A 72,089-nucleotide genomic window follows, 5' to 3' on the forward strand; every position below is an offset into this window, starting at 1 on the left:
CTGAGAGAGTATTATTTCGGCGAGCCTCTCCAGGCTCAATTATTCTAAGAGGGAGTATTGTTTCGGCAAGCCTCTCCAGGCTCAATTATTCTGAGAGAGTATTATTTCAGCAAGCCTCTCCAGGCTCAATTATTCTGAGAGAGTATTATTTCGGCAAGCCTCTCCAGGCTCAGTTATTCTGAGAGAGTATTATTTCGGCAAGCCTCTCCAGGCTCAATTATTCTGTGGGAGTATTATTTCGGCAAGCCTCTCCAGGCTCGGTTATTCTTGTACGTTTTATTGATTTTTTGTTCAGCCCAAGAGTGCAAGCGGAGATGTCTCTTGGGGAGTATTATTTCGACAAGCCTCTCCAGGCTCAATTATTCTGTGTGATGAGGGAGTATTATTTCCGCAAGCCTCTCCAGGCTCAATTATTTTGTATGAGTATTATTTCGGCAAGCCTCTCCAGGCTCAGTTATTCTGTATGATGAGGGAGTATTATTTCGGCAAGCCTCTCCAGGCTCAGTTATTCTGTACAATTTGTTGGGTTTTCTGTATTTTGCCTTTTTTTGTTGATTTTTGGCTTTTTCTGTATTTTTGCCTTTTTTCGTTGATTTCGGCTTTTTCTGTTGGAGGGATCTCAAACACACTCACAGATGAAGTATGCAGAGGAATGAAGATGTTGTGATGAATGAGAATGGGCCAATACGGGCCGTATTGAATTCAATACGCCCGTATTGGTGTGGACGTTATGGCCAATGCTGCCGTATTCATTTCGGTACGCCCGTATTGAGTTGAAAATTTGTTCATAACCCTGATTTTAGTACGGGTGTACTGAACATGGTACGGGCGCATTGTTTTTTCTGAAGTTTATATTTTTTTGTTTTTTTGTTTTTTTGGTTTTTTTGTTTTTTTGTTTTTTTTGTTTTTTCAATAAACAGAGAATAAGTGATCTTCCAGTACACCTATCATCTGTATGCATGTATGCAGTATGATGCACCTAATTCTATTTGATTTATTTTTTCAAAAGAATTAACCGATGCATTTCTTTGTTTGGATCTTGCCATTCCTCTAGACGGGCTGTGCGTTGCCGATTTCTGTAACCGAGGAATGATGCGTGTTATATTGAGATGGGCGTCATCAACCCAGTGATCCTTCCCTTCCTTTAGAAGACATGTCAACCCTCCTATTGACCACTATATCTCCATGTTTCCACTAGATTATCCTAAAATCGTTTGGGACAAGAGAGAAAAGAAAGGAAAGATATTTTTATTCTGAAGTTTGTGTTTTAGAGGGGATTTATTTTTCAAAAATGGTTTTTGTAAGAATGGTTGGCCAAGGTAGGCTTATGTGTTTAGGCTTGTTTGATTAAACACTTATGAAGTTAAGAAAGTCTTGTTATTTGACGTTGTGATTTTGACAACTTAGATAGCTTTCCTTGAACCTTTCTTTTTGAATTTGGTTCATGGTACCATCATGGATTTCTTTTGCTTTTTCGATTGTCCTTATTTTTGCCTAAAACACCCTTTTGTGGTGTCTTAGCGGACCTTTATTTTTGTTTATTTTTTGCAACCCTAATTTTTGCCTAGGTCACCCTTTTGTGGGATTCCTAGCGGGTTCTTTGCTCTTATTTTTGCGCAGCCCCCTTTTTGGGTTTCCTGCCGAGCTTTTTGTTTTTAGGATTTCTTTTTATCCATGATGGCACTTGTCGAGGCCAAGGGAAGGTGCTCCAAGTTGTCACACACACTTCCACATAAAAATGATGCGGGTTTATTATTATTAAGACAATTTAAACCTCATTCATGCTTATTCAAACAGGGTTAAAATAATGTGGTTTAGAATTTTATTATAAGCAAGAAGAGAAGCAATGAGAAATAATAAAGAATGATTTTATTATAATCATAGTGGAAACATGTGCCCTATCGAGGCTCGGGGGTCGGGCTGTCCCCGAGGAGTAATCTCTAATAGTCATCAGGTCTATACATCCCTATCGGAAGGAGAAGAGCACTTGATGACGACGACCGGCCTTGACGCTTGTGAACCGGCCTTCCTAAAGATCTGGCTTAAAGAACGTCGAGAAGGATCTTGATTCCTCTTCGTCCTTTGATCTTTATTAGGGTTGTATCCTAACCCTTGTTTCCCCGGATTATCCTTGATAATGGGTAGCTCGGGAATTCCTTGGGAATCCTTGCCAAGTCCTTGTCCAGGCAAGTATCCGTTCTTGGTGAGCATGTAGGCTACCTTCTTCATTTCTCGGGGAAACGTTTCGACATTGGCAATCTCCAATGCTTGGAAGGCGGTCTCTAGAGCTTCCTCTGCTGCATCCACGTAAGGTATGGCAGATGGCTTGCTGATGAGTATGTCATCTTCAGCTTGTACGGTCACCAGCTTGTCACCCACTATGAACTTGACTTTCTGGTGGAGCGTAGAAGGAACAGCTCTTGCATCATGAATCCAAGGTCGGCCGAGGAGACAGCTGTATGCGGGAGTAATGTCCATCACTTGAAATTCGACGTTGAAGATGGTGGGCCCAATTTGGATTGGGAGATTGACTTCTCCCACCACTTCTCTTTTAGAACCGTCGAAAGCTCGAACGATCATGTTGCTCGGGCGCATTTGGACTCCCTTGATTGCCACTTGATCAAGAGTTCTTTTAGGCATCACATTCAAGGAAGACCCGTTGTCTACCAAGACTTTTGCGATGTGATACTCCTTGCACTTTACAGAGATGTGCAAGGGCTTGTTGTGATTCGGTCCCTCAGCGGGGATCTCTTCATCGGTGAAAGAGAGGTGATCACTAGCCGTGATGTGACTAACAATCCCCTCAAACTTGTCTTGGGAGATAGTGTGCGACACATATGCCTCGTTCAAGACTTTCAACAGAGCTTGCCGATGCGGTTCGGAGCTTAGGATCAAAGACAACAGCGTAATCTTTGCTGGCGTCTTATGAAGTTGATCCACGATGGAGTACTCGCTCTGTCGGATAAACTTTAACAGCTCGTCTGTCTCCTCCTCGGATTCTTTTTCCTCGGTTTTTTCTTCTTTTTCTTTCCTTTTATTCTTGGGAGCTTTGTCATGAAGATCTTCGGGAGTGTAGATCCTGCCACTCCTAGTCATGCCCCCAAGTCCAGCGATGTTAGAGATATCACTGTCGGCAGAAGAATGGATGTCGTATATCCATGGCACAGCTTTATTCGATTCGTAGGGAAAAGGTCTTGGAGCAGTGATCCTTAACGGTGTTGGACCTTCCCCTTTGTTCGTCTTGATTACCAACAACGGAGTTGACGTGTGTTCGCTTGGCGCGGTTGTTGGCTTACACTTGATAACGAACGGCGTGCGATCCATCTTGAACATACGCATCGATTTAATCCTTTCTTTTTATTAAGGTTTATTAATGAATTACTAGGAGGGATGTTTGAAATGCAAACCTAGATCCCTCCATGATCTTTGATAAGAATGCATGATATGAGATGATGACGTTGAATATGCATGCATTGTGTTTATTCAACTAAGCATTATCATGTTTTCAGGATGTCCCTAAGATGATGCATGATAATTGCTTAGTTTGGATAAATAACCCTTTTTCTTTTTTTTGGGTATTTTGTTTTGTATATATTTTTATTTTTTATTTTTTTTGGGTGAAAAGGGAAACTACCTACATGAATGTGATGATGGTAGATGTTAACACCATGTAATGGAAGATTCTTATTCCTATTTATTCTTATTTTAAAAAGGAATGTTGTATGTTTAAAGAAATGCAATGTATGCTCAAACAATGTCACATAAACAATGCACAAACAATTCACTCATCCACGAACAGTCACGAGCGAATCACGAGGTAGGGGTATCCTGCAGAAAAGTGCATATTCAAGGTGGTTCTAACTGTTCTCACCGGTCTGAGGCCCCCAAGGTGCCCCCATTATAGGGACCCAATTCCTCTCGTCGTAAGCCGATGGAAAGTTCCAACGCACTGTCGGACTTGAGTTCATGGTTATCACCTTGAGTGATGTTTTCCGACAACGGTCTGCGGGCACCTATAGACCCATTCGACAACCGGCCGTACTAACATCCACTCCCTATGGCTTTCCACTCATGCCCCCGGGTATAGAGGGAACTGTTGTGTGCAAAGGTTTGTGTACAGTTTGTATTTCAAACAATTGCGAGAATTTAAACATACAATAGTTATTAAAGCCAAATAGATAAAACGTGTTATCATATAAGTAAGGGGTAATGAAGTAATTTTAAACTATTATTTTAAAAAATAATCCATCACTAAATGGGACTGACTCTCGAAGCTTCCCCAGCGGAGTCGCCATCTGTCGCCACCGGCCCGAAACGGGCTTTCGGCATTCGCGACGATGGTCGGACTCTTTTTAAGAGTTTGGAAAATGGTGGATTGTTAGAACGACTTATTCTCAAACTGAGACCTTATCGAACTAACAATTTTATTAAATGGCTCACCAATCCATGTTAATCCCAAGCGGGACCCTCCATGGATTAGCGATTTTCATAAAAAGGAAGGGTTCATGGAGTCGCCACCAATGTTTTACTCAAAACATTGGAAAAAGAAGTTTAAGGCAATCGATTCAAAAATCGACTTCGGCCATTACAACCAGAGTCGGGTAAGGGAGTCGGTTACGCGTGGGGAAGGTGTTAGCACCCCACAGCGCCCCTTACGGGTTCCCTATGACAGATTATTTCTAAAAATAATAGTGCGAAATTACTAAATTACCCCTTATTTATTTATTCTAAACAATTACAACTTAACTATCTACATGATGACAGTTAAATATACACACAGAAAGCAGTAAAAGGAAGGACTTAAGAAGAAACCTTTGAAGCGTGCTTTTATATTCAAGTAAAACTGGGAAGCTTTTTGGCGTTTCCTCGCTCTACAAGCCCGCTCGCTCCCTCCTAGAAAATTTTAACTATGGAAATCCGGAGGATTTCCCTTCGACTCAGTTCGAGACTCAAGCAAAAAGCTCAGAACTCGAGAACTTTGTCGGATCAACTCTCCGAGTGATTTCTAGGCAGAGCACTGCTCAAAAAAACCCAGAATACTCAAGAAGAGGGTTAAAACTCAGTGTAAAAGTGTATAATGACGTTGAAATGACGCCATATTTATAGGGATGAGGCGCAATACGGCCTCTGGGGGTCAATACGGCCCGTATTGAGTTTTTGAACTACAATACGGCCGTATTGAATTCAGTACGGCCGTATTGAAGTTCAAAAAACCTCAATACGGCCGTATTGAGTTCAGTGCGGCCGTAGTGAAGTTCAGAAACTTCAATACGGCCGTATTGAGTTCAGTGCGGCCGTATTGTAGTTCAGAATGTTCAATACGGCCGTACTGAACCTCTGGGAGACCGTATTGGGCTTCATTCCTCCCACTTTTCTTATTTTAGCTATCCTAAGACCTCTAGACCTATAGAGAACCCTCCTTGGGCCTTCTGGAAGTCCTTCTGGCTGATCTTCCTTCAGTCTTCGAGAGTCTTCAAGCTTTATTTCCGACCCGGACAATTTTAGGGGTCTACAGTAATAACTATTTTCCTATGTTTTATATACATGATGTTAGTATAGGTATCATATATTTTGGTCTTGTATTTTGGACCACATAGAGTAGCATTTTAGGTTTTAGGCTTGTTGGGCCTAGTTTTGGGCTTCATGGGCCTTTGGGCTTTTGGTACCCAATATTGGGCTCATTTTCATTCTTGTAATTTTTCCTATTGATTGTATTCATTAGACCATTGTATTTTGGTCATTAGTTTAGGGTTTAAGGAGGTTTAATAGTTCATTTGAATTAGGACAAATTAGGTCAAATTTAGGATGAATTTAAGTTGCATTTAGGTCACACTTTTGGCACCACCTTGGTTGCACAAGTGTGACACCGAAATGCAACCCTAAATTCACTCTAAATTCAACCTAATCTCTCATTTAGCTCTACATGACCGGTCATGAGCATGTGACACAAGGTTTGAATTCAAATTTGAATTTGAATTCAAATCTTGGCGCCAACATGTGACCAATCATGTGGCGCCAAGTGTTCTCTTCAAATTCGGATGCTATATGTTTCCCTCCTCTCACCATTTGTATTCACTTTGATGCTAATAGAAATTTGAGAGCCTTTGAGCCAAGTTTCTCCTTCAAAGTCACCGAAAATTCCAAGAGAGAAACCTTAGAGAGTGCCTTCAAAATTCTTTAGGAAAACCGATTTTCCTTCACTTTGAAGTGTGCAATCCCTTGAGGTTTGAGCTTGGATGCTTCCTTCTATGGATTAGGAACCCTAATCCACAGGTCCTACACCTTCTTGAGGTGTTCATCAATCGGTCATATCTCCTAGAAGTTGATCCGTGCATAAGGAGAGCTAAGGAGAAGCTACATCTTCCACTCCTCCTTACTATTTCCATCAGTGTTGGATTACGTACTTCGTTGGCTAACAAAGGTGGAAAACTGTACACCTGATCTTCTATCTTCAAGTAGATGCTCCATGCCATTTACTCTAGTTTCTTTTCTTGTGATGGTGAAGTGAAAATCTGGATCTTCTCTCTTGTTTTGATAGTAGATGCCTCCACATTGTTTCCTTCGAGTAGATGGTGTTCACGTGTATCCTTTCCCCTTAAAGCAACTGAGTGTTGAGTTGCGCACTCTATTGGGTGTCAAGGGTGGTAAACGATATCATCTAGGCTTCGGGCTCCGTGTGACTGCTCTATATCGCCTCTTTTGTTGCTTCATCTGAATCTTTTCTTTTGCTTCAACAATGTAGATATATTATGCTGCTTTTACTTATTTTGTGACTTTATTCATTGCTTGCTAAAAAGGAAGTATCTTCTGAGCTCAGCCTCTCCAAGTTGGACTGATATTTGAGGCTTCAACTAGCCCAATCTGAATCGAGTGCTAGTTTTAGAGGTCTAGCGACCCTTTCCGAACTTGTACTAATTTTGCGGGTCTAGTAACCTTTTCTACTCTTGTACTATTTTTGAGGGTCTAGCAACCTTTATTGCTCTTATTCTAGTTTTGAGGGACTAGCAACCTTTACTGCTCTTATACTAGTTTTGAGGGTCTAGCAACCTTTACTACTCTTGTACTAGCTTTGACCTCTTGTGCTAGTTTTGAGGGTCTAGCAACCTTTACTGCTCTTGTACTAGTTTTGAGGGTCTAGCAACCTTTATTTGGACCTTTGATATCCAATAGCCTAGACGGCTGTTTGTCTTTGGACAACTTGGTTGGGGTATTTTGGTTTTATTTTCTTAGCTCTAGCTTTTCAACATGTTTGAGGCTTGCCTTTTTCAATTTTTTTTGGCTGATGATGATGCTCATTTACTTGATGAGTATTATTTTGAAGCATCCTGGCTTTGGTCTTGTAATCCATTCATTAGGCCTGCTTATTCCTCCTTGGTGAGTTTTTTTCTTGTCTTGCAATTAATGTGTCCTTCCTTTCTAGGTGGCTATATGAAACCACTTGCATGGGGTGCTCTTGTTGAGTTAGGCTTCTGACACCTTCTTGTTGACGTGTGGTCTTGCTTAATGGTCGAGCTTTTTGGTGCTTACAGGTGCTTTGGCTTAAGAGTTCCCCATGACAGCAACAAACAAAACAAGGATGCAAAATGCAAAGAGAGTGCAAAATAAGAATTGATTGGATGTTTTTTTTTTTGTTGGTGAATTTATACCTTTTTGTGCATTCTTGTGCCATATGCATGTTATGCAATTATGCTTCTATACTAATGCTTAAAATGAAAATTTATTTGTACTTTCAAGAAATTAGTCTATGCGTATTAATCAATGGTAGGAATTGTAAGCCTTTAGCCGTGTAGAATTCATCGCAGGTGTTGTTTCTTGAACCTAAGGCTTGTGTAGTTCGACCCTCCTATCTATACCGAATATGATTTGTTAACCCTCAGATCAAGTGTTCCTAGAACCTGTTCCAGGACACCTCCATTCTCTCTTTGTGAGTATTCACTGTGCATGTTCCGTGTATCTCTCAATAATATCTTAATGCCATGTCAGTCAAGAAAAGATAAAGAAAGGGATATTTTTTATTTTTCAGAAGATTTGTTTTAGAAGGATTTTTTTAAGGATGTTTTTAGAAGAATGGCTGGCCAAGGTTGACTGGTGTTTAGGCTAATGAACAAGCACATTCAAAATATGGAAACCATTTTCTATGTTAGCTTAGTATTCCCTTCAAAGTTAAATGATGACTTGGGATTATGTATTGATTAAATGATCTTCCCGAGCCGCCTCTCGATTTTCAGTTGGGGATGTTGCTTTGTCCTAACTTTTGCCTAAGTAACTTGAGATGTGTTTCCTAGAAGACATTTTCTTTTCGATCCTCACTTTTTCCTAGGTTACCCTTTTTATTTATGGGTCTCCTAGTGGACCTTGCCCTAATTTTTGCGCAACCCCCTTAGTGGGTTTGCTGCCGAGCTTTTGTCTTTGCAGCCTTTATGGTCACCTTTTGTTCCTTCATTGAAAGGGAGATGCCCCCTTACATTGATTTTTTTTTGGATTTTTATCCGAAAGCCATGCCGAATTTGTCTAATTGATTTTATATGTTCCTCGTTGCGTATTAAGCTATCATTTCTAATGAAGTCCCTATTTCAAATGTACTTGTTCATTTAAGGTTTGTTAACGAGACTTAGAGTAGATTAAAGGAAGAAGAGAAATGAAGTAAGAAAATGTATGGCATTAAAAAAGAATTTTCAATTTACACGTGCCCATTCGTGATTCGTACATAGAGAAAAAAGAAGGAGGGTGCCCCTTACAGAGAATCGATACACTTGAACTTTCTTATGATGGTTGTATGCCAGCGCTTCAAAACCTCTTCATACAAAGGCAAATATATCAGTACCTCTTCCCTTAAAATACGGTTAGCTCATATGAAGTTAGATGAAAAATACATAGAAGGGGGGTTGAATATGTGTGTGTGTGTGTGAACAAAGGAATTTTAAAAACGTTTTGGCACAAAGACTCTTTTTTGTCCAGTAAAAAGGTATTGGGGAATGCTGAACGAAAACTGCTCAGGATTGGTTTTACAAAAATATTTTCAGTATGAGAGTTTCATCGTCTGCTTAGAGAAAATGCTTCTTAAACAAAAATTGTTCTTTAGGATAACAAGTTGAACAAATATGGTTTTCGTCTAAAGATAGTTTTAATAGACGATAATCATTAGACGAAGTTTTCCATATATTAAATCAACCAAGTCAAGTCGTCTAAAACATTAAAGCGTAGAGCAAGTATTTTTATACTGGTTCACTCAAGTTGAGCTATTCTAGTCTCCTTCAAATGATGGGTTCCACTAGATAATCAATTAGGTGCAAGTATTATTTGTTCAGCCTCTTCAGGCTCGTAGTGAGTATTATAAACTACCCAGGTCACGACCACTCCTAGTCCAAGTATTATCAACCACTCCTAGCTCGTCAACTCCACTTGCTGATGCTAGTATTCTTTGATCAGCCACTTCTGGCTCCTAGTAAGTATTCTCGACCAACTTCTGGCCCGTCAACTTCACTCATCAACGCTAGTATTATTTACTCAGCCACTTCTGGCTCTCAGTGAGTATTCTCGACCAAATCTTGGCCCGTCGACTTCACTCATCGATGTTAGTATTCTTTAATTAGTCACTTCTAACTCGTAGTGAGTATTCTTTGACAAGCCTCTCCAGGCTTTACAAGTATTATTTCCCTAGCCTCTTCAGGCTTTACATATATTAACTAGACAGGTTTGGTTTGAGTGTTTTGGTTACTCTCACAGAGAGGATACATAGGTTTGTACACTCACTAAGGTATACAACCTTAGTTCTTACAACGATTGAGTGTTTGGATTACTCTCACTGAGAGGTTACATAAGTTGAATACACTCACTAAGGTTCATGTTCCTAATAGCACTACTAGAAAAATACTATTTAACATCGCTACATCTACATCGATTTTAACAGAACCGATGTAAATAAGAAATGCGGTGGTAGTCTTGTAAATAAATAAAAGATGTAAACATATTTACATTAATTTTGTAAAAAAACGATGTAGATATGAAAAATTCTACATCAATTTTGTCACTAAACGATGTAAAAATGAAATCACAAAATTATTCTACATGAGGATTAAATCTAATCGATGTAGAAGTGAAGACAAATTTATGCGGGCATCACACGCAACTGAACCCTCTCTCGACACAACACCCTCACGAGGTCTTTTGGTGCTGACCTTCGAACTCACGAAAACCCTAGTTGTTAGTGTTCCAAATCCACGAACGGCCGGAGCTCTCCCAAAATGTGGTGGTGCTCCAAATCCACAAATACTCTTGGAGGAGCTGTCCGAAAATGTGAGCTCAAAGTCGTAGGTTTTGCTATAGGAGAGAATGGTGGAGGCCCTATCTCTGCCATCGGTCTCCACCCTCATGGTGCGGACCTTTGTCTTTGGTTGGGAGGTTTTGCAAGCGTGCTTCATCTCTTCCAGAAAATCGACGCCATCCCCTTTGGCGGCAGGGGCCTCCAAGGTCGAAGGAGGCGGTGGCGGAGGTGCCCAAGGAAGGCGTCTTGAGGAAGGTGGAAATGGTGGTGTGCCAAGAGGTAGGGTTCTCAATGTGCAAGAGGATAAGCTCGTCCTGCTTGACCACTACATGGGAGAGGGCGTATTGCAGGCACCAGTAGACTCGCAGGTGGGAGGAAAAAGAAAAATGAAAACTTGCTTTTGTCTGTCTCAGAATCTGTGTTCTCTCAAATTCAGTATGTCTGAAGGTGAAAGTGAAGGTTTGTTGGAGTACGTGGATGTGGATAGAAAACTCGTTGACAGCATCGCTAACAACTCTCTCGTTTGGAGCTCTTTCCACGGCCTCATTGTTGCCGACGAAACCTATCAGGTCACTCTCACTCTTGTTCTTCTTTCTAAATTCAATTGGCCACTGTAATGTAATTTCGATTCATTGCAGGCTTCGGGATTCTATCCCTTTGAGAAATTCTTTGAGAAGATTGGTTTAACAATGCTCAACAGGTATGTGTTATATAAATCAATTTGTGAATGTACTTGGCTATTTTCAATTCTAAATTTATTTTTGATGTTGCAAGCTTCTTCGACTGGTTCTAGACCATAATATTGCTGATTATGTCACTGCAAAGAACAATGTTGTGTTGTCATACAAGGATATGAGCCACACCAATTCATATGGTCTTATACGTGGCCTACAATTTGCTTCCTTTGTTGTTCAGTATTATGGGCTGGTATTAGATCTTTTGCTTCTTGGACTGACTCGAGCCAATCACTTTTTTCACTTTGCATTGGAGTCTTTCAGAATTTTAAAACTGGCATTGGATGTGTAACCTAACATGTTGGAGATTGAAACTAGTGTTAAAAAGTCTGGCTGTCAGTTGATTTCAGAATATATCCACATCTTCCCCTGATAAAAAAACGTTGCATTTTCTAATTGTTAATTTCCTTTTTTTTTTTTTTATGTTTTTGCAGTTTTGAATTTTTCTTTTAAAACCTATGTATATGATGAATGAATCTATCTCTAACCATATATTTGTCAATGACCTTTAGGTGTGGATTTGAAGTAAGGATACTTCCTAAAATTAGAATGACTCAAGAAGCATTCAGTAACACCAGAGATGGTGTTTGGAATCTCCAGAATGAACAGAGTACAAACCAAAGAAAGGACAGTTGTTGCTTTCTTACGAGTTGATGATGAACACATGAAAGTGTTCGAGAATCGTGTGAGGCAGATTCTTATGTCTTCTGGCTCTACTACATTTACAAAAATTGTCAACAAGTGGAATACAGCTTTAATAGGTAAGTGAAGTTGAAATTATAGGAGGTCTTATAAGTGGCTATTGTTAGTTTACTCATTGTTGTTGGTTCTCATCAGGACTTATGACTTATTTCCGGGAGGCAAAGATGCCTAGCAGGTAACTAGTCAGTTTTTTTGGGAATATATTATAGCTGGTAAGTAGTTAGGTTTTTAATATTTTATTCAGAACTATTGGGTTTAAATGTTCAAATTTTTTGCTGTTTCTGTATCAAGTTTCCACCTGTCATTTTCTACACCCCTAAAGAAATTGGAGGCCTTGGAATGTTCATATGAATTGGTGTGGCTCATATCCTTGTATTGATAGTATGTTGTTACAAATTCACTAAACTAAATTGAGTACATATATAATAAATTTAGTTATTAGCTTTGTCAAGTTATCATATGCTACATTCTTCCAAACTGTCTTCCGAATTAGTGAGTTATAATGTATTATACCAGTACCAAGAATAAGTAAATAAGAAAAAATGAAACAGCTTTATGGAAGAATGTAGACCCTGTCTGTTGGACTCTATGAGAATAGGCTAGAGAGTACCCAGAGAAATTCAAGAGACTCTGGATCCTCCTAACAATTTCAGATTATGACCAAAAAGACCCATTTGGCCATAATCCTTGTTGTCCCTGTACAAATAATAACACACCCGAAACTAATTATTTATTCACCTTGGGTCCTGTCAACCATTTATAATGATTTTTTTTACACCTTTTCAGATCAAAATACCACTGCCTTTAAAGACGTAGCAATTATCCGTCACTCACGTGTTGGTGAATATGCCTTTGGCTTTATTACATCCACTGTTACTCTACAGGTAATCTGAATTGTCTCTATAAATTTTTTTACCAACCTCCTCTTATTTATATTGATTGAATATATTTGACGGTTTCCTTCTTTTATTTTGATAGAAAATAAACTTCCATCAGTTTCTATTATTTGTATTAATTTGACTGCCATGAAATGTAATATATCCATAGTTTTGGAAGCTGGAATGCACACATATTAGTATCACATATAATATGATGTGGCCCTTTTTAACATGATTCTCAGGAAGTCACCTTCATTAGATCACTGTCGGATAATCGTAACAATAACATTTGAACAAAAGGGCTTCTGTAAAATATGGTCTGTCACCAGCATTAATTTTTCTAGTACATCCCTGGTTTACAATGTTTTTACTTCACATATCTCAAAATAAATATGTTTTTACTTGCCATCTTTGGCTTTCTGGTGGAGGAATTTTCAGAGGAACTAGTATGTTAATTGGGGGTAATTAAATTTTGAAGCAGCCGAGGAACTTAGTATGAAATATTATCTTTATTCTTTTCCTAGAAGAATATAGTCTGACTTGCAACCTATGGGATAGGCTAGTAATTGAAAAAATAAATAGTAACCCATAAAGATAATCTGGGTATATATGTACATGACTCGTGTTTGTAGTAGGTTGGGGATGCTGTAAGTCACCTTTCTTAATTTAATAATATAATTTTTACACTTCTTGATTTCATTCTTATAATTATTTTGGTGTTTTAATTTATGAAAAAATTTTGAGGGATTGGAAGCTTTCGCGGGCAACACGAAGATCATATGCAAAACAAAACTTGTCATGGTGATAGCATTTGACGGAGTAAATTAGTTTGGAAAGTGATTTTTGTTGGTTGAAAATTTTATTTGTACACGCAAAGAATTTTTTGAAAGGTGAATTTTGATGTGCTACACTTACATGTGTGTTTGGTTTACTAGTTGCCAATATGTTATGCTTTGTTTCCAGCTATCAACTTTTTGTTTATTGCTTAATTATTGTTTGGTGATTGTCATAAGATAGAGGCATATCACCAATTTACCATGCTATGCACCCAAAAGATATTCTTTCCAACCCTATGCTGATGCTACAATCTTCTCAGGTCTTAGTTCTTCTTTTGTTAACATCTGGCCGAGATCCAGGCATAATTCCGCGCAATGCACATCCTCCGGAGCCAGAAGGTTTGGACAGTAATATGGATGTTGGTGCTGGTCAGACTCAATTGCGGTTGCCTTCCTTTAAGGAGGTTGAGGTCAATGGCATCCTTATTAAGGTCAAGTATTGTGATACTTGCATGCTCTACAGGCCTCCTTGTTTGAGCAATAGTTGTAATTGTATATTGCAGTTTTTTGAGCATGAACTTGCATCCCAAAGGAGAGAATTAGCCAACAAACTTCTTGGCCATGTTCTGACACTTAGCCTTCAAATGTATGGTTGCCGAGTCATCCAGAAGGTATTGACAATATAATATGGCAGTAGTTGATAATGATATGGATGTGTTCGGCTCTATCTGTAATTTTCTGGATATCTTATCATTTTTCTTTTGATCTTGCAATTATGTATCTCTCTCTAGGCCATAGAGATGGTTCAAGAGCTTGATGGTAATGTCATGCGCTGTGTATGTGATCAGAATGGTAATCATGTCATTCAAAAGTGGATTGAATGTGTCACTGAAGATGCAATACACTTTATTGTGTCAACATTTTTCGATCAAGTTGTGACACTCTCAACCCATCCATTGTCGGGTGATACAGGTAAGTTTCTTCTCTGCGTATGTTACTCTTATTATGTACTTAAGATCATTTGTCATATAATAATAACCTTCTATGTGACAGAGGGTATTGGAGCATCTTATGTACTGATTTTATTTTCTTCATTTTATTAGAAAATCCTCCAAATTAATGATGTCTTGTTTTGTCTTTTGTCACAGATGGAGTCCACAGTCAACTTGGGAAAAGAATCATATAAGTACCAATTTTTCTAGGAAAGAAATTGTTGAACCTGTGATGAGAATGTATACTGAGGCAACAGATGGCTCTTATATAGAGACCAAAGAGAGTGCCTTGGTATGGAACTACTATAATGCTGATCCTGATTTTGGATCTTGGCAAGCCAAGGAGCTATTGGATCATCTTGAAAATTTGTTTGCAAATGAACCCTTTGTTGTAAAGAAGGGAAAGCATATTATTGAAGTCAAGTCACAGGTACATATCTATCTCTTCATTTCTCAACATATGACTATTCTCATGTGTTTTAATATTGGTTAATCAACATTGCAGGGGATTACTAAAGGGCTAATTGTAGAGGACATCCTGTCCCAGATGACCAAGAAAGGGAAATCCCCAGATTTTGTATTGTGCATAGGGGATGATAGATCTGATGAGGATATGTTTGAGAGCTTACTAACCAAAGCTTACGGTGGAACCTCTTCTCCTGCACCAGAAATCTTTTCATGCACTGTTGGTCAGAAACCAAGTAAAGCTAAGTACTACTTAGATGATACTGAGGATGTGATGGGGCTGCTTCAAGCTCTTGGTACCATTTCAGGGCCCAAATCATCATTTCCTGAAGAATTACTTGTATACCTTACAGTTGTCCATTTTGTTTAGGAAGAATTATGAAAAACAGGACATAGCAGGGTGTTCAAAATATAGTTATTAATCTGTGTATCGTTATGGTTTGTTATATAATATCTTTAATAATTTGCTTGTCTGTTGTAGCTATATATTTTTTGTGGCTCTGTTTGTGCAAAAATAAGCATAATTTTTTTTTTTAAAAAAAATACAATCTACATCGGTTTTGAAGAAAACCGATGTAGATATAAGAATAAATCTACATCGGTTTTTTTCAGAACCGATGTAAATTTATGCTTAAATCTACATCGGTTTTTCAGAACCGATGTAAAAATGTATATATTTTTTACGTTGCTCTATTCTACATCGGTTTTAGAACCGATGTAGATGCCTTTAGAGAACCGATGTAAAATATGCATCTTGTAGTAGTGTAGGTGATGGAAGAGCATGGGCTAAAGGCCCAACCACTAGAGCTATGGCCAGGAGGTTACTTGAAGATTTGACTGCTTCAGAGCTTGGTGGGCCCGATGGGCTTGGTGGGCCTAGGGTGCTTCTTACTTGGGCTTAATTGATTATACACCATGTTTAATTGTACTTTTTTAGTTTAGGAATCTATTTTCATGTTGGTCTTGTATTTTGACCATAGATTAGGGTTTAGGCTAGTTGGGCCTAGTTTTGGGCTTCATGGGCTTTTGGGCTTTTGGTACCCAATATTGGGCTCATTATTTTCCTTGTAATATTTCCTATTGATTGTATTCATTAGACCATTGTATTTTGGTCATTAGAATAGGATTATATGAAGAAAACATTTATAGGAGAATTAGGTTTCATTTAGACATCATTTAGAAGTAATTTGAGTTGAATTTGAGTCACATGGTTTGCATGGGATGGATCCGGCCATGTGAGCTCCAAATTCACCTCAAATCACTTCTAAATGACTCCTAAATGAGGGTAGCATCTGAATTAGTCACGTTGGAAGCCAAAGTTTGAATTTCAAATTCAAACTTGAAATTCAAACTAGGCGCCAATTTGGTTGATTTAAAATTGCCGCCCAAAGTTAACCTAATTGCTTCCTATAAGTGTATCTTTTCCCACCTTTTGTAAACACTTTTGAATATATGAGATATCTGAATTGAATTCAGCCATTCAAGAGTCACCGAAATTCCAAGAGAGAGAGCTTTAGAGAGTGCCTTCAAATTCCTTAGGAAAACCTAGTTTCCTTCCCTTTGAAGTGTGCAATCCCTTGTAGCTTGAGCTTGGATACTTCCTTCTATGGATTAGGTCTTCTAATCCGCAATTCCTCATCCATTTTGAGCTTCCATTCATTCGGTCTACATCTCCTTTGAAGAAGATCCGTGCCTAGAAGAAGCTTGGAGGAGTTCACATCTTCATTTCTCCTACTACTTCTATCATTTTTGGTATCAAGAGCAAGGTCTTCAAGGAGATAAGTGTTCTTGAGTTTTGGTCCGTTTGTTTTTGTGTTCATTGTGTTCTCATTGTCTTCTTTGAGTTTCTATTCGGATCTATATGCTTTATATCATATTTTGTTCCATAGATCCATTGGTTGATTGATTTTTTGATTTTCTCCTTCAATCAACTTGTTAGGACCTATTAGCTTGTGCTTGTTTTTTGATTTTAATGTTGAGTCTCTCCATTCCTAATATGTGTCCGTGATTGGACTGTATACATTGCATTTAGATTTTGGTTTTTAATCCATGTTTTGTCTTAGTATGTTTGTGTAGTCTTTATATGTCTTAAAATTCCTTGAATAGCATGTTGAACTAATTTTCTTTTGTGTCTTGTTCATCAATTTGTGTTCTCGGTTTTGCTTCTCTTTTAGCTACCTATATGTGCTTTTTCTTTTGCCTTATTGTATTCATAACTTGCTATTAGTTCTAGTAAGTTTCTTTAGAGTTAGGTTTCTATTGTGTTCTTAAGTTTTCAAATCACTTTCTCTTGAAAATCTTCTAAACATTTTGTGACTCAAAATTTCAAGTGTAATCCTACTTCTAGTGCACTCTTCTTGTGGATTCAATTTAAAAAAAAATGATGATTAAGAGGCTGGAAAACAGAGTTTAAAACAGAGCCTAAAAGACCTAAAAGTTGAAAAGCAAAATAGTTCAAAAAGAATCCAAACCAAAACCTAAAACTAGTGCACTAGTTTATCATTCTCACTTGAAATTTGACCTAATTTTTGGCTGATTTGTAGTCTCGGTTTCTATAGCTTGGAATCATAGAAAAATTTGAAACAAAAGGCAAATATACTCTCTGGACTCTTAATTTGATACTGGAAAAAGAAAGAATTAAAAAAAAAATATAGAAAAAAAATTATAAAGAAAAAGCCGAGAGGTATACAAGTTGAAAAATTCATTTGGTTCCTTGTTATTGTTTTGGCTACTACTTTTGCTATACTTATCCAATTGCCTTCAAATTTTTTTTGTTTTGTTCATCTATTCTAGTACCTATCTAGGATCTATTCTCTCTGAGTGCTAGCCTTTATTTGGAGTCTTAATTTTCAGTTTTACTTTTTGAACCTCTTTGTGTCTTGTCATATACACATATTACTCTAAATTTTTGGTATAAGCTTTCCAAATTGTGCTTTGTTGCTTGTCTAGTTTTCTTTCTATAAATTCCTGTGCTGGAAGTGGCCTCAAATCCTTGCTCAAGGATCAAGCATTGCTCAACAAAGAGTAGGAAAAATTTTGGACACTATAATCACCAAATTTGACCTAATTTAGTGACCAAAACTTCTCCTAAACTTCCTTCACTTGAGTGATCCATCCTATCACCTTGTGAGGCAGCCACATTAACCTCTTTTGTTGTGTTTATTTTGCAGGTCCAGCAGCATCTTTTGAAGGATTAGTGGCGGATTAAACACTTGTTTAAGTGTTGGAAAAGTTTGGCACAAAATCCGTCACTAATTGGTCACCAAAGCCACCACTTTATTTGCTTTCTAGGCTAGTTTACATTTTTGTTAAATCACTTGTATTTTAAACCAATTTGTAAAGCTTGGAGGGAGTATTAAGAAGCTGGTCAGGTATATCTACATCCTTGATAGACTCTCACGTGTAGTACTAGTGGAAGTGGCTTGGAAATTTCATATGTTTCAAGCTTCCACTTAGGATATCCGACTAGTTGCTTAACTTGCTTCTTTTAAGTTTTCTTGTACTTAATTGCTTTACTTTGTTGCTTATAAACGTCTAGACTTGTGTAGTTTTATTTGCTCACGTTTAGTTAAGTGTCAAAAACAAACAAATTGTGAAAAAGCATACAAAAATTTTTGTGAAAAGTTTTGAGGAATTGGAAATACCACAAAGGAGTTTAGTGATTTCCACTTGAAAAGGCTTGGTTATTAAGTGGCTCTTTGTAGCTCACCTCCCTTGATAGTGCAACTTGTACACTTAGACTTCCAAGTGCTATTTTCATTCCTAGAAAAGACCAAAAACATTTTATAACTTTTTGCATAGCATACAAATTCTTTTGCTTAACCATGAGTCATCATTCTCAAGGTAGTAGTGATTTTGATACTCCTAAAAGTTTTGAAAGAATTGTCAAGGAGGTTGAAGCACTAAAACTTTGGAAAAATGATGAGATGCTTCAAAAACAAAAAGAGAAACTTGAAAAAGAAGTACAAATCATGGCTTTGGAACAAGAAATCCAAAAGATTAAGCAAAGGGAAGAAAAACTTTTAAAAAGATTAAATAAAAATAAAAGTTCAAAAGGTTCTTCTAGGAGCTCAACCAAGAGCTCCAATGATTCTCAAAGTCAAAATAATGATGGTAGTATCCAAATGGATGCTTACTATCAACCAACACCTAGGAGAGTCATTAAAGAACACAAAGTGAGGGAATCAAGGGTTGATCTCCCTTACTTTCATGGAAAAGATAATGTGGACACCTACTTAGATTGGGAGATGAAAGTGGAGCAAATCTTCACTTGTCATCAAGTAGGTGAGGAAAGAAAAGTTCCTTTGGCCACCCTAGCTTTTCAAGGACAAGCCATGTATTGGTGGACATCCTTGGAAAGAGAGAGAAGACTTCACAATGATCCTCCCATCACTTATTGGAATGAGTTGAGGAGTGCTATGAGAAGAAGGCACATACCTTCTTATTATAGTAGGGAGCTTATGGATAAGCTCCAAAGGCTCCAACAAAAGGGTATGAGTGTTGAGGAGTATAGGCAAAAGATGGAGTTATATCTCATGAGGGCTGGGATAAGGGAAGAAGAAAGATTGACCATTGCTAGATTTCTAAGTGGTCTTAATTTTGACATAAGAGATAGAGTTGAGTTACTCCCTTATAGGGACCTTGATGATTTGGTCCAACTTTGTATAAGGGTGGAACAACAAAATTTGAGAAAATCTTCTTTTAAAGGAAAAACTCAATCTAGTTCTTATGTTAAGAAAGACTACAAGAGGGAAGGTCAATTTGATTCCTCTAAGAAATTTGGTAAAGGTCTTGAAAAAGATAAAGAAAATGAAAAAGAGAAAAACAAAAATAGTGTCACTTCTAGTAGTAAGACTAGTGACATCAAATGCTTTAAATGTCTTGGGAGAGGCCATATAGCTTCTCAATGCCCCACTAAAAAGGTGATGATTTTGAAAGGGGAAGACGTTTATAGTAGTGTTGATGAAACTAGTACTACCACTTCAAGTGATAGTGAAACTAGTGAAGAAGATCATCACATTGAAAGTGCATATCCTTATGATGGTCAACTTCTCATGGTTAGAAGGCTTCTAGGAAGCCAACCTCATGAGTCTCATCTTTCACAAAGGGAGAACATATTTCACACAAGGTGTAAAGTTTTAGACAATGCTTGTTCTCTCATTGTGGATAGTGGGTCTTGTTGCAACTGTTGTAGCACACGGTTGGTAGAGAAGCTTGGTCTTACTATTATTCCTCATCCGAAACCATATCAACTTCATTGGATTAATGAAGATGGGGATATTAATGTTAATCAACAAGTGAAAGTCAAGTTCTCTATTGGAAACTATGAAGACCAAGTGGTTTGTGACATAGTTCCAATGGAAGCTTGTCATATTTTGTTGGGAAGGCCATGGCAATTTGACAAGAAAACCATGCACAATGGCCTTACCAATGAAATTACTTTCACTCATAAAGAAAAGAAGTTTGTACTTCATCCTTTATCTCCTTCACAAGTGATAGAGGATCAAGTACAAATGAAAAAGAAAAGAGAAGAAGAAAAAAAAAACTTGAATAAAAAAAAAGAAAAGAAGGAAAAGAAGCATAAGTTTTCAAAGAAGGATGAAGAGAAATCTTTTCCAAAAGAAGGAATTCAACAAGAACCTTTAAAAGAAACTTTGAATGTTAAAAAACCTTCTTACATTCTTCTTTGTAAAGGTATGCTTCAGTGTCATAATTTAAGTATTGAACTTAGTTCTTTATCTCCTCAAGTTTCTCATTTATTAAAAGAATTTGATGATATATTCCCTAGTGAAGGTCCACAAGGCCTTCCTCCTTTTAGGGGTATAGAACATCAAATTGATTTTGTGCCTGGGGTTAGTCTACCCAATAGACCAGCCTATAGGACAAATCCTCAAGAAACTAAGGAGATCGAGAATCAAGTACATGAATTATTGAATAAGGGTTGGGTACAAAAGAGTTTGAGTCCCTGTGCTGTGCCTGTATTGTTAGTGCCCAAAAAAGATGGAAAATGGACAATGTGTTGTGATTGTAGGGCTATTAACAATATCACAATCAAGTACAGGCACCCAATCCCTAGACTTGATGATATGCTTGATGAGTTACATGGTGCTTCCATATTTTCTAAAATTGATCTTAAAAGTGGTTATCACCAAATAAGAATTAAAAAGGGTGATGAGTGGAAAACTGCTTTTAAAACCAAATTTGGATTATATGAGTGGTTAGTTATGCCTTTTGGTTTAACTAATGCACCAAGTACATTCATGAGGCTTATGAATCATGTCTTGAGAGAATGTATAGAAAAATTTGTGGTTGTTTATTTTGATGATATATTAATCTATAGTAGGTCTCAAGATGATCATTTAGGACATCTTAGAGAAGTTATGATGATCCTTAGGGAAAACCAATTATTTGCAAATCTTGAAAAATGTACTTTTTGTGTGGATCATGTGGTTTTCCTAGGGTTCATTGTAAGCAAAAATGGGGTTCAAGTGGATCCCGAGAAAATTAAAGCCATTCAAGAGTGGCCAAAGCCTAAAAATGTTAGTGAAGTTAGGAGTTTTCATGGTTTAGCAAGTTTTTATAGAAGATTTGTACCTAACTTCTCTAGCATTGCTTCACCCTTGAATGAGCTTGTCAAAAAAGATATTTTATTTGAATGGACTTCCAAGCATGACCAAGCATTTCAATTACTTAAAGATTAACTTACTAATGCACCCATTTTAGCTCTACCTAATTTTGAAAAGACTTTTGAGCTAGAATGTGATGCATCAGGAGTTGGTATAGGAGCTGTGTTATTGCAAGGAGGACACCCTATTGCATATTTTAGTGAAAAACTAAAAGGTGCCTCCCTCAATTACCCTACCTATGATAAGGAGTTGTATGCCTTGGTTAGAGCTTTACAAACTTGGGAACACTATCTTGTGTCCAAAGAGTTTGTCATCCATAGTGACCATGAGTCACTTAAATATTTAAGAGGTCAAGGTAAATTAAATAAGAGACATGCCAAATGGTTAGAGTTTCTTGAACAATTTCCATATATTATTAAATTCAAGAAAGGAAAATCCAATGTTGTAGCTGATGCTTTATCTAGGAGACATACTTTGCTTGTGTCCCTAGGAACTCAAATTCTTGGATTTGATAATATTAGGGAATTGTATGAAGAAGATCTTGAATTTGGTGTTAATTATAAAAAATGTCAACAAAAAGCTTTTGATGGTTTCTATATGGCTGAGGGGTATTTATACAAAGAAGGAAGATTGTGTATACCCCAAGGATCTATTAGGAAACTATTAATTAAAGAGAGTCATGAAGGTGGGCTTATGGGGCACTTTGGTGTTGATAAAACCCTTAGTTTGCTAAAAGAAAAATTTTATTGGCCCCATATGCGAAAAGATGTCCAAAGGCATTGTTTTAGATGTTTAGGTTGTTTACAAGCTAAGTCTAAAGTAATGCCTCATGGAACATACACACCTTTGCCTGTTGCTTCTTCTCCTTGGGTGGATATTAGCATGGATTTTGTGCTAGGTTTACCTAGAACCCAAAGGGGAATGGATTCTATTTTTGTGGTAGTGGACCGTTTTAGTAAAATGGCTCATTTTATTCCATGCCACAAAGTAGATGATGCAAGCAACATTGCAAAACTCTTCTTTAGAGATGTGGTTAAACTTCATGGACTTCCTAAAACTATAGTTTCAGATAGAGATACAAAGTTTCTAAGCCATTTTTGGCGTGTCTTATGGTCAAGACTAGGAACTAAACTCCTCTTTTCAACTACTTGTCATCCTCAAACAGATGGCCAAACTGAGGTAGTGAATAGATCTCTGTCTACTATGCTTAGGGCAGTCCTAAAGGGTAATCACAAATCTTGGGATGAGTTTTTACCTCATATTGAATTTGCCTACAATAGGGTAGTTCATAAAACTACCAATATTTCTCCTTTTGAGGCTGTTTATGGGTTTAATCCTTTAACTCCTTTGGACTTGATACCTCTCCCTAATGTTGAACATTTCATTCATAAGGAAGGGGCTTCAAGGGCTGATTTTGTTAAGAAACTTCATGAAAGGATTAAAATTCATATTCAAAATCAAAATGAGAAATATGCAAAACAAGGAAGTAAAGGCAAGAAGTCTATGATCTTCGAGGAAGGTGATTGGGTTTGGCTTCATTTAAGAAAAGAACGTTTTCCAAATCAAAGGAAGTCTAAACTCAGTCCTAGAGGAGATGGTCCCTTTCAGGTCTTACAGCGTATCAATGATAACGCCTATAGACTTGATTTACCCTCTGACTATGGAGTCAGCACCACTTTTAATGTCAGTGATCTTAAACCTTTTGTAGGTGCTAGTGATGATGAGGAAGAGTCTTCAGATTCGAGGACGAATCCTTCTCAAGAGGGAGGGAATGATGGAAGAGCATGGGCTAAAGGCCCAACCACTAGAGCTATGGCCAAGAGGTTACTTGAAGATTTGACTGCTTCAGAGCTTGGTGGGCCCGATGGGCTTGGTGGGCCTAGGGTGCTTCTTACTTGGGCTTAATTGATTATACACCATGTTTAATTGTACTTTCTTAGTTTAGGAATCTATTTTCATGTTGGTCTTGTATTTTGACCATAGATTAGGGTTTAGGCTAGTTGGGCCTAGTTTTGGGCTTCATGGGCTTTTGGGCTTTTGGTACCCAATATTGGGCTCATTATTTTCCTTGTAATATTTCCTATTGATTGTATTCATTAGACCATTGTATTTTGGTCATTAGAATAGGATTATATGAAGAAAACATTTATAGGAGAATTAGGTTTCATTTAGACATCATTTAGAAGTAATTTGAGTTGAATTTGAGTCACATGGTTTGCATGGGATGGATCCGGCCATGTGAGCTCCAAATTCACCTCAAATCACTTCTAAATGACTCCTAAATGAGGGTAGCATCTGAATTAGTCACGTTGGAAGCCAAAGTTTGAATTTCAAATTCAAACTTGAAATTCAAACTAGGCGCCAATTTGGTTGATTTAAAATTGCCGCCCAAAGTTAACCTAATTGCTTCCTATAAGTGTATCTTTTCCCACCTTTTGTAAACACTTTTGAATATATGAGATATCTGAATTGAATTCAGCCATTCAAGAGTCACCGAAATTCCAAGAGAGAGAGCTTTAGAGAGTGCCTTCAAATTCCTTAGGAAAACCTAGTTTCCTTCCCTTTGAAGTGTGCAATCCCTTGTAGCTTGAGCTTGGATACTTCCTTCTATGGATTAGGTCTTCTAATCCGCAATTCCTCATCCATTTTGAGCTTCCATTCATTCGGTCTACATCTCCTTTGAAGAAGATCCGTGCCTAGAAGAAGCTTGGAGGAGTTCACATCTTCATTTCTCCTACTACTTCTATCAGTAGGCACATTTGAAACTCCGTAGTCTCTAGAGATAGTTATCCTATGGTACATTTGACTCTATACGCTCTATCTCTAGTTTTTTTGTTTCGTGGGCTTGATATCACTTTGTTAAGAATGCATAGCCAAAGGCCGAAAGCTAACCTTTCAAGGTTCGAGATAGTGATATTTATATATTGTCTTGTAGAATTTTCTCATTGCAAGTGTCCGTTGAATAAGATATAGTCGTTCATGACTAGTTTGATCTCTCATTTAATTCTCAAGATCTTTGCATTAAATGTTGCTTCTTGTTTATAGACCTTGCGTGAAGTCTTTTTTACCTTGTTAGCAGCCGTGTCTAAATTTAGCAGAGACCTAGGAACCTTTTTGTCCTTTTCCGGTCATGTAGCTATGGAGTGTTGTCCTTATCTGAAAAAATGATGTACTTTTTCTGACACATGCATGTTTTTGCTTTTGCGTGCTTTTCTTCTTCTTCTTTCATCACGCTATCATGTTGAGAGCATTTAAGTGATTGTAGACGATGCCTTGATTTTTCCTTTGAAACTTGATTCTTTAAGTGTTTTCGTGGCAATCTTCGTCTGCGTCTATTAGTCTTATGCATCTCAATCTGTGATATTCGTCTGAGCATTTGAGTTTAGTACTTTGACTTTCTTTTGATCTAGTCAACGTTACAGGTGGACAAACTTTGTTCTTTATCTGACGTGTCTTTCAGTTTGTGTTGTCCTTCGTCTTATATGTAGCTGACTTTCTTTTGATTTATGCTCCATCTTAAAATTATCCGTGGTTGATACTTGACTTTCTTGGGATCATTTTTCATTCTTGTGTTTGGTTTGGCTTCATAGTCTTGTTTTGGCCATCCAGTTTGATGCCTTCATTTTCAGTGCATGAAGTGGTTTGTGTTTCATTCTTCACAACTTGCCTATACTTATATTTTTCTGAAACACTAACACACTTGTTAAAAATAACAATATATATTATATTTGTCATATTCAAAACCTCACTTGAAATTGTTTCGTCTTCGTCTGACTTAACATTAGGGGTGTTCACAAAACTACTTTAAACTAAAAATTTTAAATAACTAAACTAAATTAAACTAAAATAAACTAAACTATTTTTAATAGCTTAAACCAAATTATTATTTTTAGTGCAGTTTATAAAACTAAACTATTAAAATTAATAGTTCAGTTCATAGAGCAAACTAAATACAAGCACAACGTATTGGACTCGCGGTGGCCTGGGGACTTGAGACACCAATATAAATAGCTGGAAGCTCCACATGGAGTACCAAATAGAAACCAACGTTGGCAGCAAAGGAAAATAAAATCTCACCCCCATGGTTCCTAAACACACCACCATCTAAGGAAGAACTTTTAACAAAATAATATATAGTAAAACAAATGATTGTCAAAAATCCTTTTCATTATTTAGTTGAGAGTAGAAAATCTGTTGAGAGAGAAAGTTTTATTTTTATTTAATTTATAAATTGTGTATTAAATACATGTAAATACTAGTATATATATATATATATATATATATATATATATATATATATATATATATATATTGAAGTTTTTATACATGTGCATATATGAAATAATTACAACAAGTTCCACACACGTAAAAAAAAATTATCCAGGTTTACTCAACCACGCAAAAATTACCATGATTTCATTAAATTTAAGTAATCAAGTTCTAAATTATCATTCCTAATGAAAGTTCTTTCTCGATAAATTAAGTGTTACAAAGAGTTAAAAAAAAACTAAATTTAAAAAATGAATTCATAAATTTTTTCATCAAAATGGCTTAGCTTATATTATGTTTATTAGTGAAAAATAAATTTTATGTTTATTTAAAAAAAATATACACACTTTAATATAAAATTATAGTTGACAATAATTTTAAAAATTAAATGTAATTATGTCTAGAATCGATAAAAAAAAAGTGACTTAAATATGTTTTAAGATTTTGCAAGTATGATTATTCTTCTTGTTTTAGTATATATATATATATATCACTATATATATATATATATCACTACTAGAAAAGTGTCATTTTTTTGTGAATTTTCCTACAAAAAAATATTCGCAGAATTTTTTTGCGAATTTTCTTGCAAAAAAATATTCACAGAAATTTTTTACGAATTTTCCTGCAAAAAAATATTCGCATAAATTTTTGCGAATTTATTTGCGAAAAATAATTTACAGATATTTCTTACAAATTTTGCTACAATTTTAATAATCATAGAAATTTTTTTCCATGATAAAACTTGCAGAAAATATTGTAAGAATTTTATTTTGTTTCTTGTAGATTTTCTTGCAAAACTAAATTCGCAAGTAATGTTTACTAAATTGGTAGAAAAATTTTGCAGGTAACTTTTCCTGCGGATTTTCCTACAAATTTTAATCTATAGGTAAAATAAAAAAAATATTTAAATTTATAAGTTTAATATTTAAAAAAAAAACTTCAAGTCCCACATCGATTGAAAATAAAACAATTAAAGAGTATATAAGTTGGGGCAACACTTACCTTACAAGTTGATTTGTATGGTTGAGTATTAAGCTTATAATCTACAATCTTAGAATTTAAAAGATTATGTATCACATGTTGGAGGCATGGAAACAAATGTTTCGGATGAATTCATTATGAGCATTTGAAAGTTAAAAAATTATTAATAGAATTTATATTAATTTCTTTAATTTTTTTCGTAAAAATATTCCTGCAAAATTTTTTGCGAAAAATTCACAGGAAAGTTTTTTTTGCAGGAAATTTTCCTGCGAAATTTTTTTTGCAGGAAACTTTCCTGCAAATTTTTTTCGCAAGAAATTTCGCAGGAAAATTTCCTGCCAATTTTAAAATTTGCAAAAATATATTATCTACGAAGGTATTACCTGCAGATAAAATTTCGTAGAAAAATTTGCAAGAAGTGCATATTAGATTCTAAGAAGGCTTGCTTTAATAGACATATCAAAGTAAGGGCCTAACCATAATATTTTCAAAATTGATTTGGGCCTTTCTTTAGAGAGCAGATACTGTCATATATTAGAGCATTCAATTTTCTTAACTTTCTCTACATGTTGCTACCTAATCCTTCCTTAACTAATAAAATAAAATGAATAGAAATTGATGAGCTAATCTAGAATGCATGTCATTTTTTTTGCCTAAACTTTTATCATGTTTCTATTATCTAAAAGGAGATGATGCATGGTAAAGATAGGGATTTATTTTTTATTTATTTCTTTTAAAATAGGAAACTACGTATATGATATTAATGGAATGATGACCTAAGAATGTACAAAGGGGTATAAAATTTTTTTATATTTCTTTCTTATCTGTTTGCTTATTTTAAAATTTCAATCCACTCTTATTAGAAAAAATAATACAAACAAATTCACACACATGCTCAATCAACGTACACCCACGAACGATCACGCTCAAATCCTTGGTCTGTGTTCCTTGTCAAGAAAAGTGTGTTGTATAGGACAATTCTAATCTCACTGGTCTTTAAGGCTCCCAAGGTGCCCCCATTATAGGGACCTAGAATCTCTGCCGCTGTCACCTGGTAAACTCTAAGGTCTATCATAGTATTTTAGGCTAGAGTAACCGGTTATCACTTTGAGTGTGATTTTTGACAAGGCTTGCAGGCTCTAAGATCGTTCATGGGCCGGTCGTACATTAATCACTCCCGATGTTTACGCTCTCATGCCCGGGGTATAGAGGGAACTATTGTGTGCAAAGGTTTGTGTACAATTATTATTCAAACAGGTGCGAAATTTAAACAGACAAATAGATATTAAAGCCAAATAAGTAAAACAAACAAGTAAAGGGAAAAGATATTTAAAATATTATTCTTATTATGCTAACTTCATCATTTATTTGGGTCTGACCCTCTTTAAATGTCCCTAGTGGAGTCGTTAACCCAAAAAATTTTGATCTTATGACCAATGGATTTGACTATCATTTTGACAAACTCATTAATCAAGGAATTCCTAGATGCCAAACTAATCCTCAACTAATGGTTTTGAAAAGTGAGTTCATGGAGTCGCCACCAATGTTTTACTCAAAACATTGGAAAAAGAAAAGATTCAACCGTTAGATTGAAAGTTCATATCAATTTATATGTGTATGTCAAATTTTATTAAAATTGAACAACAACTTGAGGGTAATCAAAGTATTCATATTTTAGTGTATTTTGAAATAAATATATTACGTCAATTTTTTTTATAAGAATGAAGTATCAAATCATCTTGGATTACTATAAAATTTTGTATATATGATCTAAGAGTAAAGAAATTTCAATCTAACAGTTGGATTTATAAAATTCACATTTAATATAAAGTTATTGAGCGGTGTAACACTTAGTAAAAGTTACACCGGTGTCGTTTGAACCCTCCTCATATATATATATATATATATATATATATATATATATATATATATATATATATATATATATATATATATATGAGGAAGGATCTATTTATTCTAAGAATAAGTCTACGTTCAATAACTTTGATTACCTTCAAGTTGTTGTTCAATTTTAACAAAATTTGATATACACGTATAAATTGATATGAACTTTCAATCTGACGGTTGAATTTACAAAATTCACAATTTATATAAAGTTATTGAGCAGTGTAATACTTAATAAAAGTTACACTAGTGTAATTATAACCCCCCTCTTATATATATATATATGTATATATATATATATACATATATATATATATATATATATATATGAGGAGGGATTCGTTTATTCCAAGAGTAACTATACGTTCAATAACTTATGTTCTACATCAAATTTCAACGATTCAATCATTGAATTTAAAGTTTGTAACGCATACATCAAATATACAAATTTTAAAAAATTTGAAAACCATTTAATACTTCGTTTCATTAATTCAAATCAATGTATAAAATAATTTTATGATTATACGTCAATTTGAATTAATGAAATGAAGTATCAAATAATTCAAATTTTTAAAAAATTTGAAGATTTGATCTATACATTAAAAACTTTAAATTCAACGGTTGGATCGTTGAAATTTGATGTACAACCTGAGTTATTGAACGAAATAAATTTAAATAGACTTATACTTAGAGTAAATAGACTATATATATATATATATATATATATATATATATTGATGGAGTCAAGTAGTGGAGGTGAAGCAATGAAGCTCTTTTGCTTGACTCCGCACTTGATCTTCTCCTTGAGACCTTGAAGGGGAACGGAAAAATGGAGGAAAGAGACTAGGTTTGAAGATCCAAACCTTAGATGGAAGTACTCTAGCAAAGAATGCCAAGGAAGGCTCACAACAAGCCTTTAGGAGAACTCGGATCCCTAAAAGCTAAGCTTAGGAATTGTGATGACTCTTCAAGAGAAATTGGCTGAAGATTTTATTCAGATTTCTCTAAGTTCAAGAGTGATTACACAAGGAGGAGAATTCACTTATATATGCCCTTCATCCTCACTCTTCCCTAATAAATCTTTTTCTTTTCTTTCTTTCTTTCTTTTTCTTTTCATTTATTTTGATCCTCAAACACTTGGGGTGGTGTTAAAGGGTGAAAAAAAATTTCTGTCTTTATGAGTGAAAGATATTTTGTTAGTAAGGCCATCATGTATAGTATGTTTTTCAAATTGCCATGGCCTACCTAGCAAAATATGACAAACCTCCATAGGAATTACATCACATAATACTTTATCTTTATAATTCCCTATAGAAAACTTGACCTTCACTTGTTTATTGACCTCCAACTCCTCATCTTCATTGAGCCAAAAAAGTTTATAAGGTTGAGGGTGAGGAATGGTAGTAAGAGCTAGCTTGTTAACCAACCTTGTACTACAACAATTAGAGCATGATCCACTATCAACAATGAGAGAACAAGATCTTTTGGAAACTAAACATCTTGTATGAAAGATGTTCTCTCTTTGTGATAGTGAAGTGGGACAAGGTTGACTTCTAAGAAGCCTTTTGACCATAAGAATATCACCATCAACAGGATAAAGTTTTTCTATTTCCTCTTCATTATCACTAGCTTCCTCTTCATTCTCATTAGAAGTGGTTGAAGAAGATGAAGACTCTTCACTATAAATGTCTTTTCCCCTAAGTATCATAGTCTTTTTAGTGGGGCATTGAGAGACAATATGGCCTCTACCAAGACATTTGAAACATTTGATCTCACTGGTCTTTGAGCTAGTGTGTGAGGTGATCTTTTTCTTTTGCACATCTTTTTCAATTTCTTGAGTTTTAGAGGGATTTTCTTTGGAGTAATTCTTGAACGAATTTCCCTCTCTCTTGAGATCTTCCTTGATATAAGATTTATAGTTGGTACTTTTAGAAGATTTTCTAAGTTGTTGTTGTTCTAACCTTATACAAAGTTGGACCAAATCATCAAGGTCCTTATAAGGAAGTAACTCAACTCTATCTCTTATATCAAAGTTGAGACCACTCAAGAATCGTGCAATGGTTAGTCTTTCCTTTCCCTTATTCCAACCCTCATTAAATACAACTTCATTTTTTGTCTATATTCTTCCACACTCATATTCTTTTGTTGGAGTCTTTGGAGCTTATCCATAAGCTCTCTACTATAATAAGAAGGTATGTGTGTCTTCTTCTCATAGAACTCCTTAAATCATTCCAATACTCAATGGGTGGATCATTATGGAGTCTTTTTTCCCTAACTAAGGTTGTCCACCAATACATAGCTTGTCCTTGGAAAGCTAAGGTGGCCAAGGGAACTTTCCTTTCTTCCCCTACTTGGTGACAATTGAATATTTGCTCCACTTTCATTTCCCAATCCAAATAGGAATCCACATCCTCTTTGCCATGAAAGGAAAGGAGATCAATTCTTGATTCCCTAACCATTGGCTCTGATACCAAAAATGATGGAGAAGATTGGAAGAAGTGAATGGACTTGCTTCTTGAATCTTCACCAAAGCCACGGATCTTCTTCTTGAGGAAAGCTTCGAATGGAAACCTTGAAGTGAGGAACAAAAGGAAGACTAATTCTCTAAGCTTAGATTGGAAGCATCCAAATTTAAACTTCCTACTTCCTCTTGGCTTGTGGAGCTATGGGAACTTTTATGACTCTTCTTTTTTTGTTTCAATTTTTCCAAAAGTTTTGCTTCTCGTTACTTAACCTTTTGTGTTTCTTCCTCAAGTAAAGCAAGTTGTAATTTTTTTTCAATTCTTTCTTTTACCTCTTGCTTCCTCCAAAGTTTTAGTGATTTCAACTCTTTGGAAAAATGAGAAAAACTTTTTGGAGAGTCCAAATCACTATTACTTTGAGAATGATTACTCATGGTTAAGTTTCAAGTAGATTTTAGTATGCAATGCAAAAAGAAAAATGTTTTTTTTATAGATTTTCTAGGAATGAAATTAGCACTTGGAGGTCTAAGTATACAAATTGCACTATCAAGGGAGGTGAGCTACTAAGAGCCACTTAATAACCAAGCCTTTTCAAGTGGAAATTACTAAATCCCCTTATGGTAATCTCAATTCCACAAAACTTTTTACAAAAATCTTTGATGCTTTATGATTTTCAAATATTTTTCTTAACTTCTATCTAAACGTGAGAAATTAAGAATTACACAAGCTAGTCGAATCAACTAAATACAGCAATTAAAGACAATTAAACAATAGCAAGGATCAAAGATTAACAAACTAGTCGGTTTCCTAAGTGGAAGCTTGAAATCATATGAAATTTTCAAGCCACTTCCACTAGATCTACACGTGAGTGATCTATAGGGATTTAGATATACCTGACCAGCTTCTTAATATTCCCTCCAAGCTATTACAATTGTTTAAAATCAAAGAAAATTGCAAGGAAATTAAGACTAGACTAAAACAGAATTTTAGTGACAAAAATTGCAACAAATTTAGTGAAGGATTTCAACAACAAATTTTTTTTTGATCTTCTAATCCGTCTCTAATTTGAATTTCTTCTTGAATTTTCTTGACCTGTACAATTGACAAACAAATTATAGAAAATTGGCTACTCACAATGATGGAAAGGTGTTATCACTCTTGTGAAGGAAAATTTGAGACAACTAGGACAAATTTTGGTCAAATTTCAAGTCCTTTGGCTTAGTATTAGCAATCCTCTTTCCTTCTAGCTTTTGTGAACAATGTTGGAACTCTTTGCAAGAGTTTAGCACCACTTCCAGCACTGGATATTTTGAAATGAAAACTTGACAAAAACAAAATAAAATTAGCAAGCTTATACCAAAAGGATTAGATAAAGTATGACAAAACTCAAAGATAACCAATAAATGTTAGAAAAGAATGGCAAATCTAAGAGGGGGGGTGAATTGGATTCTATGACCCTTTAAAAATTATCAGAGTATTTAAGATCTTTATTTCACTTTAAACTTTTCTAAGACTGAATTTTCAAATGAAGTTTTTCTAAAGACTTGTTATGAAAATATGAATGCAATATGCTCACTTGATTACAAAATTGTGGTTCAACAATAATGCTCTAATTCAGATTTAAACCAACAAAATTCACATACACTTGTTAATCAAGTTTTATCTTCTTTAAAGTTCAACCAAGAAATTACACAATGTAAAAGATAAGGTAGAAGAAGATTGCACAAGTCTTTTATACTGGTTCAGCCACTCCACATGTGACCTACATCCAGTCCTTAATCAACACCTGATTAAGATTTGTTCCACTATCTTTAAGCAAGAAAGTTTACAAGCACACACACATGCATATACTTCAACACTAAAAGATAACCACTTTCTTGACCCCAAGAAAGCACCTCTTGATAGGACGTCGGCTCTGGCATTTTGTTCTCGCGGTATATGCTGTATAGTGAACTCGTCAAAGGACGAGATCTGTTGTGATGCCACGTGCCGCTGTAGGAGAACGTCCTTGGCTTGGTACGTTCCGCTGAGCTGCTCTATCATGAGTTTCGAGTCGCTGTTGCAACTCACTCTCCGAGCCCCGAGGTCATGAGCCAACCTTAGCCTTGCGAGAAGCGCCTCATACTCTGCCTGGTTGTTGGTCACCTTGAAGCTAAACTTGAGGGATTGCTCCAACGTGACTTGGTTCGGTCATTCCAAGATAATGCCTGCACCACCACCCTTAGAGTTGGAGGACCCGTCAACGTGCAAAGTCCATACCTGTGGTTCTTCGATTGAGGTAGGCGTGAGTTCGGCTACAAAGTCGGCCAGGCATTGAGCTTTTAGGGCACCGCGACTTTCGTACTGGATGCCGAACTCGGACAATTCTACCAACCAGGCTATCATCCGCCCGGCGAGCTCCGACTTTCTCAGAATCTGCTTGATCGGGTAGTCGGTCTTGACGACCACTTGGTGACTTTGGAAGTAAGGTTGGAGATGCATGGCTGCCGTGACAAGTGCCAGTGCGAGCTTTTCGATGGTATGATATCTTTTCTCCATGTCTTAGTGGACTCGATTGATAAAATAGATCGGCGTCTGTGTTTTTGGGTGCTCTTGCACTATAACTGCGCTGATTGTGCCTTCTGCCACCGCCAGGTAGAAGAGGAGGTTGGCTTTGTGATCCAGCCTCTGAAGGATTGGCAGAATAGTGAGGAAGGTTTTGAAGCTTTTGAAAGCCTCCTCGCACTGGTCCGTCCATTCGAAGTTCTTTGGCTTGCGCAGCAGGGTGAAAATGGGCCCTGCCTTGTCTGCCAACCTGGGGATAAAACGGGAAAGGGAGTGATGTGCTTCCACTTGGATGCACATAGAATTTCTTCAAGTCTCCATGGTTCCTTAGACGGATGATCAAGGAAGGATGCTCCAAAGAGACTCAAGGTGGCCGAAGCTTGCTTCCTAGCTAAGGTCCAAAGAAGGAAGGCAACCTAACTCTACAAAGGGAAGCACTCAAGGAGGGTAGAGTAGGGTGCAAGGTGACTTTCGGAGGGAGAGAATTCAAATGAAGAATACTCATTCAATAATTCCAAAAGTAATCACAAGTCTCGGCCATATTGAATATATAGGGAAAATTAGGTTAAAGTGAGACCTTGGGTTAGCCTAAGGTTAAGTAAACCATGGTATGGTTACTTAACTTTAGGCGCCTAGAATTTGAATTCAAAATTCAAATTCTAGGAGCCAAACCCGGAACCTCCATGTGATTAGTTCATTTGGCATGTGATTAGAGAGGCATTTGAGTTGCATTTCGGATCACACCATGTGCATGTGTTGCACATGGCCGAAATGCACACCAAATGTGCTCCTAATTACATGCTAATGTAACTACACATGTAACCTTAATTCACCCCAAATTCACATGACCTCTAAATGTAAATCCTACACTACAAGGCCGGAAATACAAGGCCCAAAGAAAATACAAGGCACCAAGGCCTAATCCTATTCTAACCCTAATCTAATGGGCTTGATACAAAGCCCAACAAAATAAAGTGGTGGGCTTTCCTTGGGCTTGGGCCCAATCTTCATGCATCCTTCTTGCCATTGCTCTAGTAGTTGGGCCCTTAGCCCATGGGCCTCCTCCATCAGGGAGACCACCTTCCTTCCAGACGTTGGACATCTTTCACGGTCTGGGGACTCTGCATCTGAATGATGGCTTTGCACTTTTCTGGGTTGGCCTCGATCCCTCTACTAGTGATCATGAAACCCAGGAACTTACCTCCCTGGACACCGAAGATGCATTTCTCTGGGTTAAGACACATGTTGTGTCTCCGGATCTGGCCGAACACCTCGACGAGGTTGGCAGCATAAGCTTCGGCTGAGGTGGTCTTGACCACCATGTCTTCGACGTAGACCTCTATGTTTCGTTCGATCTGTTGGTGGAAAACCTTGTCCATCAGCCGCTGGTAGGTGGCTCCTTCATTTTTGAGGCCGAAAGGCATCACCTTGTAACAATAATTGGCGCGGTCGGTGATGAACGACGTATGCACCTCATCTGGTGGGTACATCATGATCTGGTTGTACCCGGAGTAAGCGTCAAGAAAACTGAGAAGGGCGTGCCTGGATGCTCTATCAACCAGTTTGTCGATGCTAGGCAAAGGGTACGAGTCCTTGGGACATGCTTTGTTTAGGTCGGTGTAGTCGACGCACATGCGCCACTTCCCCGAGCTCTTCTTTACCAGAACCACATTTGCCAGCCATGTGGTGTATCTGACCTCACGGATGAAGCCGGCGTTCAGTAACTTCTGCGTCTCGGTAATGATGGCATCCCGCCTCTCGCCACCGACTTTCCTCTTCCTCTGGGCCACTGGTTTCACCTCCTTGTGAATTGCCAACCTATGACAGATGAATTTAGTGTCTATACCTGGCATGTCGGCACTGGACCATGCAAAGAGGTCGGCGTTCTTGAGGATCTCAGCTTCGAGCTGTTGCTGCAATTCCGGGTTCAACTGTCTGCTGATTTTCGTGCACTGCCTAGGGAGACTCCCGATCTGGAGGTCATCGAGCTCGTCGATGGGACTTGGTCGTTCATCATGGGAGTCAGACCTCGGGTCGAGGTTAGTGATATCCACATGGGTGATGTGAGCCACTATGGGGGGATCACTCCGGCAACGCTCGTCGGACAAGGAGACCTTGAGGCTTTCGGCATAGCACTGCCGGGCTGTCTTCTGATTTGCCTTGACAGAGATAATCTTGTTGTCAGTCCCGGGGAATTTCATGGTGAGGTGCGGGGTGGACACCACTGCTCCGAGTTGATTTAACATCGGTCTCCCAATGATTATATTATAGGAGGTGTTGGCTTCCACGAGGAGGTATCAGACCATAATCCTCCTTATATCTAGAGAGGTTCCGAAGGTCGTCAACAGATCCACGTACCCTCGAGTGTGAACTCGTTCTCCTGCAAATCCAACTAGCGACTCTGTGTGAGGCTGGATAAGGGAGTGAGGGATATCTAACCCGTGGAACGTCGGCCTATAGAGGACGTTAGCCGAGCTTCCTTGGTCAATCAACGTCTGGTGGACCTCCCAATTGGCGACCTCCACGACGATGACCATCGAATCATCCTGGTTGGGGCTGACGCCAATGTAGTCGTCGTCAGTGAAGGTGATTGGAGGTAAGCTTTGATGCGAGGCAGAGGTAGCGAAGTGGACGTTGTTGATGCTACGCAAATGTCATTTTCGTGCCGAGCTGCTAGAGCCTCCCCCTGCGAAGCCACCTGCAATTGTGTTAATGACGTCCCGCAAGGGGGCTGACCCTGTCTCCTGGCTTACCTCGGCCTGTACTGCACCACCGGTGTTTTGCTGAGAGCTAGAGGGTTGGTCCGTGCGAGCTCCCGAACCGCGACCTCTGCCTCGCCCTCTTCCACCGTAGCTTCCTCTGTGACCCTATTGTCGTTGGACATATTGGCTGAGGTGACCTGCTTGGATGAGTTCTTCAATACGGTCTCGGAGTGTGTGGCACTCTTCAGTGGTGTGACCGTGGTTTCGGTGGTATTGGCAGTGTTTGGACTTGTCTGCACTGTTGGGAGTGTGACCCGGTGGTGGCAGGGTGAGTAGATTGCTATTACTTGCCTCCTCTAGGATGTGAACTCGGGGCGTATTCAGGGGAGTGTAGAAGTCGTATCTCCCCCCTTGCTTGTCTTAGCAGTTTTCTTGAACTGGCTATCATTGGTGACCTTCATCTTGTCTTTGTGGCCACTGTCGGGCTTCGCTTGTGATTTTCTGCGAACCTGGTCACGGAAGGCAGAATGTTCTTCCATTTGGATGTACCCAGCAGCACGGGCACGGAGCTCGTCCATATCGCGAGGAGCTTTACGACATAGACTGTCGATGAACGGTCCAGGCTTGAGTGCCATGAGCATGGCGTGTAGGGCGACCTCGGGATTCAAATTTCAGATCTTTACCGAGATGGCAGCGAATCGTTCCATGAACGTCCGGAGTGGTTCGTCGTCGCTCTGTCTAAGACTGGCCAGGGCAGCTGACGATATGTGATGAGGTCGGCTTGTCGCATACTGTGCTGTGAACCGTCTGACTAGGGTGTCGAAGCTATCAATTGACTCGGCAGTGTACCAGTTGAGCGCGGCCCCTTTGAGCGAGGTTGGAAAGACCCTACACAATATAGCATCCTCATTAGTATAGAGGTTTACCTGTGTGGTGTATAGATCGATGTGTTCGTCTAGGTCTTTCGTGCCATCATAGCGATCGAGGTGGAGAGGTTTCCAGCCAAAGGGGAGGGGCGTCTCCATGATGCCATCCACAAAAGGATGACGGCGAAAGGTCGCCTGATTTCCCGTGACATGGGCAGGAGCGTTGCTGATGTCATGTGCCGACCTGTTCGTCGGTACGTGAGACCGATGCGTGGCAGGCCTGGGAGTCGGTGCCCTAGTCGCTGTTGGCGGTTGAGAAACCGAGTGCCCTTCCTCCTCATGCAGGTTACTCTGTTGAGGGAGTTGATCAGAGGGACGCCGAGGGAGTTGAGCGTGAATACGCTCGTTCTTGGCGCGTAGTGCCGCTAGGTCAGCCTCATTAACGGTACGCATTGCGGCTAGGTCAGTTTCGTGCTTGGCACGCATGCTTTGTAGATCGGCGGCGTGTTGCTGCCGCATCTGCTCGACCTGCTCGATCAGTCTCCTCAATGCTGCTTCGTTATCCATGCTAGTTGCGTGATCTAGGTCGTCGGTTGCGCGTCTGCTATGGCTTCTGGTGAAAACCATAAGAGTGGCCGATAAGAGCTGTCTTGATCGGCCCCACGGTGGGCTCCAAATGTTCTTACCGGGGATCCGAGGTAGAGATGATCCGCTGGGTAAGGTCGGTGAGCCTCCTTCACTGGTACGCTTGGTGCTCCAAGATGGGGGTGGTACCTAATGTTCTTACTGGGGATCCAAGGTAGAGATGATCCGCTATGTAAGGTCGGTGAGCCTCCTTCACTGGTACGCTTGGTGCTCCAAGATGGGGGTGGTACCTGCAAAAGAGACTCCGATGCTAAAGTTAGGGTTTGTGGGAGTATGAGTCTCGTATAACTAATGCATGTACCTGGGTATGAATTAGGTTTTGTTGGGCCTTGGGCCTGAGATCAGTTATGACCTATTTGAATAACGGACCTCGTCTTGGCCAAGGTCGCCTAGCGCGTATCCGAGGTTGTCTTGCGCTGTGATGCCGAGCTCAAGCTCGGTAGGACGATACGGATAGTACACTTAGTATATGTTATGTTCTGAATTTTTGTTTTCAGTCTCTGAACCATATTTCTGTCTTTGAATTTATGATATGTTATGAATTTTTATTTTCAATTTTTGAATCACATTGCAACACTTTGTTGAACATACGTATGTGGTTGGCGTTCTGCAACGGGCTATTCTGAACCCAGAACGACCCGTACTAAAACCAGAACGACCTGTTCTGGTTTCAGAACGACTCGCTCTGTTGCACGCGTGATGTGTTAATTTTACAAAGAATTAAAATTATTAGAGATCAAATTGGAACAAAAAATTAAAATAGAACTAAATTGAAATAAACAAATATTATAAGAAACCAAATTAGTTTTTTAACTTTTAAATAATAACAAAAAATTCTAAATACTTTATATCTCGAATATATAAATATTAAAAATTATAAATAATTATTAATTTTTTTTTTTAAATTTCATAAATATAATTATTTACTAAAAAGTTGAGATAAAAAATATTTATTAAAATGTGGAGATTAAAAGTGTAGATCTTAAATATATCCCTCTATAATATCTGTAAATTATTTCGAAAACCTGGTTCCCGCCGGTGTTGAAAGGCGTAACCTGCTCGCTGCTTCATCATCAATCTTCGACGACAATGGAAGACGTAAACGTGGCGACTCTAGCGGACCTCCTCCACTCTCCGCGCCCTCTTACCGCCACCACCTCTCTTCTCTCCTCTTCCACGCCCCCGCCGCACCGCTCGACCAACCGCCGCGTCCTCACCGCCCTTCCCCGCCCAACCGTCCTCGTCGGAACCCTAACCCTCCCCACCCACTCCCCTCCCTGCTCCTGCCTCCGCTTCTCCGACGCCTCCGCCACCCTCTGCTGCGACCTCCTCCGCTTCCGCCCCGCCGCTCTCAACAAGGAAATCCGGGTCACCGCCTGGAACTTCATCCCGTTCAAGCGCCACAGCAGCGACGCCGCCCACGGCCTCTTGGAGATCATCGATTGGCGCTTCTCCAACCCCAACCAAGGGTCCGGCCCCGTGGACTCTCTTCCGCTAGCGCCGAATTATGGCCAACAATCCGGCGCCGGCACGAGAGGAGTCCACGGCGTGGTGGAGTCCATAGGCCCCTTCTCCGTGGTGCCGTGCACCATGGCGGCTAGTAGCTCCGACTTGAATTCGGGCTCTAAGGTGAACTTGCCAGGGTTTTTGGTGCAATTGGTGTGTTGTGAGTGTAGGTTGTGTGGTTCCAAGGAGTTGTTAATTGACAAATTGAATGAGAGAAGGGAGGGACATTCTTTTACCAAATTGGAGATTGTGTATTTTTGTGGGAATGCTTCCTCGTGGCACCCTGCAATGACTAAGCTGATTGGTAACCGCGTTGTGTTTTCGGGTTTGAAGAAGAAGATGGTTTATATGACGAAGGAGGAGTCTCGCGTGATGTATGTCACTGTGGATGGCTCGGTTCTGCATGTAGGTTCTTGTCCGGAGAAATGCGCGTCAAGCTTGAAGACTGGGATCAAGGGGAAGGGTGAATGTGGAGCTTATACGGGCGTAGTTAAAGGTGTTTACATGCAAGGGATGGTTTTGGAGTTGGACCATGACGTGTGGCTCCTTTTAACTGATCGGTTGCGTACTTCGATTCATGGTTTGAGAGTTGGCTCCATAGTAAGTGAAGTAAATTTGCTGTTTTCTTGATTTGGGATATCTTTTAGATTGCAAATGTAGTACCACGCTGAAGATTTTTTTTTTTTTTTTTTTGCACTGATGGTAAAAGTGTTTTACACTGACGGTGCTTATAAATTAAGCTCGTATATTATATACTCTGCCACCCATTTATAGTTTTAAGTTTTTACATTGAAAGTCATGACCATTTTGCAGCTATCTGTGAGCAATGTGCATTTTGTGGATCCAAAGTTTTCTTGGACAAAAAATATTATTCTTGGGGCCTGCATCAAGACTAGCATTATCGTTCAATCCTTCTCCCCGTTGGAAACTGTGTATGTACTGCTAACATAATTGCACTTGCTTCTGTTCAAATTTGCACCATATAAAAAATGCTTGAAGTAAGACAATCTGTAGACCTTATGTGTAGCTTATGAGAAGCCTTTTATGTTGTTCTATGCATGTTGTCACCCTTTCCTTTTTTATTCATGAGATTGGGCGTATGTAAACAACTGCATCTAGCTGAAGTCATGCATGGTCATGTTCCAAATTGTTGTATGTTTTGCTTGATGTAATATTGGTTGCCCTTGATTACTAATAGCATTAGCATGTTTGGATATGCTTTACTCATAAGCTCTCTCAAAAAGGAAGACAAGAAAAACATTTTTTTCCTCAAAATAACCTGAACCAATCATGCACTGATTGTTCCTTGAATGTTTCTGACTTATTTGATTTGTCTAGTTGCCTACATATGTCTTTTGCAGAAAAGTAATAATTCAGTTCAGTATTGCAGGTGTAATGTAGTTTTGCCATCTACCGGTATGCTAGGGAATTTCATTCAGTCATTACCATTTTCTGCGAGACTCTGGTATTTGGTTTTTTTAGAAATTAATATGGAACTTAAGAGTTTTCGAGATTTGTAGAATATATATGTTGTTCCTTGTGCTTGGCAGGGTATTACTTCTTGTCTCAAGCTTCCGTAAAAAGTTTTCTGGTATCTTATCTGACAAGGATATTTTGGGATCAAAACATGTAATCTACTTCCTTTGGGTTGAAGGAGTTCTTAGTTTGGCTGTAGTTTTTTTATGTTTTGTTCCATTTCTAACAAGGTATTTTTGCAAGGTTTTACCAGAAAGAAGGGCTAGCTCAGATGTACGCTAATTCACTTTTCCCTCCATCAGTGTTTCAAAATCAGGTTTGTTAACAAATTTACATTTGGGAAAATTTCATCTAAACCATTTTTTTGCTGCCTTGGTTTGATTATGATGTTTCCCTATGGTAGCATGGTGCTTTGGTGGGGCTGTGTACACATGACTTGAATGGCTGCGGAAGGGAGCTGAATTGCAGTTTTCTGAAACTGGTATTATTTTTGTATTTGTATTTAATTTTCTTATGGTGCTTTAAGTTTGGATCCGATATGTAGCATACAGTCATCATTTCATCCCAATAAAAGAATACAGTTGTTATGTTTTTCTTGAAGGAATTAGTTTTTAACCTCTGAAGGATATAATTACTATATATGTTTTTATTACAGGTAATGCCAATGTCTATCTTCATCTGTCACTGCATACACACCTTGCTAAGAATTCTAAAGTCAGAAAATCGCGGTAAATTATTGCCTGTGGGCAACCATTTCACAATTTTATCACGTGAAGCTAGATATAATGGTAGATCAGTTAGGAGGATTGTTCGAAGTGAAGATGTAGGTGTTATTTTGCTAGGATATCTAAAGGTACTAGTAGTTCAATTTATCTTTTATTTTGACATTTATGAACAAACTGCTGCTTGCAATGGCTGTATTAGTTCTGTTGTGATTCAGGAATTGTGTGTATTGTTATACACATACCAACCTTATTTATAGAGTGAATACAATAAATGATAGAGATACTAATCTCTAATATTATGGAAATTAATCTAATCATGTCAGGCCCCATAAAATAGCTAGCCCAGTCCAACTCAGCCATGGGCCATGGGTATGGAAGACATATAATAGGAGAAATAAAAAATATTAGTAGAAGGGGTAAAAGGGGAATTTATGCAAGGAGGGAACGTGGAGTTAGTTACGTTTTGGGTGGATTCTCATTTTAGAGGGAGGAGGAAAGAGAAGGGGAGAGTTTTTGGGTATTCCGTTAGTAGTGGGTTAGGAGCTGTGCTCTGTGGGTATTGCAGATTCTATCTCTGTAATACATTTCGTTTTCAATAAATGATAGAGATACTAATCTCTAATATTATGGAAATTAATCTAATCATATCCCTAATTGATAGTGAGGATAATAACCATAATATATGTATCCACAATATCTGTAATATATTCACAATATCTGTAACACTCCCCCTCAAGCTGGAGTATATATATCATATGCACCAAGCTTGTTACAAATGTAATCAATCCGAGGTCCTTTAAACAATTTTGTGAACACATCTGCTAACTGGTCACCGGAGGCAGCAAAAGGCAGCGGTCGGAGGCGACGACCGGAGGCGGCTATCCAAAGCAGCGGTCAGAGTCGGCGATCGGAAGTGGCAGTCGGAGGCGGCGATCGGAGTTGGTGGCCACATGAAGCGAAGGTCGGAGTTGGCGACCGGAAGCAGCGGTCAGAGGCAGCTATCGAAAGCGGTGGTCGAAGTCAGCGACCAGAAGCGGCGGTCGGAATTAGTGACCGGAGTCGGCGACCGGAAGCGGCAGTCGGAGGCGGCAACCAGAAGCGGCGATCGGAAGCGGCGGTCGAAGGTGGCAACCGGAAGCGGTTGTCGGAGATGACGACCGGAGGCAGCAATCGGAAGCAGCGGTCGGAGTCAGCGACCGGAAGCGACGGTCGGAGTCGACGACCGGAAGCGACGGTCGGAGTCGATGACCGGAGGCGAGGACCGGAAGCGGCGGTCAGAATTAGTGACCGGAGTCGGCGACCGGAAGCTAGTTTAGAGGCGACGGTCGTCGACGGCGTGGCGACCGTGGCGGTGACCAGAGGTGGCGGTCGGCGGCGTGGCAACCGGCGACACAACAACCGGAGGCCGCGGTCGGAGGTAGAAACCAGAGGCGGCGGTCGGCGGTGTGACAACCGGAGGCAGCAGCCGTCGGCACAGCGGCCGGCGGCGGCCGGAGGTGGCAGCAAGGGCCTTTGCAAGAAGAGAGAAAAATATATTCTAAAAGAAAAGAACCTAAGCTTTAGATACCATGTTGTGATTCAGGAATTGTGTGTATTGTTATACACATACCAACCTTATTTATAGAGTGAATACAATAAGTGATAGAGATACTAATCTCTAATATTATGGAAATTAATCTAATCATATCCCTAATTGTTAGTGAGGATAATAACCATAATATATGTATCCACAATATCTGTAATATATTCATAATATCTGTAACAAGTTCTATCTTATTCTTATTTATGTGACGTATAATGGTTTTCTTTGATCATTTAAAAATGGAGACAACTCTATTTTTGACATGAATCTTTGAGATTATTGGCATAACTACTAATATTTCATTTTCGGTTCTCATGTTTTTGTTTTGACTATTCAGATTGATACACTGACTAGAAGACTGCAGCTGGTTGATGCAACTGGTGGCATTGATATTCTTATACCAGACTTTCCCTTAACTTGGAATCCCAACGAAATATATGAGGTCTGTTGCTCTTTGCATTTCACACTCTATCCTTCCCCATTTTTAACAAAACAATTTTTCACCTATTCTTCAAACCATAAGACTTATGTAACATTCCTCGAGAAAAGTTAATATGTAATACCATCGATTATGAGGTGCATGATCTAAAGTTATGGAGTGCATTGATTAGTAAGTATCGTATGATGCATGATATGTATTGTTTAATACGATAGGATTCATAGAGCCAGTGATTCGAATCCCAAGGAGATTATGATGAATTATGACATGTTCTTTTGAGATTTAACTATTTAAGTTTATCATTCTTCTGTTTTAAATTTATTTTTGCTGTTCTTTTAATAGTTTTTTTTGCATATATGTTATTATTATTTTTGTCTGCTACAACATTTGTCATATGTTTATGTTGGATTTATGGCTCACCGTTGTTATCCATTTCTGTTCATATTTCTCCTACTATTGACTTTCCTACTTGGACGTCTCAACCCCCTATCACATACTTGTATTTCTTAGTTTTATAAACTGTGATTGCCTTGGACAGTCAGAAAATACAACTCTATTGGTATTGAATAAGACCATAAATGAGGGTAATAATTAGGCAATTAATTGAATTAGAATCTAGTTCTTTTTTTTGTTGATAAAAAATATTGAAAAGGATGGGTGAATGCAAGTTAATGGAGCTATTATGATCGAGCATTTACTCAAAAAGTAAGCCATTGTTTAAGTGTAAATCTTAAGCTATAAAATCTATAGCAATAGATAAAGGGGATGTCTTTTTCCTCAACTACTTTTGGTCCCCATTTTTAATGGACCATTTTGGCCTTTGAAGCTTTCGTAAAAAAACTAACCATTTATCTCTCCCTTTAGATATAGAAGCTTTTGTTTGTATGTTTTGGACTATTTTAGTCTTTTATCCTCCTTAAGCAATTGCACATAACATTTCTATTTCAAATGAAAGTTTCCCACTACTCAAACAATTGCCTTTCTCTCTTTCTCAATCTCTCTTCTCATCTCTTGCTTTCCATCTCACTAAAAGACCTTCATCTTCTCTCACTATAGTCGATACACAATTGTTCTCAAGGTTCTTATTTTTTTTACAGGATTGTAGGTGAAGGTTATAAGATTTTAGGAAGGTAATGCCTCAAGGCTTATAATTAAATGAGCTTATTCTGTTAATTTTTTATTTTATTTTTTATTTAAATAAAATATATAGAGACATGAAATGCCTCAATTCATCTAGTAAGAACATAGAGAGGGTATTAATAGACAATTATTTGAATTGAAATCTAAAATTTATATGATTAAAAATAAAAAAAATTAATGGAAAGGATGGGTGAATGTAAGTTTATGGACTTACAATTAAGCATAAAGGATTTACAAAAACTATGTCCATTGATCACACATATCAACTTTATTTATAATCAATAATGCTAAGATTAAGGAAAAGGGATAATTATTGCAATCCCTAATTTTCAGCTATACAAATTTCCATATTCCCCTACTTACATAAGAGAGAATCATAACAAAATCATATTTGATTTCTTTAACACCCCCCCTCAACCGGGAGCATATATGTCATATGAACCAAACTTATTACAAATGTCATCAACACAAGAGCCCTTGAGAGATTTAGTAAATATGTTTGCCAATTGTTCACGGGAGCTGACAATTTCCCTCAAAAAGTGACGGTCAATTTTTATGTGTTTAGTTTGCTCATGGAAGACAGAATTGGATGCAATGTGCAAGGCAACTTGATTGTCACAAATCAGTCTAGTATTTTGAGTGTCTCCAAATTTTAGTTGTTGGAGAAGTTGCCTAAGCCATGTATCTTGTGTGTAGCTAGTGCCATGGCACGATATTCAACTTTGACGTCAGATCTAGCAACTATGTTTTCTTATTGCTCCTCCATGAGATTAAATTCTCTCCGATAAGAAACAATACCTAGACATAGACCTCCTATCTAATGGTGATCTTGCTCAATTTGCATTAGAGTAGTAGACAATTTTATAATTGCTTTCATTTTCATATAGTAATATGCAACTTTGTGCATTCACTACGAGTGATGCATATTGAGCATCCTAGTGGATATCACAAGGAGCATGTAGACATAGACTTACCATAGTAATCACAAATATGATGTCTAATCTAGTGATAGTTAGGTAAATTTAGTCTACCTATCATGTGACGATATCTTTCTAGGTCTTTCAATGGCTCCCCCTGATCTGAAAGAAGCTTCACATTGAGATCCATTAATATCACTAGAACGACAATCAAGCATACCAGTCTCGGTCAAAATGTTTAGAGCATACTTTTGTTGGGAAATGACAATGCTTGAGATGGGTTGGGCAAGATTAATTCCCAAGAAGTATTTAGAGGACCCAAATCTTTCGTCTAAAATTGTCTCTAAAGATGAAATTAGAGTCTAAAGATACCGTTGGAGTCACTTCTAGTAATGACGATGCCATCAACATGGATGACTAGGTAAATGCATAAGTAGAGGGAAAACACTAGGTGATCAACCTCACAAGTCATGGCAAGCTAAAGTAAGGCAGAGCTTAAACAAAAAAACTAGGCACGAGGAGATTGTTTCAAACTATATAGAGAACGACAAAGGTGACAAACAAGGATAGCAAAACAAATGTGATTTTGGCCATGAAGGAAAAGGTGTCCCCATTAGGTATGGCAATCTAACCCGCCCCTGTGGATACCCGCTCGAACCTGTCCCGATTTGGACGGGAAAAACCCGTGTTTATCGGGTTCGGGTTGCCCCACCTTCATCCCCGTACCCGCCCTCGCCCCGCTTAATAATATAATTAAAAAATTATTTATATATATATAAACCAAAATTAAAAATATTTATATGTAAAAATTTGTATTATTTTATTTTTATTTTATTTTTTTTTAAATTTGTTCATATTTATTTAAAAGAAGAAAAGAAAAAAAAAGAAGAAAAAAAAAGGTGGGAGCGGGGGCGGGGCAGGGAAACCCGAACCCCGCTGGGGACGGGGATGAGTACCTACGGATGGCAAAAATACCCGTACCCGTGGGTATCTGCGGGTAAAACCCACTACGGATAATAAATGGATAGGCTAATTGGGTACCCGCAGAATGGGGACGAATAATTTTTTACCCGTTTATAAACGGGGCGGGGGCGGGTATGATGATATCCATACCCGCAGATACCCGTTTAATAATATTTCTTAAATATCCTAATTATCCTTGTACTACATAACCCTAAAACTACACTCTCTCATCTTATTTTCTTACAAAAGTGAGGTTGATGAAGTTACCAACATGTGTGAAGCATGTTATAAAATTATGTTAGATGTAATTTGATTAATTTTCTATCTTTGATTGGGCCAATAAGATTTATGTATTTTTAGTTGTTTACTTTTGTTTGGAATTATGAGATTGAATAATTGTAGCTATGTAACGTGAGACTTTCACTTACTTATGAGATTGATGTATTTTAAGTTATTGATTATCTTGCATTTTTATTATTACTTTAACAAAATTAACGTTAAATACAAGTTCAAAATTAACATTGAATTTTTTTTAATATTTTAATGACATTAAATATAAACTTAAAATTATTTGTAATATAATTTTTTTAATTTCTTAAAAAATTTATAAATATCCATGGATATCCGTGGGTATTCAAGAAATTTATGGATATCCGCTTAATGGATACCTGCGCGGATATGAGGTGAGTACGGGGCCAATTTTCATCTAGCGGGGCGGGGACGGGTTTACTATTACCCGCCCCCATGGGACCCCATTGCAATCCCTATGAGTACCTAGATTTTACTCCCAGCGGGTATCGAGGGCAAAGGTGGTTTAAATCTGCGGGGGCGGGGAACGTAAAACCCGCCCCTGCCTCGTCCCGTTGCCATGCCTAGTCCCCATGATCGAGTCCAAAGATTTGAGCGTAAGCTTTAGCTACCAAGCTAGCCTTAAAGTGGTCAATATTGCCATCTGGACCAATCTTCACCATATAGACCCATCTACAACCCATTTTCTTGTTTGTGGGGGGGGGGGGGGGGGGTAAAGGGGCTAGTTCCTAGGTGTCGCTAGCATGTAAATTAGACATCTCCAACCTTGCCCATTGCCAGTTGGGATTAGTCATGGCTTCACTTGTAGAATTAGGAATAGACACAAAATTCAAAGAGGAGATAAAGGAAAAATCAGAGGGAGGTAAATGATCATAATTGATAGAAAAAGCATATAAAGTGTTAGGATTGCGAGATGATCAAATACCTTTTCAAAGAGCAATGGGAAGGTCAGGTGCATGAGATGTAGGCAAAGTGGGAAATTGGAGTAGGAGATGATGTTAGAGGATTAATAGATGGGATCAGTGGTGGAGGTTGTGTTCACTTGTGTAGGTAATTAATGGCGGTGGAGTAGAGGCAACAATTGGTGTTGGAACGACTAACGGAACAAGTGGAACATCTAAAGGACCATCTTCATCTGTGGGAGAAGAGAATAAAGGGGTGGACTCGAAGAATGTAACATCAATAGAGATAAGGTATTGTTGAAGTTGAGGACAAAAGCAATAATAACTTTTTTGAAGGCGTGAGTAGCCAAGGAAGATACACTTGACTAACTTGGAAAAAAGTTTATCTTTACCTAAAGTGAGATCATGTATGAAGCAAGTGTAACCAAAGTCATGGAGAGGGATAATGCATAGAGGTTTTTGAGGATACAAGTGGAGTAAGGAACTTGATTGTCAAGGACAGACAAAGGCATTAGGTTGATAAGATAACATGTTGTTAGAACTAGAAGTGCATCACCCTAAAAATAGAAAGGAACATTATAATGAAGGAGAGTAGGAGCTGTTTTGACTAGGTGATGATTTTTTTGTTTGACAACACCATTTTGTTGTGGTGTGTGGGCGCATGATGTTATATGAAGATATCCCTGTGAGGTGAAAAATGATTGAAAACAAGACATACTCGTTGGCATTATTAGTTCTTAAAACTTTAATTGAAGTGCCAACTTGATTGTGAATCTCATTTGAGAAAACTCGATATATAGAGAAGACATTAGAATGATTTTCATTAAAAATATCCATGTAAAACGAGAAAAATCATTGATAAAAGTGACCAAATAGAAATACATGAAGGTGGAACAGACTCGACTAGTGACGTGACATGTTTATTGACAAGAGGATTATAAGTATGTTGAGTGTCTTTTCCTAACGGAGAAGAATCACATTGAAGAGATGTAACAATAAAAAGACTAGGAAGCAAAAGGTGTAACTTCTCTAAACTAGGGTGTTTGAGTCACTTATGTGCAAGAGTTGGGGAGGAATGTGAGACACAAGCAGCTGGTGGTGAGAGTGGACTCATGCCTTGCTCCAATCGTTTGTTCGAAACATTGATCCTTATTAAGAGTCAAAGAATAAAGAAGAATAATTGACTAAAACTATGTGTCTCAATACACACCAGATGAATGTTTATATAGATTTATTTCATAGATTGCACATGAATATAAAATATATGATTTCCTATAATCTCTAAGATATTATCTCCACATACTATATGTAAAATCAAGATAAGATAATATCAAGATTAGATGATATCTAAGATTCTCAACACTCCCTCCATATAAGTCAAATGTGTCCAACTTGTTACTAATATATTCAATTCTAGGTCCTCTTAGGGGTTTAGTTAAGACATCTGCCAGTTGATCAACAGAGTTGACAAATCTTGTAACAAATCCGCTGACTCAACTTTTTCTTTGATGAAGTGACAATCAACTTCAATATGTTTGGTTCTTTCATGAAAAACTGGATTAGAGGCAATATGAAGTGCAACCTGGTTATCACACATAGGAGTCATCTTTATCTTTTCTTCAAATCTGAGTTCTCTAAGGAGCTGTTCAACCATATGAGTTCATAAGTTACTAATGTTATGGCCCTGTGTTCTGCTTCAATAGTTGATCTTGCTACAACATTTAGCTGCTTGCTTCTCTAAGAAATTAGGTTTCCATCAATCAACACATAGTATCTAGATGTGGATATCCAATCATTGGGTGAACCAACCCAATCAACATCTGAATATCCAACTATGTCAAAGTCACCCTTATCCTCATAAATGAGACCTTTGCTTGGGATTTTCTTAATGTATTTAAGAATTCGAATAATGACATGCCAATGGTCTGGAAAGGAGAATTCAAGAATTGGCTCATCGCACTAGCAACAAAGGTAATGTCAGGTTGAGTGGTCATGAGGTAATTTAGCTTTCCAACCAGCCTTCTATATCTTCTAGTATTTGCATACGACTCTCCCTAATCAGGTATCAATTTTACAATTGGATCCATCGAAGTGTCAATTGGTTTAGCATTTAGAAGGCCAATTTCTTCCAGGATGTCAAGTGCATACTTTCTCTGAGATAGCAACAAACCGTCCTTGGATTGAGCAACTTTAATTCCTAGAAAGTATCAAAGTTTGCCAAGGTCCTTAGTTTGGAACTACAGACAAAGATACAATTTCAAGTCTATGCACTTAAACTATCCCCTCGATCTTGGTTTGACTAATTTGTACTGTTGTGCAAGTGCAACTATTTGGTATGGTTCATAGTGAAGTCAACCACTTTGTTTTCCTTCACCATTCATTTACCTTAAGGATGCGTATATCTCATTTTCTATGCAGATGTTGTCTTTACATATCATCATGGTAGTCTCAACTTAAGGAAGCAATACCTCTCACGCCAGTTCCAAACTAAAGACTTTGGTAAGTTTCAATATTTCCTATATTAAAGTTGCTCAATCAATAGATGGTTTGGTAATCTATCAGAGTTAATATGCTCTTGATATCTTGGAAGAAACTGGCCTATTGAATGCCAATCTTGTGGACACTCCTATGGATCCTAATGTCAAATTGCTACCCAATCAGGGGGAGCCGTCATCGGATCTTTGAAGATATAGGAGGTTAGTTGGAAAGTTGAATTATTTCAGTGTCATTCTTCTAGCCGTGTGGTGAATCAATTCTTGCATTCTCCTTGCTAGGACCATTAGAATGTATTCAATTCAATAATTTGGATACTAAAATACATTATAAGGGCCCTAGGCAAAGTCCTCATTATGAAGACAAGGGATGCTCAGATAGTCAGCAATTCAGATGTTGACTGGGCTTGTTCACCCAATGATAGGCGATCCACTTTTGGCCTTTGGGTATTGTGTGCTGATGGGAGGAAACATGGTATCTTTTCGTTAGAAGCAAAATGTTATAGCATGATCAATTGCTGAAGCAGAATACATGGCTATGGCTTTAGTTACTTGTGAACAAATATGGCTGAAACAACTTCTTAGAGAGCTCAAGTTTGAAGAGACAACACAAATGAAGCTCATTTGTGATAATCAAGCAGCTTTACATATTGCCTTTAATCCAGTTTTTCATGAAAGGATTGAAGATATTGAGTTTGACTGTAATTTCATTAGAGAGAAGATCAAGTTAGGAGACATTATCACTAGCTTCATCAACACTAGTGATAAGTTGGCAGTTGTTTTTTCCATGTACTTGAAGAGACCTAGAATTGGCTAACAAGTTGGGTGCATATGATTTAAATGCTCCAATTTGAGGGGAAGTGTTGAAAATCAGGATATAATATGTATTTATTGTCATAATAGCAATTTAAAGGCACATAGTATCATATTTAGAGGTAACAAAATGTCCGTTATTTATGTATAATATAATTAATGCAATAAGCCTGTATGATCTTTCATCCATTGTGTATTCAGACAGATTTTCCCAAATGTCTTTGTTTTTCCCTCTTTAACAATATACCTAAGGTTTAGGCTCTTAAAACCTGAAGTATATACGTATAAAGGCTCAGAATTCTTGGTTTAAAGTAAACAATGTATGACTCACTGTCCATAACACCATAAATTATCACAATGTTCTTGTGGGTATGGCCATACCCATTTTTATGTAACCAGAGTGCTGGGTTATGGATCAACAGTTCTATTTTACTATTAGTCATGTTTATTAATTTGTTTGTTTTTTTGGTGTTCAGTCATGGTTTTTAATTTGCATAAGTAGAAAGCACTTAGATTACGTAGAAAATAGTTTACCTATTGGATTTACAGGTGACGGACTATGATGTTATTTTGGACGGCAGAAGTGAACTTGTTGATCAGTTTGAATTGCTTGGGAGCGAGTCATTATCATGCAGAACAATCTTTAATTGCACCAAAGCAGAAAGAGAGTTGAGCACATCAATTTTTGTTTACTGTCATTGGAAGAATGCTAAATGCAGAAAAATTCCCCTTTTCTCACGTATGACTCATAAGTATGAAACTGATATACTAGAACCTGGATCCTACCATTTGCTCAGGGTGTCTCACAAATTTCCTCTGCAAGAAAAGGTATGTTTTAACTGTATATTTAATCAGTAATTATAGCATAGTAGTAAATAGCGGGCGGAGCGGCCGCTATCGCGGCGCTCTGGAGCGGAGCGGCCTGACCCCGCAATCTCGCTGCTGTCGTGTGGCGGATTTGTGTAGCGGCCGCGTCGGAGGCGGAGCGGAGCGGCAGAAATCGCGGAATCGCGGCGCCATTTCGACTTACCCTTCATTAAGGGTAAGTCAGTCTTTTCAATGGGCTTTTTTTGCCCTAATGCTCCCTTTCCCTCTCGCGATTTCAGTTCTCGCAGTCCTCTCGTCTCTCTCGCAGATTGTTTCTTCTTCTCTGGCGATCGTGCGTGCAGTCCTCCATTTTGGCAACGAACTCCGGCTCCGACACACCTCTAACTCCGACGCGCCTCCAGCTCCGACGCACCTCCAACTCTGACGCGCCTCCAAGTCCGATGCGCCTCCAGGTCCGACGTGCCTCCAGCTCCGATGCGCCTCCGTCCGCTTAGTTCGTCTTCTATTCTCCTTCGTCTTCTATTCTCCTTCGACTCTTCATGCAACATTGCAACATAATTTTTTTTCAATTTTTTATTAAATTATTTCAGCTGATTTTATTTTTAATTTTTGATTAAATTTAATTCAACAAATTTTATTTTTAATTTCTGATTAAATTTAATTCAACAAATTTTATTTTTAATTTCTGATTAAATTTAATTCAGCAAATTTTATTTTTAATTTTTGATTAAATTTAATTCAGCTGATTTTATTTTTAATTTCTGATTAAATTTAATTCATAAAATTTTATTTTTAATTTCTAATTAAATTTAACTCAGCTGATTTTATTTTTATTTTCTGATTAAATTTAATTTAGAAAATTTTATTTTTAATTTTTGATTAAATTTAATTTAGCAGATTTTTTTTTTCTGATTAAATATAATTCAACAATTTTTTTAAATTTTTTTTTATTAATTCAACTGCTTTTCTATTTCTATTTCAGCAGCTTATTTTTTTTTAATTTCTGATTCTATTATCTTTTTATTAGGCTGTTTTTGTCTTTGATAATCAGTTTAATCATGAGCCAACCAATCTCTGCTAGAACTGAAACTAATCCCAATTCTGGTCCCACTCCCAGAACAGAAATGTTTAATGCATGAATTTAGAGTTATTTTTTTTTTTAGCTTTTATATATATATTATTAATTATTTAATATATATAAATTAATATTAAAATAGCGGTTATCCCGCTCCGCGTCATCCCGCTATCCCAGTTTTAGGGTCGACCGCTCCGCTCTGCTATCCGGGATTGACTACTATGAATTATAGTCATTATTAAATTGCTTTATGAGCTGCAGTTAAATGTTCATTAGAGAAGTTGCATGGTTAAAAGAAAAGTGAAGAGTTACAGATGAAAAGATCCTAAGATCAGCTAGTATGATTAGTATCAGCTTATAGTAACATGTTTAACCCTTTTAAAATTTGATATTTCTGGAGGTTTTCTCGTTTGTCCGTAACTTTAATATTATTGTTTGGCAGACTGGCAGGCAATTTTTAAAAGTATTTTTGGTTATTTCACTTCTTTGTATATAGGCTTAAATATATTTTTAGCCCTTGAAAAATAAATGAGTTTTGATTCTGCTCCTTGCAATTTCTTTTTATACTTTTTTTATTTTCAACCTTCTAAAATTTGTAAACATTGTTATTGATCCATGTAAAATGAGCAAAAAATGTTTTTGGTTCTTGCAAAATATTTTTCTTTGATTTTCATTCTTGTAAAATCTAAAGTCACTATATTTGGTCCCTAATGATTATTTGAAGGTATAAATAACATTTGTTTCAAGGACTTGTAAAACTTTGTAGAGGTGTTACATGTTGACAAAGTATTATAGAAAGTTGAGTCCTGTGATGGTCACTTGACTTTGTAATAAACAAATATGTAGTTAAAAAGGATCACATAATAGTAGAGACTAAAACTATAGTTTCAAATTTTAGAAGGACAAAAAATAACTTTTATTTTATTTTATAAAGGGTTAAAAATAAAACATACTCATTTTACAAGGACTAAAAATATATTTAAGCTCTATATAATTAATAGATTAATTAAAACCTCTTGGTTATGATAATTTCAAAATCCATATTACAGGATCAAATGCCTGCTACTGGTTGGTTGAAATTATTTAATTATTGTTAAGAATGCAATCTGTTTAAGAAACCTGAAGATTTATGGAAATTATGTTATTATTTCTGCATATTCAGAAAATGAATGAATAATTTTCTTGTATCATAGTCTCCTCGATATATTAAATATCAAGTTTACTCATTCATTCTTAGGAGCACAGATCTGAGTTTTCCCAAATTCTGATGTTTCTAGGAGATGGAATCCTAAATTTATGATCGACCAAAAATTACCTAACCCTAGCTGTTAGGTCAAACGTAGATGCTTTAGATGATTTTTTGTCTCAATTATGACCCCACCAGTCAAAATCGTTGAGCTTGACTTCAAACATCAAGCATGGCCAAAAACACATACTGACTAAAACCTTATAGGAATTAGGAACTCCAAGGTTTGAACTCCTACCAGTTGGCTGAAAAGGTTTTGCTATCTTGTCTATTACCAACTTAGGTATGCCCAGGAATTTTTTTTTTTTTTTTTTTTTTTAAATATCAAACAGTATCATTTAACCCTTATATCTACTTCTAAATCCAATAATGTATTCTAAAACATCGATTCTAGATACAGCCAATATTCAGAGATACCAAAGGTTATTGCCACATACAGTATACATAGCTATTTAGATGCATGCAAAATCTTGTTAGTGTATTATGATGTGATAAAGGAGGTTTTTTTTTTCTTTTGTTATTAACATATTATAACCCCTACATGTATAGCTTCACTCATTACTCATCCTAAAATGTTCCATGGTTGTATGACATCTGCATTGTTTTTCAACAATTTTGCACTGCTAAGGCTCCTAATCTCCTATACCAATTCTTGCAGTATTTTAATAAAACAGGATCGAGCAAGTCAAGTACTTTTGTTGAAGCCATACTTTTGCCATTCATTTTACTGGTTGCTGGGAAGAGTAGAATAGCACATCCATGCAATGCTTCTTGGGACAAGGCAAAGGAACTTCCAAAATATTGTATCAGTCGTATTAATGAGGATAAAGTCTCTATTAAGAGGCAGAAACTTGTTACGGAGTCATTAAGTTCATTGAAGGAAGAATTTCACAATCCCATTTGTGAGCTGAGTGCTTGTTCTAATACTGACAGGAAATCAGAAGAGAACACAAAATTTGTCAACTTGAGATCTTTTCATGATGTATCTTGTCTGATTACTTTTAGAAGCCTTCAAAATGAGAATGTGGTTCGCCCAGCTATCTTGCGCTCCACACCACCCATGAAAGATATGCATTTTAATTCAAAACCAACTTCAAGGAAAATTTTGCTCGACTTCTCATCAGATGGATTTTTAAAGCACCAGGTATCGTACTCTCTTTGGCTTGCTTACCAAGGGCAGTAGGTATCAACTAATTTTAAATAATGCTTCCATTTATGGTGTGAACCCAAGTATTAATTTACTATGTACTGTATTTCAGTTGTTGCAGATTGGTGATTATTACATCATAAATCATAACAAAAAGGACAGCTTCAGCAGTACAGAAGATGCTGACTTTATTAGCCATGGAAGTGCTAAATTACTTGTTAATTCTGGAAAACCTATCTGGAGCCTCTCATTTATTTATGATGAGAATCTTTCTGATTATCTATCAAAATATACAACTGCAAAAGATTCTTTATCTCCTACCACTGATGGAGTTTTGCCTAAAGATCAAAATCTTTTGACGAGGTCAAATGGTGAATCTTCAGGTGTCTGTTCTGATGTTTGCCTTTATCTCCCCATCAATCTTGCAGTCGTCTTGGAGGGTAATAATATGGAATCAGAAGTTTGTCAAAACTTGCAATCTGCAATACCAGAAGATAGTGCTAACCTTTCTTCAGGTACTGGGACTGTATTGTTTCAGCCTAATTCATGTTTTGGATCTCAGAGATCAAACAGCTTGTTCCCTGAGGGCAATTTGATCACGCTAGAGGGAAATGTGGTTGACATTCACGAATTTGGCTCTGGTTTCTTCAATTCATGTTCAAGCAGTGCAAACCTTGATGCTCTTAAGTTGAAAGGCCTCAATGGGACAAGAAGCAGTTTCTGCATTCATGTTTTAGTGGATAACCATGTTGTAATTGCAATCCCATCTCACCCTATATTTATATTTATATTTAGGTTTAATTATTTTTAAACTTATAGTTTCATAAACTTTAACTTTTAGTTCGTATAATTAAAAAGCATTCCATTTAAGTCTCTATATATACCATTTTTGTTTCCTTTTAGTTCCTGATATTTATTGTTATAGGGACTAAAAGGTGAAGTTATGAAAAGAATTATAGAGACTAAAAGGAAACAAAAAATGATATGTACTATGTATAGGAACTAAATGGAAATGTTTTTAATTATAAGGATTAAAAGGTAAAGTTCATGAAACTTTAAATGATAATTAACCTTATATATTTCTGTGATTATTTTGGCAACTTAGTCTTGTTATTTTATTTCTTAATAGGTGAATATTTTTGGTTCTGTAAATAAACATGCTTTCCCTACTGGATTTGGAGCTGGTGTAACTGCAACATTTCATCGGATTCTCAATGCAAGGTATGCACTGGATACCTGACAAGTAAGTGGGATCCAGTTCTTACATGCCTTTCTGTTCTGTCTATTCAATATTTCGCTTCCATTTTCCAATATGCACGAAATTTGTTTAATTTGTGCAACAAAATTGATTCCTTATCTTTGGTTCTGTAGGGGACAAAATAAATTTATGTTGCTGCCTGTGTCATTTATTGTAATAAAATCGATAAAAGTATGTGATAAACAATGCAGTGGCAGGTCCTCTTTATTAAACCATACTAATGATGCTGACACTGCATCTCAAGATTCTATCACTTGCTTGATTTCCCAATTGCCTCAGAGCTTGAGCCACAAGCAAATAGTGCTTCGATGCAGGGTAAATTGTTTTATATTTATCTATGAAATATGTGTGCACTCAAAGAACATCATGTTTGCTATTGACTTTTGTCAACAGGTAGTTGCAGTCTTTGCATTAGTTGTAGAGAGAAAGACTACAAATTTTATTGCAGGAACAAAAAATAATGCTAAGGGGACTCTTTTGGACATTCCACTTGCTTGTTTTTTGTTGGGTAAGTTAATTGTGTTAAAAATTAAGTGCAGTTAAGTGAAGAAAAGTCAGCTAACAACAACTCAATCACTGTCTATGTCCTTATACATGTGTTTTGGGATTCTTTTTGTTTGATTATTTGTGCTGATGGCCATATCTATTATTCTCTTGGCAGCTTCCGTACACATGATACTTGTAATTGATTATGCATAGTTAAATTCTTTCTGTTGTCAATAAGTTGTACTTATATGTTGTAGTACCAATAAGTTGCACAATATTTTAACCAAGGCTGATTGTGAGGATTCTAATATATTAACGATGGTTAGTGTGCTTTCTTCAATCACAAGTACGCAATACATGGCCTAGTAAATTCTATTTGACAAAAAACTAGCTTCTTTTATGTGATCCTTGATGTACTGAACCTATCAAGCAGGCTTACCATGTTCACTTTTTCTCGTATCATGTTTTGGATCTCCACTATATAGCTTCTGTGACCATTTCTTTTAATGATATTTTACTCGGCATTTCATGATTCACGCAGAAGATGGGTCATCATCATGTTGTTGCTGGGCTAATGCCGAAAGGGCAGCAACCTTGTTGAGACTACGTGAAGAACTTTCCACATCTTATCATCTAGGGAGAATTTTGAAAAATCACAAAAGAATTACTTTGAAAAACCATGGATTATATATTGATTCTCCATATCAAGATCTTGTTGTTTCTGTTACTTCTGGTAATGCTCTTTGCAGTTCTGATGAAAACCTCCTCAACTTGATAATATTCAACGCATGTGTTGGCAGAATATGGGTGAGTTAACAATATAAGGATCTGAACTAGCCTAAAATAATTAGTTTGTCATGAAGATTTTGGGGAGTAGAGAAATAGAAAATTGACTGGTATATTGTGTCAACTTTATCAAAACTACATTCTTCATGGGAAAAATAAAAGAAAAATCTTCATTTGTTAGTAAGGAAGTCATATAAAGTTCAGTGATGTCATTTAGTATGACTCTGATTTGTTGCTCACTGCTAGCGTGCATGGGTTCCTTATTTGTATAGAATCATACATTTTCCATCTTGATTCAACTCATTTCATTTTCTTTGGCTCTAAAATATTTGTCTAAATAAGACTTTTAACCTGATCTGAGCAGAATGTAGTTGCTAATGGGATGGATGCAGAGGAAATAAGATGGTTGGAAACAGAATACCTTACAGATACGATAAATGTGCAAAACATGCAGCATATATGGGCAAAAGAAGTTTCTTACCCACGTACTCTGGCTGAGGCAAGGAATATGATTCAGGAACTTTTGAAAAGTTAATGCTTATGGTCAAACTGTTGTGGACTGAATAGAATTACATGCACTTTGTGAAGTAGTATACACTCTTTTCTAGTAAAATTAAGCACAAGTAGCACACTGATATAGGGACCAGGTGTTGTACTTAGGTAGTGTGTTGCCCAACTTTTTTTGGGATTCCCTAAGAAAGTAGACGTTGTACCAAACACATTTTTTTGAAAAGGATATAAAAAATTTGGTTGAATTTTTATAAAAGAAAATGTTGAAAGTCCACATTAATTGTCATTAAATGTGTTTTATCTCCCATATATTATAAATATTATGTTATTATTGCAAATAATCAGATAGAAATAAAGTAGCATGCAATTACATAACTTTTTCAATTTTTCCTAATATAGATTCAGCATGTCTCGTTCAATCGTGAGGTTCAACAAATAACACGTATGTAGAAGACAAAAATCTTGTTTACATTACATACACCTCTCAACATGATTATGTAGTTGTGATAAACTTAAAGCTAGTTGAATGTTTTTCAGTTAAGCTAGTTCCAACATGATTCCCAAATGATTTTAGTTCAGGCAATTTGAATGTTAAAAGGGGGAAATCTGCCCTTCGACAAAAATGGGTTCTCAAGATACTTATGATTGGTGAAGTGATCTGTTATTGAAGCAATAAGGAATTTAAAAAAGAATAGTAAAGAAAGCTCCAAGCAAAGTTGTAAATTTGAAATTAAATGACAAATCATAATAAATTCGAATTTGTATTGATTTAGATTTGATTCTTTCAAATTTGAATACATGAATTTATACTAGTGAATTAGCCTAGCTAAATAACGATGATGGTTCAAAGTGTTTCGATTAGTACTGAAGTTAATTCTATTTTTTTTTTGGCGAACTAGAGTTAAGCTAAATTTGTATTGTGCGTGCGCCTAATTTTCAAGGATTGCCACCAAACTTTTTTTTTTTTTTGGTGTGTTTGGATGAGAAATTTTACAAATTTAAGGAATTTTAAATTCTTGGTATTTGAATTACTTTGATTTTGATTTTTATCATTCTTAAAATATTTTGTTTGGATAAGTCAATTCAAATCTTTCAAATTTTAAATTGTTGGGTTGAATATGATAATTTGATTCTATCATGGTAAAATTGATTTTAAAAATATATTTATATGTTCAGATTTTTAAATTAAATTTTATAAAAATAAATATTTGCTAATTTTAAATATTTAATAATTTTAAAAATTAATAATAGATAATATTTAATAATTTAAAAAATATTTTTAAATATTCAATAATTAAAATCATGAAGAGATAAGAGATAAGATAAAATATATAAGTGAAATAAGAAAAAAAAATGAGAAATTTCAAATTCTTACTTTGGGAGAATTTGAAATTCTACTATTTCAAGGAATTTCATAAATGCTTGTATTTCAAATTCCTTATAAATTCTCCATCCAAACAAGGTATTTCTTCTCAAAGAACTTTAAATTTTCAAATAAATAAATTATTCTATTTAAATTTTCCATCCAAACACACTATCAGGATCTACATCTAGTAGTGTCTTTCAACCGTTTTTCTTAGCACGTTCCTTGTCTTTTTGTCTCATCTTTTGAATTTTGAATCATTATTTCGGCTAGATCTCTCTTGAGGATCCTTTCCACCAAAATTGACAAACTGAATTTTGGATTGAAATTTTAGTTTCCTTTCTCAGCTAACCCAACATTAAGTCTTACACTTTTCTAGCGATAACAAATGCCAAATTTCTAGGTATTTAATACCCTATATTTTGTTTTGATGAATAAAAAATACATCAAATAAGAGCTACATTTAGTTTTCAACCTCATAGTCACACATAATCATAAAAGGTTCTCATATCATTTTCATCATATGTTGATTAAAATATTAATAGTGCAAATACAATTAAATTTTTCTGAATTCATGATTAGACACAAACATTTAGGGACATGTACCCTATTTTTTCAAATGATGAACATAATGGTCTTCTAACAATGGAAACTTGAGGGTTCTAACTTAAGAGACATGGACAAATTTTTAGGACTTTAATAACCAATATTTTCTCATGATGAATAAAAAATGAATTAAATAGTTCATGGACAAACATTTATTGTTCATCTATCTTATTTTTCAAATGACAATTTTTAAAGATTTTAATACCCATTATTTCCTTAAGATGAATAAAAAATGTATCTAATAATTATCAATTTTACTTTTCGACATCAAGGTCAGTAATAATAATAAAAATGTTCATAAACCTTTTTCATCATATTGATTAAGAGATTCATCATGTAAATATAATCGACTTGTTCATAATTCAAGATCAACGACAAACATTTAGGGTTGATGCACCTTATTTTTCCAAATGATGAACATAATATTCATCTAAAAATTAGAACTTTATTTTCCCAACTTCTTGGACTGGGCCAAATTTTTAGGGATTTAATACCTTATATTTTCTTTTGATGAATAAAAAATTCATCAAAAAATAGCTACATTTACTTTTCAATATCAAGGTTTGGCATCATCATAAATGGTTCATATATCTTTTACACCATATGTCAGTTAAAAGATTCCTTATGTAAGCATAACCATTTTTTACGAATTCATGATTAGGGACAAATATTTAGGGTTCATGTACCTTTTATTTTTATTTTTAATACGAACATAATTTTCTTAGGATAATTGCAACCTCACTTTTCTAACTTTAGAGACAGGGGTGAATTTTTAAGAATTTAATATCCATCATTTTGTAAAGAAAATAAAAAAATGCATTGAATCATAATCACCTCTACTTTTCGACATCAAGGTCAAACATTATAATTTCCCATTTTTCATAAATTAAAATATGTGCTTATTTATTGATTATTATATTTTTTTGTAATTAATAATGTTGGTTTTAATAATTATTTTTATATGAATATATTGTAGAATTTATTAAGAGTTCCATTATTTATTTATTTATTATTAAGGGAAGGAATTTGATAACCATGGTTAAATATTGTTAACTAAAGGGTTAAAGGAGGTTAGTAGTTTTTTTTTATTTATTTATTTTTTATTTTTTAAGAGTGATTTTCCCTTGATTAGTTTTACACTTCTTTTACTTTTCATGTACATGCTCACACTTTAGAGTTTAGAAAACAAAAAGGAGAAGGAAGCCACCCGCAAAATTGTTGTCTAGTGCTTATTAAGGTAAGAAAGGAGTGAGAATCTCGTTTTGGATGTGGAATTGTATGTTGGATAGTGCGATTGACCCTAATCTCGTCTCTGTTGTATGTTTATATATGAGGGTTTTTTCCCAAATGTGTCTTTATTTTCTCTGTTTCTTCTTGTATGTTCTATTTTGATGTAAATTATATGTATGTATTGGTAATTTTCAAAATTGGCTTAAAATTGTATGTTTTGGTGTTTCTATGGGTTCTTGTGGGAACCCTAAAGGAAGGCTTTAGTGGTTGTATGAAGAGATTATTTGAGTATGTAATTGTATGGATGAATTGTGTTATTTAAAATATTTATTACATGATTTGGAAATCTTTTACCGATTGGAATGTGAAATTTTGGTTTTGATGTACGTGTTTGCAATTTTGTGATTCTGTAGTATGTGCGGTTTCTGATATGGTGTCTAGCGCTGTATGAGGCGTCTTGGGCATCGTCGAGGTTGAGAGTAAATTTACTCTCGGGGTCTCTCACATTGGGTGTAGAAACTCTTGGGGGCTCCTTGTGATGCTTTCACTAGGCATGAGATGATGCTCGCCAGGTGTGGACACTGCATGGGCATTTCGTTGTGTTTTCAATGGGCATGGGCTTAGTCACCTTGGGCATAGTCTAGACAGAGACCAACATGGTCCTTTAGAGATATCAAATCGGAGGCAGGACATGTGTTGTCAAGTGTCATTCCATCTTCGAGTTTTGTTTAAGGTTCCATAGATTCCATGATGTCATTCTTATGTTATGAAGTTGAAATGTAAATGAACCTATATGTGTATGTATACGAGTGATTGATGAAGGGTATGATATGATAAGACGTGTGATATGTGAATTAATGAGATCATGTGAATTTTCATGCATAAAGTTTGTTTGACATGCATTACATGCATAAAATTGTTTTTAAGGGTACGATATGGAATACATCGCTAGGGAAGACCCCCTTGTGTAAAAGCTTGGGGGATCAATCTTTGGGGATAACTTGATTTAGAAGTTTCAAGATCACCCTTTATGTGCAGGGGATGTATCTTATGCAACTCAATTATCTTGACTAGACCATCATAATATGTCCTCCTAGTGAAATGCGTTGAGGGTGTGACTCGACATGTACTCCTAGGCTACTCTATATTTGTTGCTAAGGGCAAAACACCATGTGATATTTTTATTGGCACCAGATGCATGATAATATGTAGTTTGTGTCCATTGCATATGCATCTTAATGTTATGTATTATTGAGTTATTATGTCACGAACGAGTGAAGTGTGTTATTGTTACCAATCTATTCATGCTATGTATATATGTATGACTTGTTTATGTTTGGTTATCTAGTTGCATTCATACATCTTGAGTTAGGGTAAGATGTTTCTCACTTTTTTTGCTTTGTGTTGTTGCCTTTTTGTTTTTATGCAGGTGATCATCATCATGATGTTGGAAATGTTGGTGATGAGGCCTAATCCTCAATGATGGGTTATTCTCTGATAAGATGTGATATCAGGGCACAGTTAGACTTAGGACATTGCTTCTGTTGATTTACTTTGGAAAATAATAATTTTATTTCCTTACAATTTCATTGATTATGTTATTTTGGTTAAGTTAAAAATATGATATTTTCTACCTAAACCTGTCTAGTTTTATTTATAAAGAATTATGTTATTCACCTTTTATTATTTATATGTTAATGTTATGGTATACATGATAAAGGGTGTTGTAATAATCATAAAATATTCATATACCTTTTTACCATATGTCAATCAAAAGATTCATCATGTAAATACAACCAATTTTTCTTCTTCTTGAATTTAGGATCAACAAAAAACATTTAGGGCTTATGCAACCTATTTTATTAAATGACGAACATAATGTTTATCTAATAATTCAAACCTCATTTCCCCAACTTTAGGGATAGGGACAATTTTCTTTTTGGATTTAATACCCTATATTTTCCGTTGATGAATAAAAAATTTGAATAAAAGCCACATTTGTTTCTCGACATATCCCTAAAAGATTTAGCATGTAAATAAAACCAATTTTTTTTTTGAATTCATGATCTAGGACAAATATTTAGAGGTCATATTTTTTTCTTCTTCAAATAATGAACATAATGTTCTTCTAATAATGGAAACCTCATTTTTTGACTTCAAGGATATGATCAAACTTTTATGATTTTAATAGCCTATATTTTCTTATGACAAATAAAAAATGCATTGAATAATAGTCACTATTCGATATCAATATTAGGCATAATCATAAAAGGGTCTTATACCTTTTTCACCATATGTAGATTAAACGATTTATCAAGAAAATGCAATTGACTTTTTCCATATTCAAGATCAGGGACAAACATTTAGGGTCGATGCACTTATACTTTCAAATGATGAACATTTTAACGGCTCGTCATGGTCCTTACACTAAACATTACAATTACTAACTTAAGATTATATACTCACAAAATACTAGAATAGGTACAATATTGCATGCATATAAGTGCAATATATACATATAGTAATCTTGCATATGTAAATATACAACTAAGTTACCAATCAAGCAACTATAACTATCTACAAAAATCTACAACCAACAGGTGTTGAAAACCAAAAAAATTATGATCTTGCCTACAGATGGTAAGGACTTCCGTTTGAAAATCTCATTGGTTAGGGAATGCCCAAAAACTAGGCTAATCCCTAATCAATGATTTTTTAAAAAAATTTCTTAGGAGTCGCCACCGATGTTTTACTTAAAACATCAGAAAAAGAAAAGGTTTTCAAAATCACAACAATTGCCTTCACAACTAGCATTGGGTTTGGGGGTCGATTAGGTGTAGGGAAGGTTTTAGGCATCGTACAACGCCTTGATTTGGTACCCTATGACGAAATTAACATAATAAAGAATAATAGTTTGGGTATTTATTCCCCTTTTTATTGATTATTTACATGTTGTATTTACTACAATTATTTATAGAAATAGGGTTTTTAACCCCAAGTGTTTTGAAAGTAAACTGTTTACATGATTATTACTCGTTTATGGCATATAAAAACAATTTAAATAAAGGAGATGAGATTATTGAAAATACCTATGAAGAAAACTTTATATTGAATGATTCTTCCAATATAGAGCCAAAGCATGTCTTAGCAACCTTTTTCACTAACAAATAACCTCACTTACTCAAGAAATACACAAGAGAGAAAGAGAGAAAATCATGAACTATACGAGACCTCAATAAACCAAAAACTTGAAGTTAGTGAAAAAATACATAGAAAGGGGCGGAGGGTTGAATATGTGTGTGCATGTACGAAGGAATTTTGAAATCATTTTTGCAGGAGTAATATACTTCGTCCAATGTACTTTTAGATGTTAGACGGTCATGCAGAATTTGGTTAACACAAGCTCATTGTGTTTGAAGGATTTTATCATCTGCTAGGAAAGTGGTTTATAATGATAATTAAAGATCTTGCATTTTCCTTTTCAAGATAGTTTCATTTAAGGATAAGCAGTAGATAAAACTTTTCAGTATTATATGTTTGTTAAACAAAATTTGCGTCTTCGTCTGAAAAATGGTTTTAATTAGAAATAAATAGTAGACAAATATTTTAACATGATTTATCAATTAAGAAGAGTTTGTGCCTGAAATATAAATAAAAAATTATAATCATTTTATACTGGTTCACTCAACTGAGCTACGTCCAGTCTCCTTCAACTAAAGGGTTCCACTAGATATGAAATGAAGAACATTAAGTATTATCGTCCACTACTAGACCTAAGTATTCTTGACCACTCTTGGCCCGCCAGCTTCACTCACCAGCGCTAGTATTCTTAAACCACTTCTGGTTCTCCAAGTATTCTCGACCACTCTTGGCCCGTTGACTTCACTCACCAACGCTAGTATATTCTTTTCACCCACTTCTGGCTAGCAGTGAGTATTATGGACCATGCAGGTCAGAACCACTCCTGGTCCAAGTATTTTTGACCATTCCTGGCCCGCTAGCTTCACTCACTAGCGCTAGTATTCTTTAATTAGCCACTTCTGGCTATCAGTGAGTATTCTTTGACAACCCCCTCCGGGCTTTTACAAGTATTCTTTCCCTAGCCTTTTTCAAGCTTGAGTGTTTATGGGTTACTCTCACAGAGAGGATACATATATGATCTACACTCATCAAGGTTTTGTTTCTAAGATGTACACATTTAGAGTTCCTTAATTTACAGAGCGAATTACACTAAGGTACATTTGACTCTACATGCTCTATCTCTTATTTTTGTTTTCTCATGGGCTGGATATCATTCCTTTTCTAGCTTGAACCATTTTGGGCCAAACAGCCAACCTCTTAAGGTTTGATGTTGAGTCCTATATATAGTCTTGTGAAATCTGCCCGTTGCAAGTGTCCGTTGAAGCAGACATAGTCGTTCATGACCCGTTTGATCTTGTCATTTAATGCTTAGATTCTTGCATTAAATGTTGTTTCTTGTGATAAACCTTGCGTGAAGTTTTGTCCTTGTCTAAAAAAGTAACATACTTTTTCTAACACATGCATGCTTCTAGTTCTGCGCTTGATTTTCTCCTTTCTTTTTTTCTTCTTACAATTCAGATGACTTCATGTGTTCTCTTGTGAGTGTGGAAGATATTCAAATTGTCCTTTGAGGCTTGATTTCTCAGGTGATTGCGTGACAATTTTCGTCTACGTCTGGTACTCTATATGTAGTTCAAACTTTGACCTTTGTTTGAGAATTTGTTTTTAACATATTGACTTTTCGTTTCGTCTGGTAAACTTATATATATGGTCAGACTTTCTATTTATTTTGGAGTTTCTTTTTGGTCGTTGACCATCTTGCGTCTGAGTCTTTATGTTTTGCCTTAGATTGTTCTTGATGCGCTATCATCTTGTTCTTGTTGGATGTGCTGGCTTTTCGCCTGTCATCTTGTATCATTTGATGCATATGTTTGTCCTTCATTTTTCCTGTACTCATGTCCTTCTGAAACACTAACACGCTTGTTAGAGATAACAACATGTATTATATTTGTCATACTTAAAACCTTCCTGGAAATTGCTTCTTCTTTCTTAACAATCTCCCCCTTTTTGATGATGACAAATATAATTGATCAAATTGTTTCAGATAAGATTAATCGATTATTTTGTTCTTCATGATTTCTGGAAATCAACCAAGAACAGATTAATCGATTATTTTGCAGGATAATCGATTATTCTAGAGAGTGATTCCTGGGATAATCGATTATTTCAAAAATAATCGATTATTGCAACAAGGAATCCTTTTTACCTGTTGCTGGAATAATCGATTATATTTAATGATAATCGATTATTTTGAGTCAGTTTTCAAAAACTCTATTTTATGTCTCAAAATAAATTTTCAAGTTTCTAACTCATCATCATACTCACTCTTAGTTGGATTAGATAACGATTAAACCATGCACAAAGCACACACATGCAAAATAAGCTCAACAAAATAATACAATTTATGAGCTACTCCTATTACATAACATAATAGTCATATTTTCTTCTTGACTTTGTTTTTGACTTGTTGATATCCTTGGGCAGCTTTGATTGTCAGAATCCATACTTTGTTATCATCAAAACCTTCATTCTCCAAGTTTGAGTTGATTCACCACTCCATGAATCTCAACAATCTCCCCTTTTTTGATGATGACAAACCATACAAGCCATTTTGTTTTGCAAACCAATATTTTAGAATGTTCAATCCTGCAAAACAAGTTCAAAAACCTTTCTCCCCCTTTGGACATCATCAAAAACAAACCAATATGTATTTGTCCAGATTACACATGTATGAACTTATTGACAATACTCATTTGCTCATAATCAATGCCACAAGACTGATTTAATACTTAGCAACATAGGCATTGCTCATAATTTCCATATGATTCATTAACAAAACAACATATCACCACCCAAAATCACAAATATGCAGTACATTATCTCATATCAATGTCCAAAACATTATCAAATATACCAGCAAAAACCAACATATATGCAACAACACTATCACATATCAATGTTCATAAACAGAACATTGCACAATTAATCATCCAAAACAAAATTATCAAATCATTCTAAACACAATATAACAACAATAAAACTTCACATTGCATTACAATATGAATTGTTCAACAAAATAAACCAAGATAATTGTTCGGAAATTAAATGAATTACAACCCAATTGAAAAACAGAAATTTAAACTAAAATTCCTAATTCAAAACAAAACACTAAAGCACTAAAGTCACTCTGAGTCTTCCGGCATCCCAAGTTGAGCCTTAATTCGGTTAATCTCATGATCAAGGTTATCAAACCGATCAAGAATTCCCGAATAAATCGACTCATGCCTCCTAGACATCTTCATTACCGCATCAAGATTATTAATCATAATTTTCTCAAATGGAGAGAATGCTTTAGGCTCCGTTTCTTGTTCTCTTTCAGGTTCAACTTATACTTGTGGTGGCTAGTCTTCATCATGAGATGGAATGCCATCTTCATCAGTTGCAGGTTGAGGAGTCGGAGGGACATCTCCCTTGAATACCCATTTATCTTCCTGTTTCAGCATCCCCATATGATACAAGGAAGATTTCTCAATTTTGTTCGAGGCATAGAGAATTATCTTTTTCTCCCCTTTTAGATCCACGCCTGCTTCCTCAAAAATTCTAGACAATAATAAAGCATATGGTATTGGACCATCCTCCTTCCTCCTAGCCTTCCACATACAGTCGTTAACCACAGACACCCAATCTATTTTAATCTTTTTCTTGATTACATGCATCAGCAAAATGTCATCCCTTGACATTTGAGCATGATTATGCAACCGAGGCTTAATCATCCAAGCTATTATAAAAGAAATTAAGCGTGAATTTTTCTTCATACCTTCGGCCAGAAATTTTGTATAGTTGGTGGTTTCCGGGTTCCTCTGAAAGTCTCTGAAAGTTGTCAGCTCCTCAAAATCTCCAAAGTTAAAGGGTTGGGGTTTTGTACTTGGTGAGGTACTTCTTGAAGAAAACCTCATGAATGCTTCATCAAACCTCTTCTCGGATCCTTGGAAGGATAGCAAGGATTGAAGCAAGTTAAAAGAGGCAAGCATAGCCAAGGTCACCTAAACTATCTCGGATAGAAGGTGAGCAACCTAACTCTACAAGGAGAAGATCTCAAGTAGGGTAGAGAAAGGTTTAGGGAGACTTCGGAGGGAGAATTAGCAAATGAATAATTCTCATATAATGATCCAAAGTGCTATACAATCTGGCCATATGTGAATATATAGGGAAAACTAGGGTAAGGTGCATGTTGGACTAACCTAAGGTTAAGTTAAACCATGGTATGGTTTACTTAACCTTAGGCGCCAAAATTTGAATTCAAATATTCAAATTTTGGTGCCAACCGGTCACCTTCCCCATGTGCACTCATTTGGATGTAATTTGGTATCCATTTGAGTAACATTTGGGTCACACCATGTGCATGTGTGCACATGGCCGAAATGCCTACTAAATGCCATACTAATTACATGCAAATGAACATGCACATGTTAACCTAAATTAACCCTAAATCCACATTGCCATGAAATGAAATTCCTAATCTAGGTGGCCGAAATACAAGGCCCAAAATGCAAATACAAACCCAAAGGCCCAAACCTACACTACTCCTATTATACTTGGGCTTGAGTCAAAGCCCAACTGAAAAGTATGATGGGCTTTTCTTGAGCATGGGCCCATTCTTCATGTATCTTCTTGACCATAGCCCTAGTAGTTGGGCCGTTGGCCCATGGGCCTCCTCCATCATCCCCTCCCTCTTGAAGAGGATTTGTCCTCAAATCCAAAGCATCCTCCTCTAGGTCAGCAAGTCCTGTAAAAAGAGATAAATCAGATATGTTGAAACTGGGACTAACTCCATACTTAGAGGGAAGATCTAGGACATAGGCATTATTATTTATTCTCTTAATTATTTGAAAGGGTCCATCTCCTCTAGGACTAAGTTTAGACTTTCTTTTGGAAGGAAACCTATCCTTCCTTAGGTGAACCAAACCCAGTCTCCTTCATTGAAAATAACCTCCTTTCTACCCTTGTTATGATATTTTGTGTATTTTTTAGTTTGGGATTGGATATGATTTCTAACCCTCTCATGCAAGTTCTTGACAAATTCAGCCCTAGATGTTCCTTCCTTATGGATAAAAGAAGCAAGATCGGGAAGGGGTAATAAATCTAAAGGAGTGAGAGGATTGAAACCATAAACAATCTCAAAAGGAGACAAGTTGGTGGTTTTATGGACCACCCTATTGTAGGCAAACTCCACATGAGGGAGATAGTCATCCCATGACTTTTTATTGCCTTTGAGGATTGCCCTCAACATAGTCCCAAGAGACCTATTGACTACCTCAATTTTCCCATCAATTTGTGGGTGACATGTGGTAGAAAATAGAAGTTTAGTTCCTAGCCTTGCCCTTTTCCAAAGGTGGCTAAGGAACTTAACATCTCTATCTAAGACTATAATCTTAGGTAACCCATGAAGTCTCACTATTTCTTGAAAGAATAATTTAGCAATGTTGCTTGCATCATCCACTTTGTGGCATGGAATAAAGTGTGCCATTTTACTAAAATGGTCCACTACCACAAAGATGGAATCTTTTCCTCTTTGGTTTCTAGGCAAACCAATGATAAAATCCATGGAAATGTTTACCCAAGGAGCATTGGATATTGGCAAGGGGGTGTATAGTCCATGAGGTTTTGTGGTAGATTTAGCTTGAAGACAAGCTATACAGCTACTAAAAAATCTTTGAACATCTCTTTTCATATGAGGCCAAAAGAATTTCTCTTTCAAGAGTAAAAAAGTCTTCTCAATCCCAAAATGCACCATGAGCCTAGCCTCATGGCTCTCCTTTACCAAAAGTTTCCTAATAGATCCTAGGGGAATACAAAGTTTATTTTCTTTAAAAAGAAACCCCTCGGGAATATAGTAACCCTGATAAGGCTTTTGAATACATAAAGAATAAAAGTTAGCAAAATCAAGATCTTTCTCATACAATTCCTTTATGTCATCAAACCCTAGTATTTGAGAACCTAGGATGTTTAACAACACATGTCTTCTTGATAAAGCATCAGCCACTACATTTGTAGAGCCTTTCTTGTACTTGATGACATAAGGAAATTGCTCAAGGTACACAACCCATTTTGCATGCCTCTTATTTAATTTATGTTGACCCTTCAAGTATTTAAGTGATTCATGATCACTATGAATGACAAATTCCTTGGTCACAAGATAATGTTCCCAAGTTTGAAGGGCTCGAACTAAAGCATACAACTCCTTGTCATAGGTAAGGTAGTTCAAGGCAGCCCCATGAAGTTTTTCACTGAAATAGGCTATGGGATGGCCACCTTGTAACAACACAGCTCCTATGCCAAGACCTGAAGCATCACATTCTAGCTCAAAGGTTTTGCTAAAATCAGGGAGAGCTAGAACAGGTGCTTGAGTGAGTTTTTGCTTAAGCTCTTGAAATGCTAAGTTATGTTTTTCTTGCCAAAGAAAGACCACATCCTTCTTCACTAACTCATTGAGAGGTGAAGCTAATGTAGAGAATTTAGGAACAAAACGTCTATAAAAGCTTGCCAATCCATGGAAGCTCCTAACTTCACTCACATTAGTAGGAATAGGCCATTCTTGAATGACTTTGATTTTTTCGGGATCCACATGAACCCCTTTTTTACTCACCACAAATCCTAAAAATATAACATTATCCACACAAAAAGTGCACTTGTCTACATTGGCAAACAAGTGAATGTCTCTAAGAACAAGTAAGACTTGTCTTAGGTGATCCACATGATCACTTAGACTTTTGCTATAGATTAAGATGTCATCAAAATAAACAACTACAAATCTACCAATGCAATTCCTAAGGGCATGATTCATCAGCCTCACGAATGTACTAGGTGCATTAGTAAGCCCAACTGGCATTACTAACCATTCATATAATCCAAATTTAGTCTTAAAAGCAGTTTTCCACTCATCACCTTCTTTGATTCGAATTTGGTGATATCCACTTTTAAGATCTATTTTGGAAAATACGGATGACCCATGCAACTCATCAAGCATGTCATCAAGCCTAGGAATTGGGTGCCTATATTTTATGGTGATGTTGTTGATGGCCCTACAGTCACAACATATGCTCAATTTTCCATCTTTTTTTGGCACCAATAAAACAGGTACAACACAAGGGCTTATACTCTTTTGAATCTAACCCTTATCCAACAAATCTTGTACTTGCTTCTCTATCTCTTTTGTTTCTTGAGGATTTGTCCTATAGGCTGGTCTATTGGGTAGACTAGCCCCAGGCACAAGATCTATTTGATGTTCTATTCCCCTAAAAGGTGGAAGTCCCATAGGGCCTTCACTAGGAAATACATCATCAAATTCAATCAAAAGGCTTTTAACCTCAAAGGGTAGAGAAGTTTCCAAGGAAT

At 36.6% G+C, this 72,089-nt stretch overlaps 1 protein-coding gene and 1 pseudogene across 9 annotated transcripts; both read left to right on the plus strand.

Moving 5' to 3' along the window:
- Positions 1-14,514: 14,514 nt before the first annotated feature.
- On the plus strand, positions 14,515-15,181 carry LOC109792883 (putative alpha,alpha-trehalose-phosphate synthase [UDP-forming] 10 pseudogene; annotated as a pseudogene). Its single transcript, XR_014428375.1, has 2 exons — positions 14,515-14,776; positions 14,852-15,181. The product of XR_014428375.1 is annotated as a putative alpha,alpha-trehalose-phosphate synthase [UDP-forming] 10 pseudogene (transcript).
- A 23,636-nt stretch (positions 15,182-38,817) lies between these two features.
- CTC1 (conserved telomere maintenance component 1) lies at positions 38,818-58,675 on the plus strand. Of its 8 annotated transcripts, none has more exons than XM_020351102.3 (16): positions 38,820-39,920; positions 40,134-40,252; positions 40,711-40,785; positions 40,871-40,949; positions 41,050-41,112; positions 41,200-41,277; positions 41,452-41,649; positions 43,441-43,545; positions 51,628-51,906; positions 54,886-55,371; positions 55,487-56,125; positions 56,504-56,595; positions 56,746-56,947; positions 57,026-57,140; positions 57,660-57,925; positions 58,269-58,675. In XM_020351102.3, exons 1-16 carry the CDS (start codon positions 38,904-38,906, stop codon positions 58,437-58,439), a joined length of 3,984 nt encoding a protein of 1,327 aa, XP_020206691.2. In that variant the 5' UTR covers positions 38,820-38,903; the 3' UTR covers positions 58,440-58,675. The 8 variants fall into 8 exon arrangements, with proteins under 8 accessions (XP_082918159.1, XP_082918158.1, XP_020206691.2 ...); XM_083062031.1 differs by having other exon boundaries at positions 56,824-56,947; XM_083062033.1 differs by lacking the exon at positions 57,660-57,925 and having other exon boundaries at positions 38,818-39,920; positions 58,269-58,417.
- The last annotated feature ends 13,414 nt before the right edge of the window (positions 58,676-72,089 follow it).

This window comes from Cajanus cajan, chromosome 8 (assembly GCF_000230855.2).
Source record: "Cajanus cajan strain Asha chromosome 8, NIPB_CcT2T_4, whole genome shotgun sequence".
Lineage (NCBI taxonomy): Eukaryota > Viridiplantae > Streptophyta > Magnoliopsida > Fabales > Fabaceae > Cajanus > Cajanus cajan.

What these genes read in the sequence shown, in the direction of transcription:
- CTC1 (XM_020351100.3), top strand. Translation starts at nt 38,904, where the DNA reads ATGGAAGACGTAAACGTGGCGACTCTAGCGGACCTCCTCCACTCTCCG. An exon ending in CATCAGTGTTTCAAAATCAG is followed by an intron (nt 41,113 to 41,199) that starts GTTTGTTAACAA and finishes TCCCTATGGTAG; the next exon opens with CATGGTGCTTTGGTGGGGCT. An exon ending in ATTGCAGTTTTCTGAAACTG is followed by an intron (nt 41,278 to 41,451) that starts GTATTATTTTTG and finishes TTTTTATTACAG; the next exon opens with GTAATGCCAATGTCTATCTT.